The sequence below is a fragment of the Petaurus breviceps genome, unplaced genomic scaffold (assembly GCF_028583685.1).
Source record: "Petaurus breviceps papuanus isolate PSGF00001 unplaced genomic scaffold, PetGlider_PUasm1.0 186, whole genome shotgun sequence".
In the NCBI taxonomy this organism is placed as follows: Eukaryota; Metazoa; Chordata; class Mammalia; order Diprotodontia; family Petauridae; genus Petaurus; species Petaurus breviceps.
In genome coordinates, this window is record NW_027185798.1 from 6973437 (window position 1) to 7044723 (window position 71287).

The 71287-nt window shown below is 45.8% G+C and overlaps 2 protein-coding genes across 2 annotated transcripts in view; one reads left to right on the forward strand and one right to left on the reverse strand.

Annotated features, from left to right (window-relative positions):
- Window positions 1–7784: 7784 nt before the first annotated feature.
- YWHAG (tyrosine 3-monooxygenase/tryptophan 5-monooxygenase activation protein gamma) lies at window positions 7785–31975 on the forward strand. The gene is made up of 2 exons (XM_069089454.1): window positions 7785–8158; window positions 28374–31975. The coding sequence occupies exons 1-2, from the start codon at window positions 8072–8074 to the stop codon at window positions 29028–29030; spliced, it is 744 nt and encodes a 247-aa protein (XP_068945555.1). The 5' UTR covers window positions 7785–8071; the 3' UTR covers window positions 29031–31975.
- A 37361-nt stretch (window positions 31976–69336) lies between these two features.
- Window positions 69337–71287, reverse strand: part of HSPB1 (heat shock protein family B (small) member 1) — a 3185-nt gene continuing 1234 nt past the window's right edge. The window contains exons 2-3 of the mRNA XM_069089455.1: window positions 70698–70761; window positions 69337–69703 (exon numbers count right to left, since the gene is read on the reverse strand). Of these exons, the coding sequence (XP_068945556.1) occupies window positions 69514–69703; window positions 70698–70761 (254 nt within the window). The 3' untranslated portion in view covers window positions 69337–69513. The remainder of the gene's footprint in view (window positions 69704–70697; window positions 70762–71287) is intronic.

Below are 71287 nucleotides of genomic sequence, written 5' to 3' on the forward strand. Positions count from 1 at the left end.
TGTTTGGAACAGTGAGAGTAGAAGAGGGACTTGTTCTATATAAAATATACTGTTAGGCAGCAACTTTGAACCAATGAGGGAGACTGAGGCTGCTCCCAATTGCTGCTTGTTTCCAAACTTATAGGTACCTATGGTTCTCTATCAAATGTTCTAATGGAGCAAAGCAGAGACTTGGATCATCCAGAAATCATTTCTCTTTGGCTTTGGAACCAATTTCCCCTTCTACATTCATACCTTACCTCTCCTGTTATGTTTGGTTTTGACTAATATCACAACAAGCTGCATTTCCTGAGCATGTGTCTACTGTGGGTGGGGTGGAGACTCAGCTGAGGGTAGCAGGGGGAGACAAAGAACTCACTGAAGAGAGTGCTGGGTGTCAGGGGAAGGCAATTTAGGACTAAAACCATGCCGGTGATAACACGCAAAATGGTTTATGCACACTAAGGGAGGTGATCAGAGAATCATAGATTGTTACAAGCAGGAGAGGCCTTCATTTTACAGAAAGAGAAAGCTGAGGACCAAAGTCACACTTAGAATGGATGGCAAAGCCTGTATTAGAGTTACAGAGGTACCTTTCCAGACCCTTCATCAATCAATCAATCAAAAGCATTTATTAAACACCTACTATATGCCAGGAACACACACATATATAAATGAAAAATAAATATCCGATGCTAAAACCTGAAAACCAGGAAACAGTTTGTGGAACTGCCAAATAGGCATGCCCACATTTCACCTCAATCCTGCATAACCCAAACAAGCTCCCAGATGTAATTTTGCTGGTAATCATCTTCTCTGATGACTAATCTAATATTGCTGACAGTCGGTGGCATACAACAGACCCAGGATTTCTAGAATTCACAAAGTTGCCTCCAAGTCTGGACATCGTGAAAATGATGTTTGGACAATAGAAGACACCTGAGTCTATACCTGCCAAACAGACACAGGAACTATATGACAATAAACATAAAATAATTTTCATACGAATAAACTCAACTCTAAATAATTAGTATTTATTGTTCATGGGCAGGTAAAGCCAATATGACTTAAAATGTCAATTTTACCTAATCTATTTAGTCAATGTTATCCCAATTAAATTGCTAAAAAAAATTGTTTTACTGAATTAGAAAAAAATAACAAAGTTCATTTCAGAAAAACAAAAGGTCAGAAACTTCAAAGAAACCAGGGGAAAAAAGATGTAAAGGAAGTAGATTTAGCAGTATCAGACTTTAAACTATATTAAAAGGTGAGAGTATTGTTGAATTGTAAAAAAATAATTTTGATTATTTTAAATTATTTTTTTTCCTGTATAAATAAAATCCATGGAACCAAGAATAGAAGGAATGTGGAAAATTGGGGGAAAGGGGACTCCCATAGTTGATTTATAGGTAGAATGTGATTGGGTTAGAATCTAGCTGTGAGGGTTTGCAATATGATATTCCACAAAGCAAAGGAGCTTGGATTACAACCAAGGATCAACTACCCAGTGAAACTGAGCATAATCTTTCAGGAGAGGAGATGAATATTCAATGAAACAGAAGACTTTCAAACCTTCCTGATGAAAAGACCAGAGCTCAACAGAAAATTTGATCTTCAAATATAAGACTTAAGAGAGGCATAAAAAGGTAAACAGGAAAGAAAAAAAACAACAACGTGTTATTCAATAAGAGCAAACTGCTTATATCCCTACAAGGGAAGATGATACTTGTAGTTCTTGAGAATTGTATCTCAATTTTTTATATTTGTATTAGAAGAGGTATACACAGAGAGAGGGAGTGGGCATAAGTTGACTTGATGGTGATGATAAAAAATCTAGTTAAGTGGTGAAAAGGGATTGTCCTGGGAGAAGAGGAAAGGAGAAAGCAGATAAGGGTAAATCATATCACATGAAGAGGCATGAAGACCTATTACAGTAGAGTGGAAGGAGGGAGGGAGATGAGCATCATCATCAGATTTGGCTCAAAGAGGGAATTTAGGTATAGAATCATTTAGGCATAGAAATCTAATTTACTATATAGGAAGTAGGAGGGGAAAGGGAAAAGAAAAGGGAGGGGGTGGATAGAAGGGAGGACAGATTGAGGGAGGTGCTAGTCGAAAGCAAAACTCTAGCGAGGGGGGAAAGGGAGAAAGAAGAGAGAAAATCATAAACGGTGGTGGGGAGGGTGGATAGGAAAATAGGATGGAGAGAAAGACACAGAGAGTAATCATAACTGTGAATGTGAATGGGATGAATTCTCCCATAAAATGAAAGCAGATAGCAGAGTGGATTAAAAATCAGTCCTATGGGGGTAGCTAGGTGGTGCAGTGCTCTATTGCACAGGCCCTGGAGTCAGGAGGACCTGAGTTCAAATCTGGCCTCAGACATTTAACACAAAAACTAGCCATGTGACCTTGGGCAAGTCACTTAACCTCAATTGCTCTCCAAAAAGCTATATATATATAAATCAGTCTTCCAATATGCTGTTTTCAAGAAATGCATTTGAAGTAGAGGGATATACACAGAGGAAAGGTAAAAGACTGGAGCAGACATGCTTCAGCTGAAGTAAAAAAAAAAAAAGCAGGAGTAGCAATCCTGATCTCAGACAAAGCAAAAGCAAAAATAGATCTAATTAAAAGAGATAAGGAAGGAAACTACATCCTGCTAAAAGGTATCATAAACAATGAGATATAGCTGTGGTGTAGGAAATAATGAGCTGATTGATTTAGAAAAACATGGAAAGGCTTGGACTTATGAAGAAAGATGCTATCCACCTTTAGAGATCATATGATAGGAGAAAATAAGCATATACTATATATATATAATATACTATATATGTTTGTATAATAAGTCTGTGTGTAAGTATATATATGTATGTTTATACATAACTATATGTGTGTGTGTGTGTATATATATATATATATATATATATATATATATATATATATATATATATATATATATATATGAGTAATTGTAGCCTTCTTTGGGTGGTGGTAGGAGGGGAAGAAAAATAAAGTAAAAAGGGCACAGCAGAGAACAAAGAAAACCAACAAGGAAGCAAAGAAAAACTGGGCAGCTTTGAAAACAATGTGTAGTATTTATTAGATAGGTTTTCTTGAAATGTAAATTTATTGTTTTATATTGAAACCTCTCTTATGGTCTGCTGTGTGCATGACAATGTTTTCTTTTTTTTCTTTTCTCATTTTGTATTTAAGTTTAAAATTCTTAAAAATTTACAGAGAGAAAGAGGGGGAGAGAGGGAGAGGGAGAGGGAGAGGGAGAGGGAGGGAAGAGAATGATGTTTGATCATGTACTTAAGAAAGGAAATCCAAAGCAGGAAAGGCAGCCAGGGATTCAGGTAGAAGGTTGCCTTGTTGGGACCATACTCCACATGGGAGTGGTCAAAGGTTTGGGGACAGGGGAAGAGCACCTCTGATCCTCCTACCCCCTCACAGGAAGCCTAGTTACAACCTATTTGCCATATGGGAGTTGGTTTTTAACTGACACAGCTATCCATGCCCCTCCTGTTGTCAAAGGGTAGGGGAAGGACAAAGGAACCACTGAAGATCTGATATGTGATACTAAAGTGCCAACTGCTTTCACTGCTGATTTACACATACATAATTATAACAATAACAGCTGGAATTTATATGGCATTTTGAGGATTTGCAAAGTGCTTTAATATGTTAAGTCATTTGATCCTCAAAACAACCCTGTAAGATAGTCCTATCATCATCACCATCATCACCATCACCATCACCATCACCATCATCTCACAGAAAAGGAAACTGAGGTATAAGGTTAAGTGGTTTGCCCAGGGTCACGCAACCAGTAAATATCTGAGGAAAGTTTTGAATTCCAGTCTTGTTGGCTCTAGGCCCAGAGCACTATCTACCATATCACCTTGTTGCCTCTGGCCCTGTATAGTTGGCTATAAGCAGTCAGGGAATCTTTGTGAATATTCTGTGAAATCCCTATTACATTGGCTCAGAGGCAGGAGATGGGATGTTGTGAATAGGGAATAGCAAGTTGGTCTGTTTGGTTAAAATGTAGCACATGACGGGGAGTAAAGTGTGACCAAGGGCAGCTAGGCGGTTCAATGGACAGAGCACCAGGTCTGGAGTCAGGAAGACCTGAGTTCAAATTTGACCTCAGATACTTATTAGTGTGACCCTGGGCAAGTCACTTCACCCTGTTTGCCTCATTTTTTTCATTTATCAAATGAGCTGGAGAAGGAAATGGCAAACCATTCTAGTGTCTTTGCCAAGAAAATCCCAAATGGCATTATGAAGAGTTTGATGTGACTAAAGCATAATCAGCCTGGAAAGATAGGTTGATCCCAAACTATCATAGGGCTATTGTGACAAAGAGGGCATTTTAATTACATCTTAAACAAAATGGGGACCCCCTGAAGCTTCTTGAGTAGGGGTGCCACATTCTATTTCTAGCCCTGAAAGGAAAGATGAATGAGACATGGTCCCTGTTCTCGAACAGCTTATAATTGCACAGGACTTCCTCCTCCCCAAGTAATGTGTGTGCACTAGCCACTTTGGATAGGAAAAAGGGGGAAACTTCCTTGGTAATGGTCAGCTACTGGAAGTGGAAGGGCTAGGAGGGACATGAGAATATTGTTTCCAGGTGAAATGTATGGAACTTTATATAGTAGCTCATTGTAAACATGGGAGCCAGGCCCAGAAACCTTTGGACAACCAGATTAAAGAAATAAGCAATCACAAGATGGCAGACCAAGGGCATATACTCTTAAGGCTAAGAAGCCCTGCCTGGAATTTCTGTGCATTTCTTTGAACATGCTTAGTGTTGCTGTAAGTATGAGCTGAGAGCAGGGACTGCTTATTGCCTTAAAAAAAATATTCTCACCACTTAGCACAGTGCTTGGCATGCAGTAGGGGGTTCATAAATGTTTGTGGCTTGAGCTGGCTGAGGAGGCAGGAGCTTAGCTGTTCTCTGGATGCCCCTTCCCCACCAGACCTCCACCCTTACTCATCTATACAGAACAGAAGGTGTTTGGAATTGGAAAAAAAAAAAAAAGACCAGGGAGCTCCAAATCTCAGTGCATTTACTTATCTATGTTTCCTCCTCTAGAAAAGGGGGGTGGGGGGGAGGGGGTTGGGCTTCATAACCTAAAGTCCCTTCCAGCTCTAAACCTATGACTCTATGATGTATTCTTTGAAGGAAATGCAAGCTCATTAAAGACAGGAATTAACTGGTTTTTGTTTCTGTAGCCCCGTATGCATGGTAGACACTTAGCAAACATGTATTATTTTGTTCATTGAGCTGAGGTCTTAAAAACAGGCCCCCTGGTCCTCTTCAGGACTGTGTGATAGTTTGGTTGCATGTGTGTGTGTGTGTGTGTGTGTGTGTGTGTGTGTGTGTGTGTTTGCTCATGTGAATTCCCAGGAGGCCCATAAAGTCCCCGGGGACTACTCGAGGATTGGAATACTGAGGGCTTAAGTGCCACGCACACAGTTTTACTGTTCTCTTAGGAAAGTCACAATGTAGGGCAGTTGGTCATGCCTGTTTCCTTTTTGTCTCAAGTCGTTTCATTTCTGTTGATGAATCACTGTTAACTTCCCATTTATCCCAAGGTAGAGAGAAGTGAGGAGTGGCTGTCTGTGGCCCTGTCATCCTGGCCTCTCCTTCCTTCCTACTGAGAGCCTGGTTGTTAGCTGGATGCTCTTCCTGGGTATGAGATCACCTCCCCTATCTCATGTTCTAGCTGGAAGCAACCTTCATTTTGTAGTGGGAGAAAGCCAGGCCCCCAAAGGGGAAGTGACTCACCCCAGGTCACACAGTGACAGATACTGGTCAAGAGCAGGAATCTACAGACTCCGTGTACAGGACTCTTTCCAAATGACCATAAAGCCAGAGTCCATGACCCATGATGGAGAGAAATGTTGATTCATTCGAGAAGACAGGCATTGGACCTGTGACTTCATTGGAGTCTATAAGGAGGAAACTCCCTCTGTCAATGAAAGCCAGAACCTTCTCTGCAATTTCTAATTGTAGAGAGCTGTCTGCAACCCTGTGAGATTAAGTGACTTGCCCAGGGTGACATAGCCTGTGTTAGAGTCAGGCCTTGCATTCAGGTCTCTGTGACTCCATGGCATTGTACAGCTGTCTGTGCATTGTGTCACAAAGAACTGAACCAAAACCAAACTACTTTCTTGATGGAGGAAAGTGTTAGTTAGAATGTTCATGTTTAGCTTTGTTGGGGAGTAGGGATGAACTTTAGCATTTCGTTCATTTCAGGCCATTTCAATCCAATTCAACAAGCAATTATTAGGCAACGCAAGCAACAAATCAGTAAAAACGTTAAGCATTTTGCTATGTATCAGGCACTGTGCTAAGCACTAGGAATATAGACAGGCAAAACCCCAGACCCTCAAGGAGCTCACATTCTAAGGCAAGCAAGTGTACAAAGATCACCCAATCCATCTCTCTAATATTGGTCTGTATTTATTGAGATCTAGATATTGAGAGATGTATCTATGTAGTTTTGTCTATCTTGTGTGTATATCTATCAAAATCTCTAGATATTTAATTACACCTCTATCTTGCAGACAACACACAAGGAAGGTATCTCAATCTGCAGATTGCACATCTATAGATATGTAAAGCTATCTACGTCCCTAGATTGTATCTCTGTAGATCCGTCTCTACAGAGAGAGAGAGATTTCTTCTCGTTTGTCCTCTTTGGTCACAAGCTAGTCCCTGCCAGGTTACACCGGATTTCATCTCCGAGGAGGCAGGTGGAAGGGGGTAATGAGCTGGATACTGAAGGCAGGACCCCCAGGAGTCCAGGACACCGGGATGAGGCGGGGAAGCATCCCAGACTCGGTGTGCGACCGGCAGGGACGAAGGGACAAGGGGCCTGGGCTGTCCAGGGTCACATTGGGGACCCCCCAGTGCCTGCCCTTAGGGGCCTTCCACTCATTCTCTCAGGGAACACCGGACTAGCTAACAAGGAGGACACCAGTCCTGGAGGGTGGGCGCTTCTGGGGCTGAGCCTCGAAAGCCTGGGGGACCAGAGGGGGAGGGGAACGAGAGGAGGGCAGCGGGTAAGGCAGCTCGGCCCCAGGTCGTGGGGGCTTTTACAGGCCAGCGGAGGAGCGTGGATTTGATCGCAGGGGTAGTAGGGAAGCCATTGGAGCTTACTGAGCAGGGGGGGTGACAGGCCCTCCAAAGAAAAGGGCGCCCACCCCCACCTCCCCATTCAATGAGGGCCAACGTCCCTAGAAACCAGGCTTGGGAAGGAGGAGGGAGGTGCGCAGGCCCGGGCGGGGCCGGGCAGGGAGGGGGGAAGGGCGGGGCTGCGCAGAGAGGGAGAGGGCGGAGCCTCGGGAGGCAGTGAATCAGCATTCCGTCTGGGTGACGCATGGCACGCCGCGCCCTCCCTCCCCCACTCCCCCAAGGCTGCTAGTACAACCCGGGGAGAGGGGCGCGCCCAAGGTGGCCCCCCCACCCCCACCCCCGCCCCCTGGTGGCTCAGGCTCTCTCCCCAAGTCCCTCCCTCCTACTGTAGGTACCCTGCTGCGAACTGCCCCACTCTCCCCGGCCTCTCCCTTCCTTCAAAAACCGAGGGATTTCCGCGCAAAGCCTCCTGGGAGGTGTAGTCTCCTTGGCGTCTGTCAAGACGTTGCCCAGGGAACTCGCTCCCCGTGGAGAGAACTACATATCCCAAGAGTGCTTGCGACGAGGCAGTGACGGGGGAGGACAACGGGAGGGCCGAGGCGGGGGAGGGGGGGAGGGGGACAAGAGGCGGGGCCTCGAGCTGACGTCAGGACCGTGGGCGTGGCCGGAGGGAGTTGTTCTCCCGCGGCACGCGCAGCAGCCGCAGCCGCCTCGCGCCGGGTTCCTCCTTTGCAGCACGAGCCTCCGCAGCAGCAGGAACCTCCGCAGCAGCCGCAGGAGCCGGAGCCCGAGCAGCCTCTGCCGCCGCTCCCGCGGACGTGATTGGTCGGCCCGCCGCCCGGGCTCGAGCCGCTTTCGCCGCGCGCGCCCTCTCCGCCGCCGCCCGCAGCCCCGCAGCCCCGCAGCCCCGCAGGAGCCGGTCCGAGCCGCCCCGCGAAGATGGTGGACCGCGAACAACTGGTGCAGAAAGCCCGGCTGGCCGAGCAGGCGGAGCGCTACGACGACATGGCCGCGGCCATGAAGAACGTGAGTGCCCCCTCCCTCTGTCGCGACAGGGCCCCGGGCCTCGTGTCGCGACTGGGCGGGTGGCCGCGACGGGAGGCCTCCATCCCCACCCGTTACCCCGCCGGGCTGCCAGATTGGGAGGGGGGGTCACCCTTTGTGCCCTCCCTGCGGTGTGGGGGGCGGTGGGAGTGGGTGGGTGGGGCGCCGCGTCCATGCGGTCGTTCCTCCGAGGTTCCTCTTTCTCTGTCTGTCTGGGCGGCGCCTCTCCCATTCACTCGCCAGCCTGCGCCTGCTTCCTCCCTTCTGCTACCTCCACCCCTCCCGGAATTCAGGATGGGGGGGATCTCGGTGGGGGGGCAGAAAAATCCCAGTCATTCCGAGATCGCCGTGCGTGGGTCTGATCTGCTCAGGTTCCTTAGCAATGCCCCCTCCCCCTCCCTTCTTCCAGCCTGGGGGGGAGGGGCGGGGGCTGGGGGGCATCTCCCCGTTTTATCATTTTCCTTTTATTGTCTCGAGCGTGTCTCCGTGTTTCCCCTTCCTGCACCGAAGCCTTGTCGATTGAAACGTGCGGTATTTCCCCCCCTAAAATAAAGCGAAGCGGTTCGATTTGTGACATTTGCTGTTTCTTTTCTAAATGCAGGCATACATCTATTGAAATCCCTATAAGTTAAAAAAAATCATCTCTCTGATCTGATCTTGCAAACAAAGCGGTCGTGGGAGGCAGTACCAAGTCATTCCAGAAGATTCTGCATTTGTCATATTGCAGAGAGGCTAGACTGGGTGGAGGGAGGGAGGGGTTGCTTTAAAGGGGGAAAATGTTTTTTATTTGTTTCGGGAGACAGGTCTGAGCTTCTGAGCTCCTTTTTTCTCCCTTTAATAAAGAAAAGGCTGGAGTGTCCCCTCCTGCTGATGAAAAGGAAATGCTGATCTTGAAATGTCGCAGCCTGTCTGGTGCACAGATGTCTGCCTATATTGCAGCATTTTTTCAGTAACCTTACATTTATCAGAGGGGGAACATGTCAGCATGCTGGAGAATGGGGGAGGGAGGCAGGTTTGGAACAGGACCAAAGGAACCCTAGAAATGGCAGGATCTGATGGCTGACTTGGGTGCCTCAGTTCTCCTAATATTTGACAGGTTCTCTTCAGGTATCCTTGACAAATAGATAAAGGTATACAGTTATATAACTAAGGTATTAAAAATACACCAGTTTAAAACTGGATGGCTGAATAAACCAAGTATATAGGCTAAACCATCCTTAATTGGGCAACCTTGTGTATTATGATTTCGGTCACATCTGTGTAAGTTGAACTGGATCATTAAAGTAGGCCATGCTGAAACCTTTTATGTTTAGATGTCCAAAATGAGTATTTTGAGGGTAGCAGCCCCCTGCTAGAATTATGTTACAGTTGGGGGTGGACGCTTGAACTAGCCTGTATTTCAACATCATGTTGGGACCATTGATGGTTTTTAACCTTTCATTCAAACCTCAGTTTGTTCTGTTTGCCATATATTAGCCTGAGCATTGATCTTAAATGGATTTGTCTTGACTGCTGTCTGTGGAACCTTCTAACTCTTCCTCATTTGCAGTTTTGCAGGAAAGCTTATGACCTCGCACTCATTGCCTTAGCAACACGGTGATGTCACACATAATGGCACCGAGGCTGCAATGCGCCCAGGTGGTAGGGAGTGTTCGAATGGCCCATGGCCAAGGTAATGCAGAAATGCCATAATGCAAGAGCCGAGTGGGACTTACCGTATCTACCCTGCTGGAGAAAATGACATTTGTGATAGAACGAAGGGTCATTCCACTGTCCAGAATGTGTTTGCAATAATATCACTTTGCCTTTGGACGCAGTAATCACTGACCTCCAGATGTACACTGGGGCTGGTCATCTTTCTCTTTTTAAATATCACATCTAGTCATTTCGTAGGATTACAAACAGGGGAACACAAAGAGCAATTGATAAGCAGCAGTATTTGAATTTCTTGGCATGTTTACACTCCACTTGGATTCAGCCTTAAATAAAAACTTTAAAGTTCTCCTAAAAATGAACTTCCCTTAAAACAAGCTTGAAGAAAAGGATCGTTTACTACCTGTTCCTTGTCGTAGTAACAGAGCTCATTAATCAAATCATAGGATTTGGGCTTGAATTAAGGGAAGTATTTTTTATGAAAAATGTTCTCATGGTATATAGTAAATTCACCAACAGCCTAGAAAGGGCCTTAGGAAGGCCAGGGTTCAAATCTCACCTCCTTAGAGGAGTGTAGTAGCTTGATGGCTCAATGGATAGAGAGCCAGGCCTAGAATTGGAAGACCTGAATTCAAATTCCATCTTAGACACATATGGTTGTTGTGTAACCTTACATTTAGCAAATAGGGAACTTGTCAGCATGCTTTAGAATGGGGGAGGGAAAGCATGGAACAGAACCAGAGGAAACGTGGAAATGCCATGATTTCCTGGGCAAGTAATTTAACCCCTTGCCTCAGTTTCCTCGTCTGTAAAATGTGGATAATAATAGCACCTACCTTCCAGGGTTGGTACAAAGATCAAATGAGAGAATTGTAAAAACTCAGTAGCACAGTGCTTGGCATGTAATAAGCACTCTATAAATGTTAGCTATTATCATTATGGGTGAGTACCCAACCTTGCTCTCCAAGCCCTCCAGTTGTACTGGCTACTCTCTCCAATTGTTATAGTTGGGTATCATTCTGCCTCAGAGATGTAATTCAGTTATCTTACCCCCAGTATTTAGGTATTTGAAGCAATAGTAGTTGTATGTGGGTGTCTCAAATAGGAATGATGAAATATCTCAGAATGATATGAATAGATATGTCTTTTCCCTGAATTGTTCCGCTAGAATTTGTCAGCTTTTTTTTTGGGGGGGGGTAGAGCATCTTGCTATTTCTCATGTTCTAGACATTACCATTTTTCTACTTGGGTTGTGTAATAGCCTGCTAAGAAGTTAATATTTCTAAGTAGGCTACTGGTACTTGCAGCTGCCTTGGGAAAGCAAAGGAATCTCTCTGAGTGACAATTAAAACCTACTCTGTGTTAACCCTTTATATTTTGCAAGTGATTTGGAGGTTCCTTAATTTTAAAGAAATAACCTTCCTAGTACAAGTGATAATTTAGGAATCTCTACGTTATATCTTAAATTTGCTTTTTTTTTAAACTGATGCGTATTCCAGGATGACTGGATCAATAGCCATTATCACTAATGGAGCAGTAATACCTCTGAAGGCTTCTCAGAGGTGGCTCTCAGCCAACCCTTATTTCAAGTGATGGGAATTCTTCCCTCTCGGGGCTGTGGAACTCCAGAGTTGATGGATCTTCTGTGTATATCCATCCCTTGGAGAGCCAGTGTGGGGTAGTAGACTTTGGAATCAGCAGAGACCTGCCCTTAGCACAGTGCCTGGAACATAAATTTTGATTGATTGATTAAATTGCTAATTGATTAATTGGACCATGAGTGCAAATCCTTTCATTAGGGAAAAAACCTGTACCTACCTCAGAGGTGGGTTGATTGTGGGGGTGAAGTGATATAGGGTGTATATGAGGCTCTTTCTGTGTCAGCTGCTGTTGCCTTGATAATCTAGGACCTTCCTCAGCTCATCTTTTTTGAATCTTAAGTTTTTAAATGGAGAATCAGGGGTAGGTAGGAAGAGCCTTTGCTTAAATATAAAGCTTTGTGAAGCTAGCCTAGTGAGCACCTCTAGAATTGACCCTAGAATTATAGTAACGGTTCATCTTTGGTATCTTTGAGTCAGAAAGGTGGCACAGTCTATAGAGCGCTGGAGGACCTGAGTCCAAATTCAACTTCAGACCATTATTAGCTCTGTGACCTTGGGCAAGTCATGTAACCTCTGTTCGCCTCAGTTTCCTCATCTGTAAAATGGAGACAGTGGTGATACTAACACCTACCTGTCAAAGATATTGTAAGGATGCAATGAGATAATAATTTGTAAAGTGCTCTAAAGGTGCTAGTTATTATATTTGAGAAGTAGTTTCCATTAAGTCAAATTCTGGATTTGTGTAAAAGAAGAAAAGTTTTTAACCTTCTACCCTACTTAGAATACATCCAGTAGGGTGACAGATGTCCCTATTACTGCCTAGAGAGGAAATATACTGAGTGAAATCTTACAGCAAACAAGGACCACATTGATGATCATAAACACTGAGCCAAGTGGAAGTGTGTACCCTGACTTTACTTGGCTTCCATTCCCATCAACCAGACCTTTATTAAGCGCCTGCTGTGTGCCAGACACTGTGCTAAGTGCCAGCCAGCACCCAGAAACCACACAGTGCTTCCCCAGATGAATTCTTTAGACAGACTCCAAATCTAGGTGTACTGTGCCACTAAATAATGGGGGGGGGGAGGCTTCTCAACTGTATTTCAAAGGTATCTTTCTCGCCCCATCTCTAATGAAAGAGTTCTTTCCCAGCTTTTTTTGACCGTTCCTTAATGGATGCTGTACTACCTGGTGATAATGGGGATCCACGAAAGAATAATGCTTTGGGGTTCCATCAGGTTGGTGTTTTTTTTCTTTTCCAGGAACAGATTATTAATGTCATTTAACAGCCTTGTTGTAAAAAGTACAAGTACCTTGCCTCACTAGCGATTCTTCCTCTCCTCCTGTCCCCCTTGTAAAGGGGGACTTTTCTTCATGAGGCAGTGCAGGGTGACCATCCTATTTTGCTGCTTGTGCCTCCCTTGGTGAATGCAGGTCACTGTTACTTCTGTAACATACAGTCTTAAAGAATTGCCTGGATTACCCAGAAGTTGAGTAGCTACCATGGTGGTGGCATAAGCTAGTGTGTGTCACAGGTGGCATTTGAACTCAGATCTTCCCAACTTCAAGGCTGACCCTGTCTATCCATGGACCATGCTGTGGAGTCACCTGGTCAACTCTTAAGACTGTGTTGCAGACTATTTAGTTGATGTGCTTCAATGGTGGGAATTTCCACAATAAGCATTTCACTGTAATGATGAAATGGCCCATCTTGACCTTCACCGCATCCCCCAAACAGCATTAACAAAAACCGAAATAGCTCAAGACTTAAAATGGTTGCCTTGCGGACTTTTTATTTGGTTTCTGTATTTTTGTCATTCTCTAATTAAGACTGTGAACAGAGATGCAAGGGTCATAGTATTGTTTTCAATGCAGAGAAGCTACAAATACTTTTATGTTTAAAACTACCAGCTCTTACACCCTCCCCCCCCCCAAAGTCCTTGCAGTCGAACAATGATGAGATATTTGCTCCTTGAATAGAGATGAGCCATTTTGTGCCAGTCGTGGCATCCTGGTGAGTCTCTTGCCGGTTCTTGTGAGGTTTCACCATTTTTTAGACTTCTCTTTGCAGTAACCATTTATAACGTATGCATTTGACTGGTGAATCTGCCATAAGCAGATTTTCTTTGTATTGACCATTGATCTCATCTGTGTTATGGTTTTTTGGTTGTATGGAGGCAAATGACACAAATTTCACATACAGAACTTTTAATGTAACTAAGAGGGATTTTTTTCCACTTACACATTTATGCCACCACAAGCAAATCATTAGTCTTCTCCCTTTTGCCCTGTAGAGATCCAGTCTCTGAGCTTGAGGAAGAGGACCAAGTATGATGTGGATTGTCCTTTCATCTCCAATAATTCTGTCACTAGTAGGACTGTTATCAGGGCTGGGAATATGACAGTGATCACAGGGGGCAGCTGGCAGTGGGGGAGGGACAGTTAAAGAGCACCCCCCCAACAGCTGAGTGTGAAAAGGCAGCTGCAGTGGGACCGTGAGAAGGCAGCAGGAGGCTTTAAACCTGATCTAGTGTAGGGCTTGAGGGAAGGAATTTTGGGGGCTAAAAAGTGCTTGGTTAGAGTTCTCTTGAGAGGAATGATGACTGTGTCACTAGGACTGGACCCAGGAAACAGGCTGCCTGTAGGACCAGGACTTAATAGCTTTAGAAAGAAATTTGCTTTTAAAAAGCAATTGAGTCTTGTGCTGCCCCTTTTATAGCAATCTAGCATCTCAGCAAAAAGGAAATAAATGAATAATTATCTTCCCTCAGCACACATAGGTGACCTCTCCTGCCAGTGTACTTTGATACAGATGTCTTCCAGCGCTGATAGTCAAGAATTTGAGAGAATAAATCAAGGGAAGAGCAGGGAGCCACTAGTAGAATTGGGAAAGTCTGAATGGGGGGGGGGGGGGGCAGGACTACCTGGGGCACTTGGAAATAGGGAGAAAATGGGCTAAAAAATTTTGGGGAACAGTAGCTTCAGAGAGTGGAATATTCTTGTGTGTTGAAGTAATGCATTGTAGATGGAGTCTGTTACCTTTTGCAGCACTGGAGTCAGCTGGTAAATGTTTATGGAAATGTTTGCCAGTATCAGGTATAGGCCCTTGACCTGCAAGACCCTCCTACTGCCTTTTGTCTTGCTTTCCCCCTCTGCTTCCAACCTCCCCACTGCAAAAGGAGGCAGGAGGACAGGCCAAGGTCTTTGGATAGGGTTATAACAGGTAATGTAAAGCCAGGAAGGAATGACAGGATCCAGAAGCACTGATGCATTTAGACATTGGGTTGATAACAGTTCAAAGTATGATGGGGAGAAATGTAAAGTCTTACATTTGGGTTCAAAAAATCAATTTCCCCAAGCACAAGATGGGTCAGACAGTGTGTTGTCTGAACCAGATTTGTTGTCTGAACCAGATTTGGGAGTTGTGCAGTTGTTGGGTGGTTTCAATTGTGTCCAACTCTCCGTGACCCCACTTGGGGTTTTCTTGTCAAAGATACTGAAGTGGTTTGCTGTTTCCTTCAACTTATTTCACAGGTGAGGAAGTGGAAGCAAACAGGGTGAAGTGACTTGCCCAGGGTCACACAGCTAGGAAGTGTCAGAGGTCAAGATTTGAACTCTGGCCAATGAGCTTAGTCCAGGTGCTCTGTCTGCTGCAGCGCCACCTAGCTTCCCTTTAGTGTACTACAAGGTCAATAATCAGTCAAACTGTCTACCCTGCAGGGGTGGGGAGCAGCAGCCAAACAAAGCTAATGCAGTCTTGGGTTATGTAAATAAAATAAGTCACAGGAACAGTGAGGTGACGCAGAGACTCCTCTGTTTTCCCCTGTTCAAGCCATGTGTGGAGGAGGCGGTGGTTCAGGGCACCATGGTCGACTCCCCTTCGCAAAGGTCGGGGCACCATTTATGAGGTGTCTGGGTGGTGGAGGTTTTCCTTCAGATGGCACGTGATGTCTGCTCTGTCTTCCATCCCCAGCGGATAAGAGTGGTGATGAGGCCATCTCTGTGGGTGGAGAAGGGTGAAAAATTGAGGGAAGGGCTCTTCATGGTCAGCCTTTTCCTTGAATTTCTGATTACTTAGTAGCTGAGATGATGTAAAAAGGGAGGGGTATACCCCTAACTGACCATCTAGTAGAGGAGGCCTTCATTTTCAAGGGCAGCCCCTTCATCTTGATTGACATCAGACCCTTCAGGGGGCCTTGAGGCTGTCCCTATTTAATCTTTTGAGGTCCTTCCCCCTTGGGTCACCTTTCCTCATTTCTGATAGAGGGGCCAAAGGGATGAAGGGATAAGCTTGAGCTATATTAATGAGAAGCCAGTTTTGCTTCTGTGTGGGGCTTAGTTTTCTTGGCCAGACTTGGAACCATTGCTTTAGCACTGAAGAATTGAATCTTTCCACATGGATCAAGGCTTCTGGAGGTTTCAGAAACAGCTTAGCTATTTATAATCATTAATCACTTAGTTTAAATAAGGTTGCTCATAGAAAAGGGGGTAGTCCTATGGGTGTAAGGGAGCTGACCAAAAGCTGAATTTATTTGTACAATTAATGCCCAGTTTAGATGTTAGATTTTTAAAACCCAAATAGTGTCAGATGGAAATTGATGAACTCAATCAAGGTGGGATTTCAGGGAGTTCATATAAGAAAAGATGTTAATGACTGGCTCTCTCTTTTGGATAGGCACTATGTAGCCTTTCAAAAGTATCATGTTATCTTTTTATGTTTAATGTCTGATTGGGTCAGTAATTACTTTTAATGACGGTACCAGTAATTTTGGAGATGAGGGGAATATAATTTTTTATCACCATTTTACTACCTGTGTTTAGAACTGTGATGGGAATGGCAACACTGTAAAAAAAATAAGCCTTAGAATAGAAGTGGATCCATTTATTGGGAAAGATAAAGGAATGTAATTATCCATTTGGAAAGACAGTCATGAATTCAGCTCTTCAAGTAAACCCCATCAGAGGAACCAAATGAGCAGTCATGTAATAATAATTCAAGAAACTGTGACCCTTATAGATAATTTCCTCTTGTAGTTCAGGTCACAGCACTTCTGGGTGCCCCTGCAGAAAGCTGAATGAATTCCTGTTCTCCCCTCTGAAAAACTGCATGGTAGCCAAACCTCTGGTAACCAGGCTTTCTATACTTAAGCTAGTCTTCAAATGTGGCTGACAATTTCATTCAAAGCCTTTGCCTTTAGAGGACTCCCAGCATTTGGGTTCCATTTGCTTGGCTGTGGAGAATCCACAGACCCCTCCATTCAACAGGAGGCAGAGGGGAAGGAAATCAAGAAGACCATAAAGCAGGGTTAGGAATCAGTTTTCCTAGAGGTCCACTCCCTGCCTCAGTACTTCTCCCTAATCCAGTGATAGAATCTTCCCCCCCTTTGATTAAAGTTTAAGAGCTCATCCTAGAAATAGTTTCGTTCCTGCTATAAACAAGTTAAAAATTTGACAGTTCAATCCTGTATGATGATGTATAATATTTTCCCATCTTTGATAACAACTGTTCTTGCAGTATTTCTCTTTAAATCTGGGGTGTGTGTCTTTTGTGCTCCACATGTTGCTTCTAAATAAGACTACCTGGTTAAAAGCAAACTTTTTTTTCCAGCTTCTTTCAGCCAGTGATGAGTGTTGGTATGAGTTACTAATTTCTTTAAACTATTTTGACTTGGACTTCCTGTGGTGGTTTTAATTTGTTCTGTTCCTTCTCAGTCACCAGTGCTACTCTGTAGAATTACTTAACTCCCTTCTATTTATTGTGTATTCACAATCAGTCATTTCTTAGGTTGACAATTAACCAGAGCTCTTGGGTCGGAGGAGTAAATAAACGCAGGTCCTTGTACACGTGAATGACTTATGTGTAGTTCTTTTAGAAGTCTGTTAGACAATATCTTTTAGAAGGATCCTAAATGCCATAGAGAAGCAGTTCTAGACAAATCTGCCGTCTTTGACCATTATTATACTCCTTAATTCTCACAAATGTTCAAGTACATAGTTTGTGAATGGTTGTCCTTCTTAAATTGCGGTTGCATCTTTTTATTAGTAAATGAATTTTACTTTAGTGTGTGTTCTGTTTACAAGAAAACATGGAGAATTGTCTAATACCATTCCATTGGTGGAATTCTGAGAGTACTAGGTCCCCTAGATAAAGTGGTATGTACTTAAATTTTCCCCCTTAGTACCTGTTCTCACAATGTAAAATGTTGCCAAGTATCATACTGTTAAATCATTGTTTTGTGGTCATACCCTTTGTTCTCACATTAATGGCTTTATGCCATTCAATAATGGCAGAATAAATTCTGATATAATTTTGGTATTAATATCTGATATTACCATAGATGATAATTTACAATTCATGCCTGCATTTTAGTAGAATTGGTTTCTCTGTCTTCCCTCCCCACATCTCCCTGACCAAAGGACAAGGATTAAGTTGATTAGAGCATGAATTTTCTAATCCCTCTTCATTTGTACTTTCCTATGCACTCTCTAATGAATGATTTCATCTCATTCTTTGACCATTGATTCAGCAATCAGTCATTGAGTACCTGTTAAGCGCTTAGCCTGTGTGGGTCATCATTTGATCAAAAACGCCCTTGAGGAGCTTACAGTCTACTTTTAGGAGGGCACCATGTGTGGCCAAGTGTACAAAAAGGGCACTTATGCAGTTGCTTACGGGGCTTAGGGTGGAGTGGGCCAACCCCAGCGACCGAGGCTTTTCCTAGAAGTTGGTGTGGGAAGTTAGCTTCCAGGGATGTCAACTCCCAGGAGCATGAAGGGTTCTGAGAGGCAGAGGGAACAAGAGAATTCTCAGTTCTGGGCAGCAGGCTGCAGAGGCATGGAGGCAGGAAAGGCCCTGTCGTGGACAGAAGGCCAAGTAGGCCAGAGTGGTGGGGATGCAAGAGGGCACACAGGGGAGCTGATATGAAATTGGCCTGGGAACGTCGGCTGGAGCCAGTCTGTGAAGGCCACTAAATGCCCCACAGAGGAGTCTGGACTTTTGCCCAAGGTCGGTGTAAAACTGTGCATGGTTTTTGGTCCCTGGGTCTCAGAGACGGACTGGAGAGAAGAGAGTGGCCAGTCAGAAGCCAATTGGGATCCTCCAAATGAGGGGTACCTCTGACAGATCTGAATTAGGAGGGTCGATTAACAGGTCTTGACAGCTAGTTGAGCCCATGTGGCTGGACAGGATGACTGTAGAGGGTCCTTGGAGTTCCAAATCTATGGTTTTGTTCCAGAACATCAGGTTTTTATTTTGTCATAAGAACCAGTGGTATGTGTTGGTTGAGATGATTTGTTTTCTTTATGAAAACCCTAATCTGGACCAAAAGATGGGACACTAGAATCTGGCATGATACACAAAGGAGCTAAAGTCTCTACTAATGATATTGTATATGGGGCAGGATAGCTGGACTTTTCTGGTCTTTATACATGTTTCCCCGATAATAAGACACTGTCTTATTTTTTTTTTTTTTTTTTGGAAAGAAAAACACCAGAGAGCTTATTTTTAGGGGAGGGCTTATGTTGTCCTGCCTCAGCTCTCCTCCTCGGCACTGCTCTCAATGGTACCAGCAAGCAAATCACTGGGGAAGAAAGGATGACACGCTCACTGCTGCAGCTCTGATTGGATGCAGCTCGGAGCGCGGCGTGTGTTTCCCTGGGGGTGGGGGGGAACGGTGCATACAGAGGGTACCGTAATGTAGCGTGTAGCGCAGGGGATCACCTTCACTACAGTAGCAATCTCAATAGGGCTTATTTTCGGGGGAGGCCTTATTTTAGAGGAATCTTATACAGTAAGGGGAGGGCTTATTTTCGGGATAGGTCTTATTATCGGGGGAACATGGTAGGAACCTCCAGTTAGAGAAAGAGTAGCTCTCATTGTGCCTCTGAACAAAACTGCTGGGTCAGCCCAGCAGGATCATAGTTAAATGTTAAGAGTAAGTTTGAAAAGGAGAAGGAATCACAAAAGCACAACATGTCCCCTTGGGGTGGGGAGGGATCTGCCCCACAAACCTACATGGATGCTTCATGATGATGAGCTTAAAGAGAGGGCCACCAGCCATTGTTTGGTGATCCAAGAACCACCATCTATCCAGCCTCAGAGCCTGGGGACGAGAAGGCTACTGAACCAATTGTTACATTTCTGTTTATTTTTGGGGCAGAACGACTCATTTTTACGAAGAAGTTAGTGAAGAGGACACTCACACTAAGGGTATTCTCTTCCTCCAAACAGAAGCATTGAAGCCCAGAGAGCTTCTTTCAGTGGTAGAATGCCAGCCCCTTTAGAACTTGCATTTTAAGTGGTGAAGCAGGAATGAATTTCAGTCTAGACTAAAGGTAAAACTGAGCAGAGAGGATCCCAAACACGACCAGTTTCTGGGTGTAATGTAATGATAGGAGTTAGAGGTGAAAGACATCTTGGCTATCTTGTACCAACTGCCTTATGTCAAGGTGTTTTATTTTTGATACATTACATACATACCCGCACACCTATACACATGCATTTTTATATAATTGATATATTCATGTATATTTGTATAGTAACTGTAGAAACTTGGCTTTAATTGTTAGTTCCTTAATAGACTATAGAATTTTTTCTTATAATTCTTAGAATAGAAATTTTCTTTCTCTTTTGGAGGGGGGAAGGCAAGGCAATTTGGTTTAAGTGACTTGCCCAAGGTCACAGAGCTAGTTAAGTGTCAAATGTCTTAGACTGACTTTGAACTTAGGTTCTCTTAAATCCAGGGCTGGTGCTCTATTCACTGCACCATCTAGCTGCCCTCGCTAGGAATTTTCAAGACAGGAAACTGAGTTCAGTCTTGGCAAAGACAGTTTGGGTTCTGCTGTATTTTAATTTTAATGGACCAAACACCCAGTATCTTCTTTGTTTGGGTGGTTGGAGTAGTCCGATGTTTTACAAAGGATCAGGAATCACTAGAGGGTTGCTTCTCTAGCCTCCTAATTGTGGTTATAATGTCTTTTTACCTTCTTCTGTTTCTCCCCTAGTCCCAACTGCCCATCACGCTGGTTTTACCTGATAAGGTTCTTTTACAGGTCTCCAAAGGGAATACTCGAAGAAAGGACCAAGTAGGTAAGACAAGGATATTCTTCCATTTTTTCCCCTTAAAATATGAGAACAGGAAGGCAGTCAGCAGATGTGGGCACTTAGAATATTGATTTGCAGTGCAGATGTATCACATTTATATATCACATATATCACAATGAAATGTTCATGGCGTGATGAAAGGAACCCTGGAACAGAAGCAGGAGACTGGTCGCTGCTGTGGCTGCACCAATCTTGGAGACCCCAGGAAAGGCACGCTGGAAGCTGGCTTTATAATGAACGGTTACTAGAAATTACCTAGAATGATTAGGATCCTGGGAGTAATATATCTATTTGTGTTGCTTTTAAAATAATTTGGTATGGATAGCTATTGGTTTTTTTATCGCCTACATTTCTGAGTGTCTCTGGTCTTCCTACCAGAGAACTTGCTACCATAACAAGTAGTTAAAATCAGTCCTACCCAGAAAACCTGACCTCCCAGGCAGCACTCCCTAGCCAGAGGCCCTTCCTGGTGGCTGCCTTCTGGCCTCTTTTCCTTGAGACAAGCCAGGTCTTCCTTTTCAGTTGTTTGGTTTTCTTTTCCATTTGTGTTATTTTGATGATTGTGTATCTTGTTCTCCTTATTTCACTTGTATCCGTTTGTAGAAATCTTCCCATGCTTCTGTAGCCGTCATATTCACCAGGCACATTCCATTGTATTTACGTCCCTCAGCTTGTTTAGCCATTCGCCAGTCAGGTCTCTCACCATTTTCATATTTCTGGGGCCTTACTTTTTACCATTGACCCTTACAGGGAGAGGGGGATGGGGTGGCCCTCTGGGTCAGAGGAGACACATCTGAGTGATTTTCTTAGAATAATTCCAAATTGCTCTCCACAGCAGCTAGACCAGTTCACAGCTCTGCCCAGAGTACATCTGTGTGCCTATCTTTCCACAGCACCCCTGACACTGAGTATTCCTGTCCTCTGCCATGTTTGTGAGGTTTTAAGAAACCTTGTCACTCACTCACTAGAAAGGGTAAGAGAAAGATTGTGTTTGCTTATGTCTTGTGAGTGACACATTCTCCTACCTATTAACAGAAGTGTGAGCCCAGGGGCTTGTAGTTTTGACTTGGCAATAGTGATTCACTAAGATGAAACCATTGGCTCTTTTTGGCCTTAGGGACAATACTTGTGGAACCAGAAGGAGCCTCAGATCCGTTTTGCTTTCAACATCGAGAAATACATAATGACCAAATGCTGATGTGAAACTTGTGTTACAGTATCTACCTACATTAGGAAAACACCTCTACTGCATGGAGGTGCGGCATGGGCATGTAGTTTACAGAAGGGCTGCTTGCTTACTTCCTTGTTATGAACTGATTATTTCATGAAGCTGTCCCATGCGTTCTTGAAGCTTTCCAAAAACCTGGCGGTCCTAAGGAATATCTCCCTAGCCTGGGCTCAGTGAAATGACTTGCTCACGATAGCAGAAGTTGTGGCAGAGCGAGCCCAGAAGCCAGGCAGGTGCACATTGCCTGTGAAGGCATATTGAAGGTGGGCGGTCTTCCTTGACTTCTCGTGTAGCAGGCTGGAGCTGCGTGCTTTCCTTTCATTCTCCCTTGTGCAAGCTTCTTCATCACTCGCCTTGAGCCTCTCAGCTGTAGAGCTGTCCAGCTGCCCCCTCCCACGTAGATGTCCCACCTGCCCCTCAGACTCCACATGGCTCCAATTGGACAACCTTTCAGTGCCCCCCTTGGCTTCTCCTGGATTTCAGCAGTGTCAGCCATCTTTGGACCCTTGGTGTGGCTTCCTCTTGATGGTTTTCTCAGTATTCTTCCACAATTAAGCACCTGCCACATTAATTTCTCCTTCTCTTCCCATTGCTCCCACCCCATTCAGAGCCCTTGTTTCCACCAAGCTTGACTATTGCAGCGGCCTCCTAATTAATCCCTTTCCTATTTCACATTCTTCCTTCCTGTTGCCTGATTAATGTATCAGGGACACTGGGGATACAATCACAAAAAGAATTCCTGCCATAAGGGCCCTTATGTTCTGTTAGGGGATGATGGGAATGGAGAAATAAGAACATGTACATAAAAAGCTTAACACCAGATGTTTCCAGAGTATCTGCTGGGGGAAGGCTCTCCTACTGGCTTGGGGATTGGGAAGACTTCCTGGAGGAGGTGACACCTCAAAGAAAAGAGCTTTGAAGGAAGGGAGGAGGAGGAGGAGGAGGCTAGAATGGAGACCAGAGCAATGCGATCATTGCCATCCCCTTCTTTTTTTTTTTTTTAAAGCAGTTGGGGTTAAGTAACTTGCCCAAGGTTACACGGCCAGTTTTTTTTTTTTTTGTGTGGGTGTGTGGGTGTTAAGTATCTGAGGCCGGAACTGATCCTGGGTCCTCCTGACTTCGGGGCTGGCGCTCTTACTCACTTCGCCACCTGGCTGCGGGCCCCTCCCTCTTCCTTCTTAGGTGACTCTCATGGGCTCTCAGATGGAGGACCCAGCTTCCTTTCTGGTCCTTGCTGCTGCTTCCCTACTCTAGCTTCACTGTCTCTTTTGGAATAGCCCCCTCTTGATCCATCAGGGTCTAGCTGGGGGGCCTTCAGAGACCTTCCAGCCTAGAGTCGCTTCCCTCTTTTTTGTGTGTCATGACAGGCTGGTGAAGCCTCTAGACCCATTCTGAGAATTGTGTTTTTAAGTGCAGTGGATTTCAAAGAAAAATTACTGAATGTGGCTAAAAAGTACTTTTTAACAGGTCCCTAGCTGCAGGTGAAGGACCCTTGATCTAGTCCAACCCTTTCATTTTGCAGGGAAGGGAGCTGAATGAAGCTCAGAGAAGGAAATGACTTGCTCAAGGTCACAAACCCCAGACCATTGCTCTTTCCTATTGTATCACACTGTCTTGTTAGTGTGAGTGTATGCCCTTTGTTGTACATCCTATGAGAAATAGAGAATCGTGTTTTTTATTTCATGTGATCTCCTTAGAACCTAGGGTTTGGTACCTAGCAGGCCCTTAAATAAATCTTTGTTGAATTGTTCTTTACTTAGGTCTGTAAAGCAAGATTTTAGAATTAATATACACAGAGCAAATTACTAAGTTCCCAAAAGGTTCCCTTTACCCTCTGTCTGCAAAGATACTAAGTATAAATAAGGATTTGGCACATGTCAGCAGTGACCCATGTTTGTTTCTGCCATACCACTCTCTCTGCCAATGATAATGTTCTCAAATGTGTAACCTTAAAACATGTCACAAGTACAGAATCTTAGACCCACAATAACATAATTTCATAGGAGTTTATGTAAAATCTCCAGCAACTTAGTTCTCAACTCTTAATTATTGTGACTAGAAGGTCTGGGTTTGAAAAATCAGTTGCTGAGTCTCAGAGAAATGGCCGTGGCTAGTCTAGTCAAATGGAGGGAGAGTTGGAGGGGGCATTAGTCACCAAACCCAACATGAATCAGCAGAAGCGAATCCGCCATTTTGCCTAGTGGCATTCTGAGCCCCTCAGTGCCCTGGAGTGCTCTGGCCTCTCTTCTTGTTGGAGGGCTTCTAGAGAAGGCATGCTTTGTAAAGGCTGGTACAAGGACCCAAGCAGGGGTGGAGGTGGAGGGGTTGGGGTGAGTTAGCTGAGGAAAGACTTAAGAACTATCTTCTGATATTTAAAGAGCCCTCTCCATTCTAGGTAAGATGGGGTAGAGGTCCTCCGTGGTCCCAGAGGACAGAAGTAGGGACCCTGTTGGGGGTGGCTAGGTGGCATAGTGAATAGAGCACTGGCCCTGGAGTCAGGAGGACCTGAGCTCAAATCCATCCTCAGACAACACTTACTAGCCATGTGACCTTGGGCAAGTCACTTAACCCCAACTGTCCTACATTCCCCTCTCCAAAAAAAAAAACAAACAGAAGTAGGGACCGTGGGTGAAAATTACAGACAGATGGCAGTGCCATCTTTGCAAAAAGCTTTCACAGGGAGAGTGGGCCAGACATTGAAGGAACTTCCTCAGAAGCAGGCCAGTCTTTGATTCCTAGATTTCTAGATGCAAACCCAGCTCCTGTGATCCCAAAGCCTTTGGCCCTGCAGCTCTTCAAGCAGAATTTAGGTCTCGATGTATATTTGGAGGGCATGTGGAGAAGAGGGCTCAATTGGATCTCACCATGGACAGGCCAGATGAGCCCCTGGGTCTCAGGAGTTTCTCTCCCCATTATGTGGCTTGTATGCACTTTGACCCTTCTCATAGGTCTCTTCAGGGCACTCCCATCTCACTTGGGAAGAGAAATCTTGGTGCATATAGTCTGTGGCAGCTGAGGAGTTAGAAAGTTCAGGGATAATGTGTTCTGTACATGACTGAAACGTGGAAGGAGAAAGTCAACGAAAATGTCCTCCAGGATCAGCAAAGGCTCCTTGCAGAGGCACCTCTTAGCAAGATACAGTGACCTTGCTACCCATTTGCATGTGGGCATATGATTATGGGAGACAGTTTATTAATGAATTGTTAATGTGATTAATGGAGATATTGATTCTCCTTTTCTCACAGCCTTGTTTCTTTGGCACCTTTGACCCACTAAGTGAAATCTGAATTTGAACTAGGATCACGTGTGTTTCAGAAGTGGAACCAATTGAGTGAATTCTTGAACTGGTATTTTTTTTTTTTAGCAGAAAAGCTCTGGGGAATAAAACCTTGTCCTTTTTCTACATTTCTTGCTAAATTCCCAGGCACTGGTGAATTGTTGCAATATGTTCAAAAGTTGTATTGACTTTATTTGTTTTAAAAGCTGATTCTGTTCATTCAGTTTCGAAACATGTCTCCCCCCCCTCCCCCAAATGAACAGATGTTAAATCTCTTGTTTTTAAAGGACTGAATGACATGGTTCAGTTTTTAGAAATTAAAGGATCTTGTGTCTGGACTTTTATTGGCAGAGAAATATCTTTGGGGATTTTCCAAATGTGACTGAGTTACTGAATCTAAAGGTAATAGTATTATTTCATAACCTTGTTATGTTCCAGTTTGAGGCTTGAGAATTAGCAAAAAGCACTTCTTTCTTTCTATAAGCACAGGTTGCTAACTTTTGCCTGCCTCTGAACAAATCCTTATTTGGTGAAGTCCTCATGATGTATAGTGGTGAGGCAGTTGAGGCTTTAAATAGTTTTTGGCCCTTCAAATAAGGGCAGCATGATTTAGGGAAAGGGCCAGAACTTAATCTTGCTAGTCTTGGGCACCCAAGGTTCATGTTGCAGTGAAAGAGGTAATTATATTATAGCAAGGAGTGCTGTGCTTAGTGATCTCCTGTGCTGTGCAAACCCATATAGTCAGTGATCAAGCAATGGAATTCATAAATGTTATGAATATACTGCAGTAAATTTGTCCAATTAAAAGCAACTTCGAGTATGAATTGAAGCAATATTTTACATCTGAATAAACTTGTTTATTATTGTTTAAAGAAATTGTTAAACAATATTGTTTAACAAAGGGCTGCTTTACTGGTAAATTTCTGTCAGTCATGAATAATGCCAGTTTCATGGCCTAGCTGTTAACTCCCATTGCCTTCTGTCCCTCCCCTCCCCACCCCCAAGTATGGCAGAGTTCTTCTTATGGTAGGAATGGGACTGTATAAAGATTGTGTCCCAGAGGATTCAAGTTGGAGAACCAGTGGAGATAGGAGTGAATTGGTAGTGTGGGACCAAGTGTTTTTTACCTTCATTGGCCACAAATGGGAGTTTGGGTGTTACTTTGAAGGCAAGAGTCATTAAATGTATTTGAACAGGGGAGCAACATAATGAAGATAATGGAGGCAGCTTAATTTGGGTATACTTGGAGGGTCAGATTGGAAGGTGGAGAGCCCAGAGGCCAAAAAACCCACATTAGGAGGCTGTTGTTAGGTAATGGGGACCAGTTCAGGGATAGGAATGTAAAGGAAGCCAGGAGAAGGTTTGCACAGTAGAAGTAGCAAGACTGGCTTTTGGACTAAGGGAGAAGAAGCAAACAGCATTCCCTGGTTTCTAAAAGATGAAACTGATTTAAGCTTTGGTTTGTCCAGAGCATGGCCTTGGGCAGGGCAGGGGTGGGGTGAGGATGGTGGCAAAGGGAGGAAGGGAGTCTGACATTCTAAGGGTTTCCTCTACCGTGGGAGATCTCGGCATTCTCCATGGCATCGGGAGATTGGGCTTGAAACAAGCAGCCCTGTCCAGTTTTGCATCCTGGTGTTGCTGGGTCCCTTCAATCGAGTCAAGGAAGAGAATCCTCAAACATTCTTATTCACATGACTTGAACCATTTCTGATAACAGCACCATGGCTGTCTTAATGCTGGAATGGAGAATCGAGGCTGTGAAGCAAACCGGGTATAATGAAAAAAAAGCACTGGACTTTGGGGATCACAGGAGCTGGGTTCGAATCTAGGTTTTTTAGTACTGTGCTATGTGAGCACTGATCACTTAATTCTTGGGCTTTAGGTTTCTCCTCTATAAGATGAGAGGGTGACCAGATGGCCTTTGAGGTCCTTTTTTAATCATAATTTTTACTTATATCTATAAGATGGCATGTAGTTTAAAGTATAACTGTAATGAGATCTTAGCAAACAGATTTTCAAGATTGGATTCATCAGCTTAAAGAATTGTAACTAATTTGATGTTCTATTTCCATAACTTCCAACAAATTAACAGTTTCCGATATTCCAGAAGTTAGTTTAATAGAACTTGGCAATACTTGGATTTTAAGGTAGGTTGCCTGATTGAAAGAGCATGGCCTGAGGGTAGAGGAAGCCTTTTCTGTTCTTATGGACTTTGTGCCTTTGCACCAACCGCCACCCTGTTCTGTCCTCATCTGGAGATGCAGAGGCTTGTGCTGCCTGCCCCACTCATGTGTAAGGAGGGTTAGCTGCTACCTGTTCAGGGACAATGACAACCTTAGACCTTTCAGCTGTTATTCGTAGATCTGGCCATTTGGGAGCAGTATTCCCCACTTCCCCTGATGTACAAGCTCAGGCTGAAAAGCAGTACGTAGTAAGTAAGACAGGGCGCTCCAAGAGGCGAGCCCGGGGAATTGTGTGCCATCACATGGACTCCCGTAGGGCAGATTGTCTTTTGGAGTTTATTCTACTTGTATGGCACAAGAGTTTGTTTATTATTCTAAAGGAAGGTAGCCTGAGGCAAAAACTTTGTGCTGCGTAAATGTTCATGTTCGGTGATGTTTTTAAAACTAATTCACAAAATTTTATAAGCTGGATTAAGTGGATGAAAGCAAAAAAGGAAAAAACAGCTTGGTTCTGATTCAGCATAAAAGGGTGGTGTGGGCATGTACAGTGCAAGTAGAACCTTGTGTGGTGTAATAACTGCCTGTGATGTCATAGATGAGGCTGGAGATACAAGTCAGCTTTGTGTCAGGTAGTGTGTATGCGCACATGTGTCTGTGTGCACACGCGTGTGTGTGATTAACTCACTGGATTATTAAAATGCCGGTATGGAGAAATAGAAGAGGACTTGAGGGAACTGGAGACTTAAACTTGGATCGAACTTTGCTTTGTCATTTGTCCCAGAATTCCATTTTTGCATGTGTTTGTTCTTTGGAGTTTTAACGGGGTGAAAGTGTCATTTTTCCCCCCAAAGGGGAGAAGGCTGGGCTGTAATCAGCATTAGATGTCTGATCCAGCAGCCAAAGTTGGAAACTGTGAGAGGGCCAGATACTTTCTTGCCCCAGGCCTCTTGTTAAGAGGTACCAGATTTGGTGGTGGTGCCTGTTTTTATGCATCTCGCCCCTCTCTTCTCCTCTCCCTTTGTTCCTCTGTGCGAATCCATCCTGTCTGTTAAACGACTGTCTTATTTGAATCTGAACAACAGCATAGAAATGACTTGAAATCCTTCTCACATCACCTTTACTCTCATGTCTTTTTTGTCTTCCTAAACACAGGTGACAGAACTGAATGAACCGCTATCCAATGAAGAAAGAAACCTTCTCTCTGTGGCTTACAAGAATGTGGTGGGGGCTCGGCGTTCCTCCTGGCGGGTCATCAGCAGCATCGAGCAGAAGACATCCGCCGACGGCAACGAGAAGAAGATTGAGATGGTGCGTGCCTACCGCGAGAAGATCGAGAAGGAATTGGAGGCCGTCTGCCAGGATGTGCTAAGCCTGCTGGACAACTACCTGATCAAGAACTGCAGCGAGACTCAGTACGAGAGCAAAGTCTTCTACCTGAAGATGAAGGGGGACTATTACCGCTACCTGGCTGAAGTGGCCACGGGGGAGAAGAGGGCCACGGTGGTGGAGTCCTCTGAGAAGGCCTACAGCGAGGCCCACGAGATCAGCAAGGAGCACATGCAGCCCACCCACCCCATCCGGCTGGGCCTGGCCCTCAACTACTCCGTTTTCTACTATGAGATCCAGAACGCTCCAGAGCAGGCCTGCCACCTGGCCAAGACCGCCTTTGATGACGCCATCGCCGAGCTGGACACCCTCAACGAGGACTCCTACAAGGACTCAACCCTCATCATGCAGCTCCTCCGGGACAACCTAACGCTCTGGACCAGTGATCAGCAAGACGACGACGGCGGAGAGGGCAACAATTAAGACCAGGTGGACTGGCAGCCACACGCTGATGCTACTACTGCAGTCTTTATTTTTTTCCCACAAGTTGGGGGGGTCGGGTGGGGGAGGGGAAGGGAGGGGGTGACCTTCCCGGGGAGGAGCCCACGGCCTATCTTTGATTGCCTCTTTGACATTTTTGCCAAAATACCACTAGTGGAAAGTCGGGCTGGCTGTGCTGGTATGGAGTGGCAGCCTCACGCTGGCATATGGACTGTTCTGTAGATTAATTCGAGTGGAGCTGTCTTTGATTTAACTTATTGCTAGTGATAGGGTTTTAAGATGAAAAAACAATTTGAATGGATTGGCCCTCATTTGAATAAGTTCTGTGGTTCCAGTAAGAATTGTTTTTTGTTCTTTTGTTTTTTACTGTTCATGTGCTCATGTCCTGAGTTGTGGGTGCTGTGTATAGTTCCTGTGTCGTAGTGGTGTATCTCCCATGGTGCACACTACTGTCCTGGCATCGCTTCGATCCCCACAGTATGGCGGCTCATTTAGCCTTAAGACTTAGGGCCACATTCACTCTTCCAAGACGCCCCTTAGCTTTGCAGTCTTGACACTAAGTTCCAGTTTACAGTATTCTACATGACAGCCATACGTGACATCAAGCCATCTCTTGTGTGTCTCCATTCGCTTGGGTGTTTGGTGTTCTTTTCTTCCTGAGCCCTAATTTCTGCCTCGCGGGCCCCCCGGCTCGCTCGAGGAGGAGCAGAGATGCCCTGCATTGGGGCTCATGGATAAATAACAGGTGCTTGGCAAGTGGCGATGGAATTTTGTCCTTTTCTTTTTCTTTTTCTCTATTTACTCCACCAAAAAATACTGAAAACACTTTAACAGAAGTAGATTGGGGGAGAGGGATTAAACACCACAAAAAGAAAAAAAGAGAAAATTCAGGTCCGTATGTCACGTGCCGAATTGGTGTTTTCCAAAATGACGCCACAGCTTCTTCCTCAGGGATTACACTGCCAGTCCCCTTTCACTTGACTCTCCCACTGTACCTTTGGCCCAAGGCACTCGGTCACCTGTTGGATTATATGGAAGGTTGGTGGCCGCCTGAAGAGGCTGGGCTAGGTACAGTGAGGGAAACTTCGGGTGCTAGAAGCCCGTTTGGTAGAGAAATCCACAATGGAAGAGCGAGGTTCACCTGAGCACATCCCTGGGAAATTAGGGAGCCCTGTAACTGTCCATTCTTTCCTTCTCTCCCTCATGGAAAAGAGAAGCATCACACCTTCCCCTCCTTTCCTTCATTCTCCCCAAGTTCTTTTATTTAGTTAGGGAGAAAGTAAATGGACCCAGATCATGACCAGATACTACTTTTATTTGACTGAAACACTTTCTTTACTTTTGACTTTTCTAGAATTAAAGTGCGAGAAATTGGAGGTTGACTGTCATTCCCTTCTAATTCATTCAGTCATTCGGCCATCAAGCTTCAATTGAGCGCTCTATAATTGCCCGGCGCTCTACTGAGTGCTGGAGATGAGCTTTTGTTGCTTGGGATAGAAGGAAGGTTCAGGACTCTTGCCATCAGTTGGCTTCCAGTAGGCCTTGAGTCCCTCCCTTTGGAGAAGCCAGTCTATAAACATGATATATCAGTGTTGCTTATGTCTTATGTTCAGTTATTTTTTTGTAAAAACTGCTATAATGTGTCTAAAGTTTTACAGTCACAGATATTTTGGCTTTTGTCCCTTCATTTAAGCAGGAATAAATAATTAATTGAATGAAAAGTAGCTGACAGAAATGTTTCTGCTAAATTTTTCTACCAAAATTGACTTTCTAATCGTGAAAACTGGACCTAAATGAAGCCAGTGAAGTCAGACGAAATCATTCTCCTGACATGGAATAAGTGTATTCTCTGTGTAACATCACAGTCTCCCCAATAGTGACTCCCTTTAGAAGTTCATCTCCATGAACTAGAGGGAGAAGTCCGAATTCAGTGAGCCCGCCTGAGGGCACCGACTGGAGAGGCCTGGATTCCTTCGGATGCCCCCGCTGCTGCTTTGAGTGGATGCCAGGGAGTGAAGGAGATTGGAGGGGGATCCGGGTGTGCTTCTTTTCCCTCTAAATTCATGTTCGCATGTGAGCAGTGTTGTCCCCACCTGTACAACTTGGAAGTGATTTACTGGAATTACAAAACCTATTTTTTTTTTTTTAACTTCAGCTTTGGCTCTGGCTGCTTTCAGCAAACCCTTCAGACCATGATCATGCAGAGGCTGGGACGAGTGGGGGCGGGGATCGGGTTCTTAAGCAGCTTCATGGATCTTTCCTCCTTTTTCTGTTTCTGTTTTTTTCTTTTTTTTAAGAAATGCACTTGCCTATGATACTGTTTCTCCAGTGAAATGACTGCTCCATTACTCTATGGATACCATATTGTGCATGCTAGTGTCGTATTTCTATACAGTAGCTTGAGATTTATTAACTTATACTGTAGATGTTATGTATTCCTATGACAAAAAAAATTAAGTCTTCAAAAATTTTTTAAAGTTTTTTAATTTATTTTTTCTTTTGGGGGTAAAGTTCGCTCTACCAAATAGTGATCGTAACAAATTGATCTGTTATGGATGTTGCTATAGTGACATGCAATTATATCTTATTTTGTTTCTAAAAAGGAAAACAAAGCAAAAGAAACACCAGTATTAGCTTAATCTTAATGTCTGGTGTTAGTTGTCACGGTGAAATTATAACTATCACAGTGTAGGAGAACAATGACTATGTTCTTGGAATGAGCCTTCGTGCTTTTTGTCATGTTATGCAGTGAACTATTTTTAAGGTCTAATCAGTGATTATTTTTCAACTCCGTGTTTCTGTAAGGAATTATTTCACACACGGACCATTCTTAGCAGTTTTCCTCAGTGATGGAATATCATGAATGTGAGTCATTATGTAGCCGTCGTACATTGAGCAAATAAACTTACAGATCTGATGTCAGTGCACACTTGGTCGTGTTCTGTGTGTTGAATTTATTCCTCGTCTGCCACCAAGATTGACACGAGCTCTTGTCCCCAGCATCCATCCGCTCTGGGGAACCTAGGTGGGTTGGCTCTCCCTCCCTGCCCAGACTCATGTCCTTCCCACTTCCACTGTCTCCTCATCCATCAGTACATGGGAGAGGTTGGCTCAGCATTTTGGTGACTTTGAGAGGAGAGTGGGTGTTCTTAGGATGGCCAAGGGTATGTTAACCTATCTCTAAGGATCCCAAATCTTTGGGGAAAAAGAGTTCTCACCTGACCCTGCCCTCAGCTTAAAGCAAAAAGTGTGGGTTTGTGGAATGAAAGGAAGAAATGCCATCTAAAAAGCTGAATTTTGCTTCTTAAGTCATAAACTTCAGCGACAGATTGGCATTTAATCTGTAATTAAGAGAGAAGGGGCCAGAGACCAAAGACATCCTTTCAGGTATTGTTGAATTGCACCATCGTGGTTCCTTGAGTGACACAGCTGGCTTTCACAGCAGTCGGTCCCTGAGTTTCGTGTGAGCAACAGGACCTCACAGGATAAAAGGGGCTGCTAACCTGAGCCTGGAAATTGGCCTAAATTAATCAGACTCGTGCGTTCTCAGCCAAATGAGCGAGACATCACTTTCTCTTTGAGCAAATCATTGTCTTTATTTATAGAGATACCCCCCAAGATCTAAGTCTGAGCTTCTCAGACTTAATGGCAAGGGGGCAAAATAATGAGCCCAAAAGGGACAAACAAACCCAGAAACAGTGACTTAAGTAGGTGTCCTAAATGGAGTAGTCAGTGATAGAAAACAGGTTTAATAAATACTTTAAGAATCTGGACTGCAGGTTTTCTCCATTCCATTTTTATTTAATTATCACATAAGCCATTGTTCAGCTTAATCTACATTTGAAGTGTCCAGCCTGGAATGTATATTGACTCATGACAAAAGTGTCCTGAGAATGGTGCTGGTCTCCATTGGGCATGCAGTTATTCTCAAGAAGTGGCTGACACGCAGTGTTGTCTGGGGCATCTCCCCATAGGTGCTTCAGCTTCCCCACCTTTCCCATGATCAGCCTGGGAGGCCACTTTCTAAGTAAACTGACAGAACAAGATTTGTGATTTAAAAAAAAAAAAAGCTAATCTGGGTGGCAAACTATATCTTGAACCCAGTAGGTTACTTAGTGCCAGTCTTGGAGTTAGGAAAACCTAGATTCAGATACTACCTCTGACATAAGCTAGCTGTGTGACCATGGGCAAGTCATTTAGCTTTGGGCTTCAAAATTTCTCCATCTGTAAAATGGGGTTAACCACCTGAGTTAATGATCTCACTGCATTGTGAGAGTTTAAATAATATAAGTGATATGTCAGTTTTCTCTTAATTGCATCCCCTTATCCCTCTCTTATTTGGGACAATAATGTATAGATTAGCATGAAATATTACTCATACCTGAAAAAAATAACCCAAGGCACTCTTCTAATAAAGAGTAGGTGGGTCATTAATGTCATCTTCAAGGTTTCTATATTGAAGCAAAGTCCTGAAAATGGTGCCTCATATTTGTACAATTTGCAGTTTAGAAATTGTTCTTTCTGTGCATAAAAGGAAGACCCCTTACCTCACCAGAGTCTGTTGAAATCACCCTTCCTTACTAATCCCATCGCTCTCAGGTTGGAACTCCCTCCATCAAGCTTTCTTAGATTCCCCCCACTCTCCAAGCTGAGAATCCTTCCAATTAATGTAAAGCACTGGCTCTCCTCTACATCCAGTCTCTGAACATTCCGTATCTTTCTTAGATTATCTGCAGGGCCAAAACTATGGCAGCCCCAACACAGCCATACACGCTTTGTTGGATTGGATGAGCTGAGCGGGTTGTTGGGAGGGCAGGGTGGGATGCGACCTCCATTTTGCAGATAATGAAACCAGATCTCCGAGAATATGACCTACCCAAATGAATGCAGGAAGTACCGAAGAGGAATGATCAGAATCTAGGTCTCCCCTCCTGGTCTAATGGCCTATCCATTACATCAAACTATATACACTTGGGAATGTTTCTCTTGCAGATGGAATTGTGGAGAGAATTAGGGAAATAGGATATCTTTGCCATGGATTGCTGGCTCACAGTGCACATACTTTGGGTAACACCCATTTCCTCTCCCAGTTTACCCATAGATCAGTGTGAGGAGCTCCCGAAGAAATAAGGTTGCCCAGTAGATATTAGAGAAGAAGCAATCTCTGCCAATTAAGCCTTTTGACCTTAGCGAGTCACTTTACTGAGACTTAATTTCCATAAAAAGAGGGCCAGCCTAGGTGATTTCCAAGAGCCCACGAAGCTCAAGCCCCTCTTTCCTTGTACTGCTGTGTCCCCACCCCCACGGCAAGGAGCCAGCAGAAGATCCAGAAGCATTGGCCGAGGCAAGCAGGTCAGAGATGCTCCCTGTGGAATGAGGGTGAAATTGGGCATCTTCCGGAGCTGACTGCCATCTCATTGGAAACATTCCCCAATTTGTTTTTCTAAGGAAGAAACTCCATAGAAAGTGCTTCTCCGAATCATTTCGTTTGTAGCATTCTTTGAGTCCCTAAGTATTGACCTTATGCTTTTGTTCTCTCTTGGGCGCTAGGACAGTAGCAATTCAGGCAGGGGTAATGTAATATTCAGGGTGCCTGAAATGTAAGGGCCTCTGCCCACACGATGCTGGCCATCAGAGAAGCCAGGTCCTAGACAGGGAGAAGAAGCTTCAGGCTTTTATTTCCCGCCTTCCACTTGTAGCACTTTCTTTCTGTCTGGTGTATCACCTGACAGGAAATTAGAGGAGGCTGGAAGGTAGGAGGCCCACCTTTCCAGGCCCCAGAGAGGAAGCCACTGCTACACAGAGTTCTCCCTGCCTGGCACCAGCTCTGAATTGGCAGCAGGAAAACATTTCCTTTGCATGGATTAGCTGTCGATCCCAAATCTACACACTATTACAAGCTACAGGGATGTGTGAGAGCGTTCTCTTTACAATAGATTGCACAGCCCTTTACAACACACAGGTATGGCTGCCTACAGTGTCTGGGTCTGCACAGTGATGGCAACTTTTGACAATTGGTGCCCACCTCCTTTCACAACAGGAGCCCAGTGTCCACTCTGCAGTGTTCTCTGCTCTGTACCTGGCTCAGCTCTGGTCTACTTAATACATTTAAACTTCACAAGTTGAGTTGCCTGTGGAGAGGAGGCAGTGAACTGTTTGCATTGGGGTGATAATGTTTTATTCCTCATGGGTGTTCATCTGAACTCAGAGGATGCCAGATCAGGCATAGAGGAGTGAGGAAGATAACTTGGAGCAAGGAGAACTTCCCTTCACCTCCCAAACCATATCATGTAAGACCTGCATAGACCCTGGGTGTAGAAAATGGGTCAACCAGTAAGGAGTTATTAAGCACCTACTGTGTGCCAGACACAATCCAAGATTCCTGTTAAACAAAAGCATTCAGTTTAACCAGCTTTAGTTCAGTCCCTCTGATGTGCAAAAGCAGTGAAGTTAGAAAGATGGGACACCCACCCTCTTCTTAGGAAGATTGGGATCCGGTGGGGGAGGGTCCAAATAAAAGTACTCTGAGAAAGTGGAGGAGGGAGAGCTCATTTTCATCTAGGGGCAACAATCAGAAGAGGCTTCCTGGAGGATGTGGCACCCAAAATGGGTGGGCTTCAATAACCAGAAATGAAGGAGTCTATTTCAAGGATGAAGGACAGCGTGAGCAAAGTTAGGGCGTCTGCCTTACCAGGGTACACATGTGGGAAACCCTTTGCTGCTGCCCCCAACCTCCTGTCCTTATTCTTTGTCCTGCCCTACAGCCTGTGTCTGGCAAGTCAGTAGTTCTGAGCCTATAATGCCATTCTCTGGCAATTGGTATTGATTTGACCCACTTAAAACCAAGTTGGGCCAGTGCAGGGGGCTGAAGCAGGGTCCCCATGGGAGCCCTGATTGGCCAAGAGCAAAACGACCTTTGTATGTTGGTGAGCAGCTCTTCAACTGGCAAAGGCCAGGGAATCTTTGCCAAGTTCCCAGGAATATAAAATACAGGGGGATTCCCCCCCTCCAGAAGAGAGAGCTGCTGAGAGGCTTTTGAGGACCCCTAATGAAGGAGGAATTCTATTGCCTCAATGGAGGTGGGGCAGTCCCCTGGAGAGTATTGCACATTCCATCCTGAATACCTCAGTGACCATAAGCCTTCTTCTTGGACAGGAGGGATCCTGAGGGCAGCGGGAAGCACCTGGGAGCTGGGATGGGAGAGATGGCATTAAAAGCAGGGGTGAGGGGCAGCACCCAAAGCATATTCAGACATTCCCAGGGAAGAAGCAGCCCCAGCCCTTCCAGAATGTGGGGCTCTTGCTGTGCCTTCCTGAGGCATCAGAGGAGGGCGCCAGAAGCATGGGCTTTTGCTAAGGGCTCATTCCCCACAATCACACACCTGAGCTGGTAGGGAAGGACCTCCAGGGGCAGCTAGTCTAACCCCAACCTGAACAAGAACCTTGCCTGAGTCTGCTTCACAGACTTATGGGAGGGACGGAAAGCTCACTACCTCCCAAGGTAGCCAGTTACTTACTGTACTCACCACTAACAATCTGTTTTTCCCCCTTTTTGCAATTTCATGGTATCCTAGATGCCAAGTTGGAAGGGTCATCAAAGGTCATCCAGCCCAACCCTTTTATTTTATAGATGAGTGAACTGAGGCCCCAGAAGGTAAGATAACATTATAGAGCAAGAGCTGGACAGGATCCCTTCGTTTTGGAGGATGGAGGCTGTCCAGGGAGGTTACATGGGGAATACGTATCAGGGAGGAGATTTGAACCCACAGCCCCTAACTAACTAAAACGTCAGTGCTCTTTCTACAGGGCCATACCAGCCTACTCTTTGGGGCCAAGCTGATAAATCTACTACTTCTTCAAATACTAGAAGAATCTATCAATCTCTCCATGAGCCTTCTCTTCTCCAGGATAAATATCCGTAGTCCCTTCAAAAAAGCTACATACGGCATCATTCAGAAGTCCTGTGTGAACAGAAAAATACAGATTACAATGGGGTGCCCCAGTGTGCCCAATACTCCAGATGCAGTCTGACCAGGGAGGAGTCCCTAGTCCTGGACACTGCGCCTCTTTGATAATCTCATTCACTTTTTTGGCTGCCAAGTCCCTCTCTTGACTCATTATTGAGGCTGTAGTCCGCTAACAGAGGACTGGCTACCTGACTGAAAGCTTGTGGTGCAGCGGGGTAGGCCGGACAAGGGAAGTGACTGGGCCAGGGCTAGGACCAGCCTGAGATTTGGAAGATCCTTCCTGCCTCAGCATCCTTCTTTCTCCTCCCCCTTGCAAGGCTGGGAGCTTCAGAGGCTGAGCTGGCTAGGACGGCTCTCTCATGCTGCCACCTTCAGAGGACAAACCTGAATTGCAGCCTGCAAGTGGACAAGCAGGGACACAAGCTCAGGGTGGGACTGGGGAAGGTCACTGAGGAGGGGAGAAAGGAAGGAGCCCAGACCCGTGTGGGAAGCTCCCTCATCCTAGAATGAGAATTTTAGGGAGCTATCCCCTATGCTGAGAGGTTACCCATAGTAGGACTTGAACCCAAATCTTCCAGATCCAAAGCCTTGCCCTCTACCAGGCTGTGATGGGTATCACCTAGGCCAAAGGAGATGAGCAAAGCATTCATTTAGGTCTCTAGCCCACCTGCAAGGACAGGGCTCTTTGCGGTCAGCTGATTTGGGACAACAGAGGGCAGAAAGGAGGTCCAGGAAAGGCCATTTATTTGGCTGTCTTCTACAATATTTGAATCTCGTTGAGCTTGAAAATAGGGCCTCTGGTATAGGTACTGCCTGTGGGCATTCAACAAAAGGGGAATGGAGGTTGGGATCCAAGGGCCTGAGGGGCGATTCGAACCCAGATCTTCTTGTTTCATAGATTGAGGCTCCGGAACAGAAAAGGACCCCAAAGAGCATTAGCCCTCAAGCCCTCATTTAAGAGGTGGAAAAGGGAATGTCTGAGGTCTCGTGGATAATTAGCAGGAGAGACAGGCTTTCAGTCTGGATCCTCAGACTCCAAAGCCAGCGCTCCTGTCTACTTCTAATCCTCTGGGTAAAGGAAATCTGAGGTGGAAAAATGCCTCATTTAGCGCCCAGCCTGAACCCTTCCCATGTATCTGTGGGGCTTTAAGGTACTGGGATGTTGCCCCATTCAGACTAGCAGAGGCAACGCTGAATAGTCCCTCATCATAGCTTGCCTTCCCAGGTCCCATTGATGTGTCCTGAACCCCAGGTCTATGGCTGGTGTGTGTGTGTGTGTGTGTGTGTGTCTGTCTGTCTGTCTGTCTGTGACCATGCCCTTGCACTGGCCTTTGTCATGTCTGTACATTCGGACCCTCTTGTACATTTAAGTTTGGGTGGGACTGAATGTGTCCAGCACTGGATCAGGAGGGAGACAGACTTCTAGCTACCACTTACCAAGAGACCTTGGCCAAGTCCCTTCCCTCTTGTGCGCTTCTTCCCCCGGTCAAAAGACGATCTAAATGAAGGACAGTAAGCTCCCTTCAGCCGCACACCCCGCTTTTGCGTCCCTACTACAATCTGTGTCCCTCACTTTCTCTGCACCCCAGCACATAGCACTGCCCTGGGGACGTGGTAGGCGCTTAATAAATGCCTGTTGACTTGTCAGTGGTGATGATCTGGGTCCGGCTGTGCAGACAGGCTTTACGTTTGACGGTTCCCGTCCTGCCACATGTCGCCCCCACATTCTGCGCCCCCCCTCCGCACTGGCCCGCACTCTGCATCCGCACCCCAGCTCCCTCCGCCCCACACTCCGGGCTCCCCCACCTCTTCTCCCCTGCTCCCCGGTTCCTCGCACTACTCCCCGCACCCCAGCTCCCTGTGCACACTTCCCCCGCACCCCCAGTTTGGGGCTTTTGTCCCCGCACCACAGGTTCCACGCACTCTGCACCTGCTCTCTTGCACGCCTGTTCCTCACACTAGTCCCCGCACCCCCAGTTCTCCGCGTTTGTCCTCGCATCCCCTCCCCCTGTGGGCCCTGCTGTCTGGTACCCGCCGCACCCCGCCTCCCCCGCATCCTGCATCCCCGCATCCCCGCATCTCCAAGCTGTTGGTTGGACTGGCTAGACTGCAGCGGCACGCCCCATCCCTTGGGCAAAGGCTCAGCCCACCAATCCCGGAGCAGCACGGACAGCCAATGGTAGGGCGGAGGCTTCTAGCGCTGCTCCAATGGTCTTCCTGTTGCTAAGGCTGGGCTTCCTTCTTTCTAGCCTTCGGGCTGGCTCTCGAGTCCGCACCCCGAGCCCTAGTAGGAGAGTGAATGCGCATGCGCAGGGGAGGATGGTCGTCGTTCCGCCCCGCCCCCCAGAGAGAAGCCTTCGGAGTGGGGCTCATGTTTATTTCTCTGGTTAATCTAGGATCAATTTTTAATAATCCTAACTCGGGAAGGCTTTGTTTCTTTATCTTCTTTTGGAGGGGCGTATGTGTTAGTGATTGTGATGCAAAGCAAAAGAAAGAAAAATCTTCTTTAAAAATAAAGATGAAGACAGTTCAGCAAGGGAGGACCAGTTATCTGGGTGCCTGAGAGTGTGTGTGCACATGCACACGTATGTATGTATATTATATGTAACATATTTTGAAACAAGCTGTATGGAACAGATTCACAGTTTCATAAACAGTCCACTTTCCGAACTTTATATATGGAAATGTTCGTGATTTTCTAGTTCCTAATTTAAATAAAATAGCCCTCCTCCACAAGGTAATCTGTGGTTGGTCATAAAGTGACCAGAATCAATATATATTATTAAATTTAATTAATATATAATTAAATTAAATATTAATATATTAATTAATGAATCTATAAAAGTTAAATTACAATTATTTTTATAAATAAAATATAATTTATAAAATATATTCTAAATTAATATTGGGCTTCGACGACCTTCAGGGTCATCTCAAAGTCCAACCTTCCGTTTAAAATCAAGGAAACTGAGGCTCCAGTAGGTCAATGGACTTGGTAGTAAGCCGCTGAACGCAGGTCCTGGGACTCCCTAACCAGAGGCAATCCCAGTCAGGCTCTGCCGCTGGAAGACGTTAATGTCAGGGCAAGCCCGCAGAGGTTTAGGAGCTGGTTTTCACTCGTCTGTTTCCAAGTTGTGAAGAACGGGCTCGGCGACTGTTTTGTTTTGGTGTTTGTAGCGGCAGCCCCAAGCAGGATCTCACACAGGGTTAAGCACTTAAGAGATGTTTGTCGAATTGAAATATTATTGTGAATAAGAATATGGTAACATTTATATAGTGCTTTGTAATAATGTAACAATAATAGCATACCATTTCTAAAATGCTTTAAGGATTACAAAGCACTTTACACACTTATCTCAATTATAACAGGATGGTCACAGGAGTAGGTCTGGGGAGCCCTCCATCATCCAAGTTAACATCTAATTACTATCATATACTGTAATTGCTATCACGTTACATCATGTCATGTCTGCACAGAAGCCCCATTGTGTCCTGGATGGAGAGTCAGGAAGGGCAGAGTGAGGCACTCCCTTCTCCAACCAGCCTCCACAGCTGCCAGATGAATCTCCCTAAAACACAGGTCTGCCCACGCCAGCCCCTGCTGCCTCTGTATCAAAACACAAACTTCACAATCTGCCTCTTACTTCTCCCATCCCTGTTCAGATTTCCTTCCATTGACTACATTTTGAATGTGTTGAGCTAATTACATTCCCGTCCCCACCAAGAGGGCAGGAACAGTGTTTTTATCTTTCCTTGTATCCTCAGTGCTCCTATACGACCTGGTGCCTAATAAATGCTTACTCACTGACTGGCAGGCTCATGGCACTTTATTCTCTATTCATTCTCCTCTCTAGTCAAGCTGACCTTCTTTGGATTGCTTGAACATTTCATTTCAGCTCCTATCTAGGCAGGGTGTTTTGGTAAATATTTAACAACCCAGTCACTGAAAAATGCAGCCAAGATACACTTTTAAGTTTAATCTAATTGACATTTTATCTATCACTTTTCTTAAGCCTAGACAATCAACAAAAACAGTAAGTCAAGCCCTGATTTTTAGCACTGGCCAATTTTCAAGATGTAAAGGCTTAAGTTGAAAATTTGACAATCAGGGCTACCTCTAGGCATGGATTCTAGTCCTGGCTTGGTTGCTAGATTTCTATGTGATCTTGGGCAAGTCACATCCCCTCAGCTTCAGCTCCTTCTTCTCCAAGAAGAGGGCATTGATTTGTTGAACTTCCAGGTCCCTGGCTGGAAGGGTTTTGAGTTCTATGACCAATCACTGACATTTGCAGAATGGGTGGTGGGGAAGAGGCAAAGTCTGCATCAGACAGGGGCCCAACCTCATAGATCTCACAGTCTTGGGAGGTGAGGCAGGGATGGGGTGGATAGAGTACTAAGACATACACAAATAACTGGAATATGCTTCCTGATGAATGAAGCCCAGTGTGGTGACCCACAGCAGGTAATCCCAACTATGCTACGGGGAAGGCTGGGGCTGATGGATCTCCTGTGTTCTGGAGTTCTGAGCTGCAGTTGGGCTAAAGTCAGCCAGTGTTCTCACTAGAAATCAGGCAGGATATGGTGAGCCCATGTGGTGGCTGTCTAGGAAGGGGCAAACTTGCCCAAGTCAGAAGCAGAGTTGGTCCTGTACAAATTGAGTGGATCAGGCTGCTGCCCTTCTAGCTGAGAAGAGATGGGAGATTTAAAAAAGAAACAAACAAGGCAAGTGCATGAGAGGGGCAAACCATGTGTCTTGTGAGGTAGGGGGAGATATTGGAGAGGGGACCATTGGTGGGAGCTTCCTAGAGGAGGGGGCATTTGGACTCAACTTTAAAGGATGTGTAGAAATTCAACTGGGGGACAGAGAATGGGAGAGGGCATGCTAGGCATAGGAAATGGCCTGGACAAAAGCACAGACATGGGAAATCAGAGTTCTCTGTAGCTCCAGGACTGGAGAACTGTCCAGTTTGGCATTGTGGGCCTAGGGACTGCAAAGGCTTCCCCACAGGGTACTGGCCAGAGTCTCAGGATCACACCTTAATCTGTTCTGCATGGAGATGCCAAGTGGTGAAGTAATCCATGTGCTCCCAGATTTTGGAGAGCCTGGAAAGGCAGGCAGAAGACGACACACTACCCCGGCTTAAGCAGATTATTTCGGAAGGTTGTTCCTGGTCCAGCTGTCAGATAACAGGAATATATTTAGAAGGTGCTTCACAGTGTTCAAGAGCTTTGCCCACTAGAGCCTCAAAACAACTCTGTGAGGGAACTTGTCTGCTTTACAGTGGAAGAAGCAGAGATCCACAGGCACCCAAAGGCGCATAACTGAGAAAAGAACCCAGACAGGGCTCCCAGGGCCTCCAATGTGTTCTTTCCATTGTACCTCACTGCCTCACACAGGTGACTTAGTCATCTGATGTTTGAAGGCTGAGGCCAAGTGTTTTAGACAAGAGCTGTCATCCACAGTCCTGGAATAGAGCTGGAAAAAAAAAGGAAATTCAACTGATAGGATTCAATGAAACAGTGCTTGAGTGGCAAATTTCCCAATACAGCTACTCCAGGATGAAAAGGGCAGTGTGGAAATTAAGCTAAAAGCCAGACATTACCTGGGGAGCGAAGGCAGATTTCATGTACCCACCAGGCATGACAGGAATCTGCTGGGCTTAAATAAGCAGTTCCAAGAATGTGTGTGTGTGTGTGTGTGTGTGTGTGTGTGTGTGTGTGTGTGTGAGAGAGAGAGAGAGAGAGAGAGAGAGAGAGAGAGAGAATGTGTGTGTTTAAGAGAAGGTGTGTGAGAATATGTGTGGGTGAGTGTGTGTGAGAGAGAGAATGTGTGTGTATGTGTGTTTGAGTGACTGTGAGAGAATATGTATGAGTGAGTGTGGGTGTGAGAGAAAGAGAGAATATGTGTGTGTGTGTGTGAGTGAGTGAGTGAGAGAGAGAGAGAGAGAGAGAGAGAGAGAGAGAGAGAGAGAGAGAGAGAGAGAAAATGTGTGTTTAAGAATGGGTATGAGAGAATATGTGTGAGTGAGTGGGTGTGGATGTGAGAGAGAGAATTGTGTGTGTGTGTGAGAGAGAATGTGTGTCTGTGTATTTGAGAGAGAGAGTGTGTGTGTGAGAGAGAGAGAGAGAGAAAATATGTGTGGGTGAGTAGGTATGAGGGAGTATGAGACTGTGTAAGCATGTGTGTGTGAGAGAGAGAATGTGTATGGGTGAGTGGGTGTGGGGGTGCTGTGAGAGTGGGGGTGTATTTCTGGATCCCTATCCCACCACCAGAAGATTAGAGAAACAAAATGGTATACAGTGAAACGGGAAGACCTTAGAGTCAGGAAACCTGGGTTTGAATCCTGGATCAACCCTTGTGAACCTTGGCAAGCAACCTTAGGCAGCTAGATGGGCCAGTGGAATCATGAATCCTGAGATCTGCCTATAAGAACCATGTGATTTTGGGCAAAGTCCTTCACCTCTACCAAGTCAAGTCAATAAGCATTTATTAAACACCTACCACATACTAGGCACTGTGCTTACACTGGGGATATCAGGGAAGTGAGTTGGATTTAAGTGAGGAGGGCTGTGCAGTCACCAGCCTCACTTTCTCCTCTGTGGCCATCTGGGCTTAGTGGATAGACATGGATCAGGATGACTAAAGATGGCCCAGGTTGCAATGGGGAACCTCAACCTTTAACAGGTCTCAGTTTGACTGAGACAATGCCCATTCATGATTAAGGTTGGGCAACACATGGAAACAAGATCTCTACAGGATAAACTGAAGATAACCTCAGAGGAAAGGTATTAGCATTAAGGAGGATCTGGACAGACTTCCTGTAGAAGGCAAGGTTTTATCTGAGACTTAGTTGTGTGCCTCAGTTTCTTCATCTGTAAAATGGCATTGATGATAGTACCCACCTCCCAGGATGGTCGTGAGGATAAAGTGAGCTTTATGGTAAAGTGCTTTGTAAACCTTAAAATGCTATTGAAACACAAGCTATTTCTTAGCCTCTCTAGGCCTCATTTTATTCCTCCATAAAAAGGAAATAATAACATACATAGGACCTGTGCCTCAGAACAAAGGCTTGGAGTCCAATCTTGGAGGCTTCTCACATCTCGTTAACTTTGTTAACTTCCTCACCCTCGGAACATCAGAAAGTGGCTGGAGTCAAGACCTCTACAAAAAAGATAAAGGGCCTTCAGCTCCCATGCAAGCACTCAAGCTAACAAAACATCAAATATAGGACAGGCTTCATTTATCCTGACCCAAAAAAAGCTACAGAATACTTCAACCCAAGCTCATGAAAAGGCAGAACACCTGTCTTTTCCTGCCCAAAGAGCCCCACCCTCTCTGGGGACTTAGTCCTCTAGACTTAGTGTGCTGCCCAGGGGTTGAGTCACCCAGTGCCTGTGTATACCCCAGACTCTGATCTGGGTTCTCCTCCCCTCCCTCCTCCTTTCCCCTCCCCTCTTCCATCTTCCCCTCTCTTGTCCTCCCCTCCCCTCTTATCTCCCCTCAATGACAGTTGAATCATCTCTATGAAGGTGACTCCAAAACCTATATATTCAGCCCTTACCTCTCTTCTGAATTTCCAACCTCCACCTGGATTCAGCATATCCAAGATGGAACTTGTTACCTTTCCTCCTAAACCCACCTCCGATGTCCTTTCTTTCTGTCAAAGGTACCACCATATTTCTAGTCACACCCGTTTTCAACCTTGGAATCTTCCACACTTTTTGCACGCTAGGGGTTGTAGTGTTGGGGGCAGCTAGGTGGTGCAGCGGATAAATTGATAGAGTGGAGAGAGTGAAAACTCTTCTTCACAAGCTCAAATCCAGCCTCAGACACTTGCTATCGTTGTGACCCTGGGCAAACACTTAACCCTGTTTGCCTCAGTTTTCTCACCTGTCAAATGAGCTAGAGAAGGAATGCCAAACCTCTCCAGGATCTCGGCAAAGAAAACCACAAATGGGCTCTCAGAGGGTCAGTCCTGGAAAGATACAATAACAATAGCTGTTGCAGTAGATAGAGCACTGAGATTGGAGTCAGGAACACCCGAATTCAGATCCAGCCTCAGACACTTACTAGCTGTGCGACTCTGGGCAAAATGTCACTTCAGCTTCTGTTTGCCTCAGTTTCCTTAACTATAAAATAGGGATAATAATAGCACCTACCTCCCAGGGTTAATGTGAGGATCAAATGAGAGATTTTGTAAAGCACTTAGTGCAGAGTAGGAGCTATTTAAATGTTTAGTCCCTCCTCCCTCCTATTTTCACTTACCATCCTCCCAGACAATGTTTCCAGTCCTTGTTGATTCTACCTCCTCAGCATCTAATTCTCTGGCCTCTTCTCTGCTCAGGCCACATCTACCTTAGGCCAGACTCTCATGACCTCTCACTTGCATTATTTCTATTAGATCTTTCTTTCTTTTTCTTCCTTCCTTCCTTCCTTCTTTCCTTCCTTCCTTCCTTCCTTCCTTCCTTCCTTCCTTCCTTCCTTCCTTCCTTCCTTCCTTCCTTCCTTCCTTCCCTGCTTCCTTCCTCCCTTCCTTCCTTCCTTCCTCCCTTCCTTCCTTCTCTTTCTTCCTCCCTTCCTTCCTCCCTTCCTTTTCTTTCTTTCTTTCTTTCTTTCTTTCTTTCTTTCTTTCTTTCTTTTTCTTTCTTTCTTTCTCTTTTTGGAGGGGGGAAAGGTAGGGCAATTGGGGTTAAGTGACTTGCCCAAGGTCACATGGCTAGTAAGTGTTTAGTGTCTGAGGCCGAATTTGAACTCAGGTCCTCCTGACTCCAGGGCACTGTGCTCCTAGACTCGCTAGGCATTATTTCACTTGCATTATTTCAATAGCCTCCAACCCAGGATCCTAGAATCTAGTGTCCTCATTCTCCAATCCACGCTCCACATAGTTGCCCATTGATATTCATGAAGCAGGAGCCTGACCTTGCCATTTCTGTTATAAAAGTGTCAGGGACTCCCTTTGTCTTAAGGATATTATCAGAACAACCCTGACATTTAAAGCCCATCATGAACCAACTCTAACCTATCATTATTGCCTCATGTGCACTCTGGGCTCCCACCGCACCGGCCTAATTTCTATTCCCCATACAGGGAACTTCATCTCCCGCCCCTGGGCTTTTGTACAAAGCTGGTCCCCCTGCTGGAACACGCTCCCTCCTCAGCCCTTCCTTTGGAAGCCCTTCAGATGGTTCTTCTGCAGTGTCATCATTCCTGATTTCCTATGGTTATTTGTCCCCATGCCCCCCAGTTACTGTGCATTTATTTTGCATCTCTCCTGTATTTGCTTCTCCATGAACATTCTGTGTTCTCTGAGTAGGATGTGAGCACCTTAGGACAGACTCACTGCAGTCTTTATGTGTCCCCACCCTCACACACGATATTTAATTTATTAATAAAAAATGTTTGTTGATTGATTGACAAACTCCAGTGAAGGGCACAGTTTTGGGAAACGTTGTTGTTTGTCCTTAGGGAGTTGAGGCCATGACTTACAAGTGAGCTGGATTTAAGTGAGGCAGGGCTGTGCAGCCACCAGCCTCACTTTATCCTCCAGAGCCACCTGGGTCCAGTGGCAAGATATAGATAAGACAACTGGAGATGGCCCAGGATGCAGTGGAAGACCTTGACTGGGGCGACACCCATTCAGTGATTAAGGCTAGGTAAGAAATGAGGCAAAGAATGGCCTCTTTTACTTAGTCCAAAAAACCCCCATCATAATACCTTTGGGAAATGAAGCTTCTTATGTAACCACAGGTCTAGACATACTATAGACCAATTAGGAGAATCAGGAAAGGGGCTGAAGGCTGTGGAATTTTTTATAGAGACAGACAAAGGCAGTGGGAACCTCTTAGAAATGTACCAATGCAGGGGGTGCAGTAATCAGACGAGATAAGGATAATGAGAGTGGGGGTGGAGGGACAGAAGTCCCCAGGGTGGCAGGGGCTGCATTTCTGGCTTCATCAGTCATTCTAGCTGCTTCTGTCCACTTGGCTCTCCTCCTCCCTGTGGGGCGTGGAGCCTGACTAAACCAGCCTGCATCAATCTCCTCCTCTCAGTCTAGGAATCTCACCACTTATCCAGCAACGCCTTCCCTGTGTAATGGTGTGACAGCTCTAATCTTGGCTCAGGAAGCTTTTTCCAGGTACCAGCTGCCTTTTCCAAGGCCTTGTGCTTCCCTGGATGGGCTGTGAGGAAGCTTTCCCTCCACAAGAAACTAGGGTCTCAGAGTCACATTCTTGAACTGGAAGGAACCTCTCAAGTTATCTCCTCCCAAGATGTGTCCAAACAAATGCCACATGGCCACATCTGTGGCACAGTGGAAAGAACAGTGGCTTTTGAAATTGATAAGGATCTGGGTTCAAATCCTGTCTCTGCCACTGTGTGAATTACCTGTGTGATTCTGGGAATCTTCTCTAACCTCTCTGAGCTCTCAATCTTCTAATTTGTGAGTGGACTAAATGGACCCTAAGATCCATTCCATCTATGATCCTTTATCTGTTCATTGTGATTTACCACCCAACAATGGATTCATGTACTGACTAGGAATGGCAGTAAGTTTTGGCAGCCTTGAGGAGGTCTGGTCTGATGGGCAGCCACTGTCGTCTGGGTGCCCCAGGTCTGTCCTAAGGAAGCCCCTGTGCTGAAGGAGAGGTACAACCTCTGCTCTCAGCGAGTCCCTGGTGGGAAGGAGAAGGCATAGTCATTCAGGGATGACCAGAGCCTCCTAAAAAATGCTGTAAATTCCTGCAATCTCTGGAGGGGGAGGATGGGGAAGGCAGAGCCCCTCTACTCCGGAGTAAAGGAAGGATAAGGCTCAGCAAGTAGATAGAACCCTTTGGGAGAAGGCGTAGAGGGACTGACCCTCAGTCTGAGGTGGAAGGGGCTTGGTGAGGAGAAAAAGGGGGAGGAGGAGCTGCTCCCCAGTGAAAAGGAGAAACTGACACAGGTTGGAAAACCAGGGAAGGAAAAGGGAAGCGCCTGGCAGGGCTGCTATTGTTATCATGAATGAATTAAAACCGGATTCTCCGTGAGAGCCAAACAAGCAAACAAATGAAAATGATTCTGGGTATGGAATTTTACTGCCTGAAGTGCCACCGGGGTGATTAAGAAGGTCTGTAAGCCTAGGAGAGCTGTGGGCACAAAGTGCTTGACTGCTGCAGGGGAGCAGTCTGCTTATTCGAGAATAAGATCTGATCTTGCTACACTCTCTCCCCTTCCCCAATTTCCCCAGTTACCCCTTGAGAGCTTGGGAGATGGAGGAAACCTAGGGTGGGGCGAGCTGGGGAGGGAGGAACAGGTTTCTTCAATCCTTTCTCCTCCTCTTGATTCCTCCTCCAGCATCATCTGCCCTTCTTTTCCCTCCAGGGTCCTCCTGCTCACAACCGAGCTGCCGGCGCTGTGAGAAGGCTGAGGGGTTGAAAGGGAATAACCAGACAATGGGGGAAAGCTTATTGAACAAGGAAGAGGGTAAGGGGAGGGGGAAGAGAAGATCTAGAGGAAGGTAGGGAGGGAGGCTCTCAGTTTGTTATCCAGATGCTTTGTCATTAGCCATAGATTTTTTCTGGAATTGTCAGGCATTGCAGTTCTGCATACAGAAATGCGGGAAGGTGGAGATAATCTACAGGGTTGTTTTGGCAGTCAGTCTGGGAGATTCCAAACAGAGCCCCTCCAGGCATATTGATAGGGAATGGGGTGGAATTGAGAGCCTCAGGTTTTAGAGGGGAGACCTAGCTCCTGTCTTCATGGAGCCCCTGGTCTAATGGGGATGGGACATAGCCTCTGCCCTTGGAGAGCCCCTTATCTGATGGGAGAGGGGGGAGACACAGCCCCTGCCCGCAGGGAGCCCCTTATCTGATGAAGGGGACAAAATCCCCGCTCTTGGGGAGCCCTTAGTCTGATGGAGGTAGGTAGAAATAGCCTTTGCCTTCAAGGAGTCTCTTGTCTAATGGGGAAATAAGGTTGAACCTGGAATGGACCTTAAAGATGATCAAATTCAACTCTCTCATTTTACAGATGAGGAAACTGAGAGCCAGCACCTAGTCAGAACTGGATGGAAAGAATCTGAGGAGGAATTGGATGCTCCAGGAGTGTCCATTGTGAGGAGTGACTTTGTTCGACAAAAGCTGAAGCTCTGGATGGGAGCTGAATAATTACCAGATGGAATGACAGATCCAGAGTGAACTTTTAGGGGAATCTTCATTCAAGTTGGAAGGTGCCTTAGATCTCACCTTGTAGCATCTATGGCTACTCTCACATGCGGGGCCCTCCATATCTACCCTAAATTTGAAGTTACTTTGGGCATCAGTATCCATTCAAAAATGTTTATGAGCCCCCACTGATATTTGCTTTTGCAAGACCAACCAAAGGACATGTTAGCTCGAAGCAAAATAGCATTGTGCAATAAGAAAAAAGATTCCCCCAAGCACTCTCCCACAGCTTATCACACTCATTGTCTATGAGGGGACACATGCAGCAAACATATGACCGGGGCACATGCTTGATGAGGCATACATGTATTAGGAGCAACTCGTGTGCTGCCTGTTTTATTGGGTGATGTCATTGAGCAAGCTGCTTCATCCCCTGAGCTGGGGTGTTCGACTTCTCTGGTCTCTCTGCTATGTTGCCCATTACTGGGTGTGTTTGCTGGGTGTCTCCACCGAGCTGCTCACCTTGCTGGTGCCAAAGGCTGGTCTTAGCTACTCTGTGGCTTCCTCTCCACCGGGTTGGTCAGGGACGAGGTGGGGGATGGGAGGAGGGCCTGGCATCTCTTTAGTTGTTAGTCCAGGGGCTCTCCTTAGTTTCTTCATGAAATACACGCTGCTAGGGGCACTCACCCAGCCAGCTAGCTATTTGAAAGCACAGCCTTTTATCCTTCGGTCCTATTTTAATCTTAGTTGGACGCTTACCTGAATTCTAGTCAGGAAGTTCCTTTTAATTCCTATTATTCCTGAGCTCTGGCGGCTCACTGCCGGAGCCTTCATTTAGCAAAAGTGCAAAGAAGAAGCTTGACCGAGCTGCAGTGAGGACATTCCACTCAAGTACCATTAAGGTCCTTGGGTTCCACACAAATCATAGGAGTTGGGTTAGATGGTAACGACCAGGACTGGTCACTTTGATCTTATTCCGCACTCCCCACCCCCCAGCAGTGCCCAAATGGCTGTGTTTCTACAGAATAATCCACTGGTTCCCAATCTTGGATTGTGGATCTTGTAGTAATTGCAAACAGCACTTGAAACCATATGCATACCAGGTATAATCACTTTTATCTGTAGAATGGATAAATGATCCATCTTGCACATATTTCTATATGACTTTTTCAAATGTATGTAGATGCTTAAGAAATACCAATTCATTTAAAAGTTTGCTAAGTTCCTCGAAGCTTTTTATTCTCATGTCTCTCAATCAGTGGATAGCAATAGTATAATTACTTTCACATGGGGCAGTTAGGTGGTACGATGGTAGAGTGCCAGCCCAGGAGTCAGGAGGACCTGAGTTTAAATCCTACCCTTAGATATTATCTGTGTGACCTTCGGCAAGTCACTTTACCCTCTTTGCCTCAGTTTCCTCATCTGTAAATGAGTTGGAGATGGAAATGGCAAACCAGTCCAGTATCCTTGCCAAGAAAACCCCAAACACAAAAAATTGGACAAACTGAACAAAAATAACCCTCAAATGAGGGGTTCAAGAAATTTGTTGATTTGCCTACTAATTGGTCTCTCTCCTTCAAGTCTCATCTCTCATTATTCATCTTTCACACAGTTGCTAAAAGACTTTCCTAAAGTGCAGGTCTGACCATGTCCCTCCCCTACTCAATAAAGTTCAAATCATTGCCTCTAGGATCAAATACAAATGTCTTTATTTTGCATTTAATGCTCCTCTTAATTTGCCCCCTACATACTGTTCTGGCCTCCTTACGCCCCCTGCCCTCTTCACTCACAGTCCCTTGGGCCAACCCAACTGGCCTTTTATCTGTTCTTTATACGAGGTTCTATCCCCCACGTGCATGTCTTCGCAGACTCTCCTCCAAGCCTGGAATGCACTTCCTTCTCTTTTGCCACTCAGAATTCCTGATTTTCTTCAAGGCTTAGTTCGAGCAATACCTTCTATAATCCTCTCCTGATCTTAGGTGGAAGACCTGGAGTTAGGGAGACTTGAGTTCAAATCCAGGCTTGGACACTTACTACCTGTGTGACCTTGAGCAAGTCACTTAACCCTGTTTATCTCAGTTTCTTCTCTTGTAAAATGAGCTAGAGAAGGAAATAGCAAACCATTCTAGTATCTTTGCCAAGAAAACCCCAAATGGGGTGGAAAAGAGTCAGACACGACTGAAGAATGACTTAACAACACTCCCTCCTCCTAGGTAGAATGTAACAATTGAGGACAGGGACTGTATTTTGTCTCATCTGTGTACAGCCAGCACCTCTCACAGTGCCTGCCATATAGTAGGTGCTGAGTGAATGCTTTTTGGATGGGATATGATTGACACGAACCTTGTCTCAGTCATCCCTAAAAGTCAGGAGAATGAGCAGGTCAACAGTCAGTCAGGAGAGACTTTTTGGATGGGGTGAATTTGAGACTAGAAGAGACCGTGGAAAGCCGCAGAGCCCTAACAGGGGAGATGCTTTGTCTCCTCATACACTGGTTGTCCTTCACATTCTGAATTTCCTCCAAGCCCCAGCCTCCCATCCTTCCCAGACCAAACCCCATTTTATGCCAACAGCCCTTCCAGGCTCTCTCTGCTCATCAGACAGTCAGGACTTTGGGTTCCTGGATTCTGGTAACAGTCTCCATTCATCATAAGCATTAGGCTGAAGGGACATAACATCAGAGAAAAATCGATTAACCCAGAAATATCTTGCCCTTCCAGACAGATGACTTCCCAGCAGGGAAATGCTGAGGGTGCAGCCATGAAGCCACAAGCAAGGGCTAAGTGCACAGGAGGAAGGGGCAGGGTGCTGGGGAGGGGCTAGCACTGAGGTTTGGAAAATGTGTACAGGAATCTATCTGGATCATTCAGTGGATTAGGCACAGAATGAAAGTTCAGGGCAAGAAAGATGACTCAGGGTTTGCTCTTGGTTTTTGTGGCAAGGAATTCAGCAACAGGGGTGGGGAGATCCATTGAAGGGAAGGGTGCTTAGCACTAGGAGATGTCAAATCTCAGTGCCAGTCATGGAGGTACCACACTAAGTGTCCGGGATTGATGACCAATTGCTTGACTGCTGGAGCCTGAAATTGAACACCAGGGATAGAACCTCAGTGTCAGGGCTAGGAAATCAGAGAGACAATGGGACTCAGTGCTGGAGAGGGGGACTCCATTGCAGGGATGCTGGCTTATTGCTGGAGAGGGGGACCTGAGGGATAATGAGAGGAGCCAGTATCAGAAACTGGTTCTCTGTACTGAGGCCCAGTGACTGACTCATGGAATAGAGACTTTGTGCTGGGGCTGTATCAGAGATATGGCTCAGAGTCTGAAATGGGGGCCCTGAATTGAGGAAGGTAGCTCAGGGCTAAGGATGTGAGATTGATGTCAAATCAATTTATTTTCCCTCAAATAACCTATTATTAAGTAAATCAATGTCAGTGGAAGTTACCCATTTCTCAGGAGGGGTCTGAATTACAGGGATGGAAGCACGGTGAAGGAATCAGGCTCACTGCCAAGGATGGGAGCTCAGTGTCAGGGATAGATGCCAGTTATGGGGATGGAAACTCAATGTCAGAGATGGAGACTTACTGTCTGGTGGGGGTGGTGCACTCAATGCTGAAGATGACGACTCAGCATCGGGGATGGGGATCTTCATCCGGTTATGGGAACTCAGTAATAGAGATAGAAGCTTATGTTCTTCTGGAGAGGGAATGCATCTTGGGCATGGATGGGGCTTAGTGGTACAGATGTGAGGCAAGATTGAGGGCTGTTAATGGGATGGGGGTTTAGTACGGAGAAAGGGAGCTCAGTTCCAGTGATATTAGTGACAGAGATGGGTGCCTCAGTGGCACACTGCTTGGGAGAGGGGCTCAGTGATGGTGATGGTCTTGTGGATTGGGGCTCAAAGTAACAAATAGGGACAGTGTCAGGGTGGCAGTGACAGATGATCCTGGCATGCTCAGCCTTTAGTGATGAAGACTGTTTCAGGTTTGGATTCAGAAATGAGGGACCATTATTGCAGACAGGGGATGAGAATCACCTCTCTCCTCTTCTTTCCACCTGTATTAGAATTTAGGTTCTCATCACCTCTCATCTGAGCCACTAAGGGAGCCCTTTACTTGGTCTTCCGGATGTTTCCAGTCTTCCCCTTTCTAAACCAGCGTCCAAACTGCTACTAACTTTGCCAGCTTTTAGAGACTCCCTTCAGCTAGGACAAAATCTTCAATTTGACTTTTAAGACCAAGGGTGGGGAACCTGCAGCCTCCATGCCACATGTGGCCTTCTAGGTCCTCGAGTGTGGCCTTTTGACTGAGTCCAATTTTACAGAACAAATCCTTTTATTAAGCCTGGAGGCTATAAGTTCCAGATCCTTGTTTAAGACCCTCAGCAAACAGGCCTCCACCTCCCTTTCCAGCCATATCCTACATGACCACCCTTTACAACTTGGATTTAAAATCTACATTACTCTCTGGCCACATTTGAAGGGATTTACAAGATAATTTCTAAGGAGACTTCTGACTCTAAATCAAAGATCTTTGATAATGAAGTTTGTGTACTCAGCATAAATAAAGCTTAGAGGTAGAGTGTTACAGGGTAGGGGAGATAACGAATGCTCTTTTGTTCATGTGAATTTTGAGGTGCTTAGGCACATCCAAATAGAGATGCCCAATAGGTAGTTAGGGACTGGAGCCCTTAGGATAGAGACCAGGACAAGGTATATAGAACAGGGAGTCTTCCACATAGAGATGATACTTAGAACTTATGAAAGATGATGAGATCAATGAGAGAAGACATAATTTCTGTGTACTTTTAATCTACACATAAGTTCCCTTGGATAGGGCTACCCCAGGTTCAAAGCTCTCTGCGGATACACACCTACACAAAATGATAGCTTATGAGCCCCCACTGATATGTCTATTTTTTTCTAGTCTGTCAGAGGGTATAATTAATTCAAAGCAAAAGTATTTAATGAAATAGCTGAGTAATGAGATGTGCAATAGAAATTCCTCCTCCCCCCAAATATAGGAAACATCTCCCACAAATAAATGTGCCATCAATAGGAAGAGTAAATATGCATAGGGATCACACTTGAGGAAAGGCATTAGAGGTTCTACCCACACTTTGGGATGTGATGTTTAAAAAATTTGGGAAACATAGTTTCTGGGTGATTAATCACAATGGCATATAATTAATAAAAGAATCAGTGACACTCTCAAATGCCAAAGACACCTCAGGGAACCCACTCGATGATTACATGTCCTTGAACACAGTATTTCTGAGGTGGCAACTGACTCTGATTGGTTAACAATGAGAGAGAATGAATATTATCACGAGAAATGGACCTATTCTAATAAGGGACTGGGGGAACTTGACTTTGATCATGTCATTTACTTCCAAATCCTCCCCAGCCTTGGACAGTTTAGACAAAAGATCTATGCCCCTGCCCATACCTGCCTGAATGGAAGCCAAAGGGCCAGAATTCACCTTAGATTACATTCTTTATAAGGTTTTCTAGTTGGGTGAGGCAACAACTCTACATAGGTAAGATAGTCTAGGTGGGGTAAATTTTTGGGAAAGGTCAGTGATCTCCCCAATGATTTGTCATTTAATAATATTTTCTCTCAGGGAATAAGTGCAGTGAGACAATTCACACCTCTGACTTGTAGGATGTTTTCTAGTGACACTATCATACTGCTTTCAGTAGGAGTGCTCTCTTTCTAAATGAGGCATCTCTGCTAGATTTGCATGTTGCTTCACTGGGCTTAGTGGGCCTGCTTCTTGCCAGATGTGCCAACTCTGCTGGTCCTGCAGTTTCTGCCTTGCTGGGTCTTCATTTGGCTAGGGTATGGTGATTGCTAGGGTAGACACCTGACCTGATAATTATACTGGCAACTTTTTTAGTGATAATCACTACAGATAACTAACAAAAGGCAGGAAGAGAGCCTTAGAAGACTAAGATCAGGCCCGTTCTTTTCAAAACCAATGTCTGAACTAGAGATCAAAGCTTTGTTTCAGGTATATGGGTGCCTACCAACTGGGGAATGGCTGAGCAAATTGTGGTTTACAAAAGTAGTGAAATATTGTTGATATGTAAGAAATGGCAAATATGATGAATTTAGAGAAACTTGGGAAGATTCGTACACATTGATTCAGAGTGCCATGAGCAGAACCAGGAGAATAATTTGCATTGTGAATGCAAGATGGAAGATTTCAGAACTCTGATGAACACAGTAGCCAATCCTGACTTCAGAAGATTGATGGCAAAACATACTTTTTGATGTTTGACAGAGAGATGATAAACTAGACATTCCGAATGAGGCACCCATTTGCAAACATGGTTTATATGTTGGTGTAATTCACTTGATTTAAATTCCTATTATGCAAACCTGACTTAAGGTAAAGAATTCTGGAAGAAATCCACACTACAAAAGAAATACTTATATTAATTTTACTGTACTTGGCTTGGTGCTGCATGGCCTCCCAACCCCTTTCCCTCTCCCCTTCCCCCCAAAAAACCCCTTTAAGTGAAAGTAGAACTGATGCCTTGGAGAGAGACCATCAGGGCTGTGCTACTGCTGGATTTGGGGCTTGACTTGAGACCTTTGCCTCTGAGAGAGGAGACCATGTCCAGCCTGCCTACATCAGTTTTCTGTTTGTACTTGGTGCCTGTGTCTGTCCCTGGCCGTCATGTGGTATATCCCCCACCTTCCCCCGCCCCATACTCCTTCTGCTCTCACTTCTCTGTCCAAGGCCCCTGTGTGTCCTTGAACTGTGTGTCAGCCCCTCTTTCCACAGGGGTAAGACCCTCTTTCTGCCTCCCTCCCTTCCCTGAGTCCCCAGGCAAATTTACATTATATAAAAATCGCTTTACATAAAGGTCTGTAGAATGGTCCACTTACATAAAGTGAGAACTATTTGTACTTATTTGTTATAAGGAAGGGCTTCTATTTGGAGTGTGGGAAATGAGTTAGTAGGAAAAAAGAAAGAAAATAACATCAATAATACATTTTAAAATGAAAAGGAAAGTTCAGAAGAAGACACCAACATGGCAATTTAGTAGTTTCTTACATTTAAAATTATACTTGTTAAAAAAAACACATAGCAAAAGTTCATATATAATTCTCTTTTTTATTCATTGTCTTTTGAAATATTGTTCTTTGTTGATTATTAAATAAATAATTATATTTAATCATTTATATATATATATATATATATTTTTTTTTTTTTCTTTTTTAAAGCAATCGGGGTTAAGTAACTTGCTCAAGGTTACACGGCCAGGTGTTTCTGGGTGGGTGCTAAGTGTCTGAGCCCAGGATTCGATTCCCAGGTCATCCCAACACTGGAGCCGGTGCTCTTACTCGCTGTGCTACCTGGCCACCCCTTTAATCATTTATATTAAAGAATAATTTAAATATTAAATAAAATAAATTGAAATGATAAAATTATATAATAAAATCTTTTAAAGGTTATAAAGATTATTCAGGAGGAGGGTATGGTCAACCATTTCAAATGCTTTAGAAAGATGGCAAGGATGAGGACTGGAAAAAGGACATCACATCTGGCAATGAGATCATTGGGAACCTTGCAGACATGAAGATTCAATATTGGCTAAGGGTCCATGGACAGAAAGGGTACTACAGGGATGGGGGTTGGTGACAGTGGTTGGGGCTCTGTGTTGGGAATGGGCTTCAATATTACAGGGATAAAGGATTGTTGTTAGGCATGGGAGACCATTATTGCAGAGGGATAGGGGCTCAGTGGGTGGGAGGCAGGAGAGTATTTGATGTCAGAGACTAGGGTTTAGTATTGCTGGTGGGGGCTCAGTGCTAATAAGGGAAAACTTGGTATCAGGAATGAGGGCTCTGCACCAGGAGTGTAAACATAATTCTAGAGATCAGGACTCAATGTGAGGGACAGGTATTCAGTCCTTGAGAAAAGGGTTCAGTGCCCAGGATAGAGTTTCAATGTTTAGAAATGGAGTTTGGTACCCAGAACTGTGTCTCTATAACAAGGGTAAGAGTTAAGTGATGTAAATGGGGGCTTAGTGCAGAGCAATTGGGGCTCCTCCTTGGGGCTGAGATGAGAGTTCAGGTCAAGGACAGCATGAGATGTCAGAAATGGGGGGCTTAGTATTTGAGGAATGTGCTCAGTGCTAGGAATTGAAACAGTGCTGGCGCTGTAGGATTAGTGATGGAGATTGGGACTCACAGCTGGAGATGAGTGGCTCAGGGCTTAGAATGGGAACTTAGTGTTGGCTTGTAGACTTGGGGACCTTCCTAGCTCTGTGACCCCCTAGGCAAATCACTTCATCTCTGTTTACTTCAATTTCTTCGTCTCTAAAATGGGCATAATAATGGCCCGTACCTCCCAGGGTTATTGGGAGAATCTGATGAGGTAATAATTGTAAAGCACAGTGCTTAGCATATAGTAAGTGCTGTGTAAATGTTAGCTATTATTATATATGTATGTGTGTGTATGATGTATGTATATGTGTATATGTATCTATGTGTGTGTATATATAAGTTATATATAACTGTAAGTTTACAAAACACTTTCTAGCATTTGCCTCTCATAACAACCTGGTGAAGTAGGGAGACCAGGGCCCACAAAGCTCAGCAGGATGCATGAAAAAGCTGCCCAGGTTAAAAGCAAAAGGAAGCAAACACAGTCTGTTACATTTACACACTGGTTTGGGTCTTTTTAAATGGCAACATGAAGTAGGTTGTGAAAGATACATTATCCTCTTTTTGCAGATGAGGAAACTGAGTCTCAGAATGGTGAATTAACTTGCCCTAAGGCCTTTCTTCTCAGCTTCCTTAGCAGGATAACAGGTACACCTCCCTTCCCATGTTTTAGAATGAGAAACTGAGGCACAGAGAAAGGCTCCAAGAGATTGCACAGTAGCCCAGTGGTGGTGGGATTCTCACTCCCCTCAGGTTCCACCTGAGTGGCCTTCCTTTCGTCCATTGGTCTCTTGATCTTTCTGGACTGACCTTCTGATTTCAGCTATCCTTCTTCACTTCATGCTTCCCCCCTCTGCACCCCTTCTGCACCCTCTCCAGCTCTGAGAACTGTGACTGCTAGTCACAGACTAGACTGAGAACTTCCCTGCATTGCAGCAGAAGATGGGACGACTGCACCCTCTGGGGTGGAGCCAGGGCCCTGCAGCTCAATCCCAGTCCCAGCCCCTGTGCTGTTGCAGCCACTGCTGGAGAGAAGACCAGGTTAGAATCTCTTCTCAAACTGAGAATGATCAGGGGAGGGCAGCCAAGGAAACTCAAAAACAGGCTGGGAGATCTGGGCAACTTTCCTGGCTCCTAACTAAACCCCCCCTTCCCTTCAAGATGACCTCCTCTTCCTCAGACACTCACAACAGAGGGAAGACAAATGGAGGAAAGGAAGCCTGATGTTGGATAATTAACCTCTCTGAGCCTCAGTTCTCTCATCTGTAAAAAGGAGAAGTTCCCTTATGAGCTGTTAGGGTCCCTTAATCACTAATATTCTGCTATTCTGCATTCTTTCCCCTTAGAAGCTTCTTTCCCTCTCAGACCAGGATGGGAAGTGAGAAGGGCAGGATAAACCCATAAGTGAGGAAGTCTTGTAGCAGTAGCAAGGGAAGTAGAAATCACCTCATGCATGCATCCATCCATCCATCCATCCATCCATCCATCCATCCATCCATCCATCCATCTATCCACCCATCCATCTACCTATTAACTTTTTTATTTATCCATTTATACATCCACCCATTAATCCATCCCTCTATCCATTCACTAATTCATCAATCTGTTTATCTGTACATCCACTCATTCAAACAAACATTGATTATATTCCTAGTTCATGAAGAACAAAGCACTGTGCTAGGCACTGGGGGACATACAGAATTTTAATAAGACATGTTCCCTTGCCTTCAGGGAACCCATGATTACTTCCAACATTAAAGGATGATTCAAGTGTGATGTTTTATTTGGGACCGGGGTAGAAAAGTTTATTGTTTAGCTTTTTAATGGAGGAGAAGCCATTAATAATCAATAACCAACAAACATTCATTAATAATAATAGCCAGAGTTTCTATGGAAATTAAAAATCAAGGAGCTCATGATTCACGGGGGGGGGAGGAGGGATTAAGTAAGGGGTGGATATATCATGTATGCAAAGTAATTAGGAGGGAAAGACACCTGATGAGAACAGGACAGCTTCACTGAGAATGTGATACCTGAACTGAGCTTTATCAGAAGAGAAATATGTGTATATGTACATATATGTGTATTTATGTATGTATGTGTGTATGTATGTATGTATATCTCATATAAATCTGTCCTCTGGGTTAAGAAGGGATATCAGAGCTCTCTAATAAGAACATTTCAAGCTCTCGGGGTCCCTTTGCCCAGCCTGTTGCCCGTTCATGGCTGCCCTCCCGTTCTCCCTTCCCTTTTGACACACAAGCCTGACCCAGGGTGTCTTGGGTAACTTGTGAAATCTCTGCTTTTGGCACCTGCCCCTTCTCCCAGAGGCCTCCACTTCCTAGGACAAGGCTCTCAGCTGTCCATCTCATCCCTTCTGAGGTGATGACTGATAAGGCTTAAGACATTCCCCCTGCCCGGGGTGTCTGTTTTGGGAAAGGGGGCTCTTGGAGGACGACTCCAAGGAGTGAAGCTCTAATGGTGGGATTTCAGACACTGGCCCTCCACGTAGGAGAGTGATTTGGAGTGCAGCTGTTCACTCTAGCTGCCCACAGGCCCGTTTACTTCCACCCCCTCCTCTTTCTAGTTCCAGACCTAAGCAACCTTCCTGGGAGTGTCAGAGGTTCCTCCCAGAGCCCCTCCTCCCCTCTCTAACCCTAATTCCCCATCCTACTCTTTCTACCCTGGTCCTCTCTAATACCTGCTTGAGCTGGGGTGGGGGCCTCCACTAATCCAAGGCAAGGGTCATAGCTTCAGAGTTGGAAGGATCGTTACAGGTATCTGGTCCAACTCCCTCATTTTACCAATGAGGAGACTGAGACCAAGGGAGATAGTGACCTGACCAAGGTCACAAAGGCAGTAAGCAGGATTTGAACCAAGGTCTTTGGACTCCAGTAATATGCTTGGTTATCTATGGATGTGCCCAGTCTTTCCCCCTCTTGCTCCCCTGTCGCTGCTGTCTTCCCTCCTTAGAATGCTGTCTTCTTGTTTGCATTTGTAATCCCAGCATGTGATGCAATTCCGAAGCTTCAGTAATGCCTTAATAAATCCTTTCTTCACTAGTTCCTGCGTCTGAGCCCCCCAACACAGGGGCCTTTGGGAGATCCTTTTGAGAATGAGCAAGGGACCTGAGGCCCAGCTGGGGCTGAACTTTGGGCACAAGACTTTGCCTCCTTGGATCCACTGGCTCTCCCTCCCTCCCTGTGTGGGTACTGGTCAGACAGAGCAGGGAGGGGTCCTAGAGGCATCTAGGCATTCCCAAAGGAGGAAGACGGAGCCCACACTAGTGGGATGCCTTGGGACCTGGGAAGGCTTGGTTCAAATCCCAAGCATCCAAGCACTGAGCCCTCCGCCTTCGACACCTGAAGGGGCTCTCTCCCTCTGTAGCTCTAACTCTCTGATTTCACTCTTCCTTCTTTTCATTTTCTGGATGAGTAGGATGGGGCCCAGAAAGGCTAAGAGACCTGCCGGCCGGCCCATGGGGAGTGTAAGGAGCACAGCAGGGCTCTGAATTCAGCTCCTTCAGCTCCAACTCCAGGATGCCACTGGAGCTTGGTATTAAAAAGGAAAAAAAGCCCAGTGGGACACCCCCCCTCACCTAAGTAGGCACTTCCCTCTCCCTCCATTTCCCCCATCTGGGACACCTCCATTGCAGCCTACTTCCCAGTGACAAAAGCTACAATGACTCTCACTTGGGGTCAACTCTGAGCTATAGGGATCATCCCTTTTCTGGGCACTTGCCTAATGCAAAGGGAATGTGGGGGTTGGGCTGGGCTGGAGTAGAGCCAGCTGAACTGAAGAGTCATTGTTTCCATTGTACTGTCAGGATCCCTAACAGGCAGCCTTGGATCTGGGCCCCTGCCCCTCCTTTCCCACTGGCTAGGACTAAGACTTCTCATCTAAGGAAGATTCTGGAGAGTTTATTGTTTTAGAATCTGAAATCCCTGAGGTCCCAGGCTGATAGGAGAGACCTGGACTTTATCCTCAGGGAGGCCATGGTTTGATGGAGGAATAGGGAAAGGACACACAATTCAGAACAACTTACAAAGAAATTCGCATGGATCTATTAGGCAAATCCTGTTATATCAAATAAGGCCTGGTGACCAGGAGACAGCTCTGATCACTTGGGTCTGCCGCCTGTGTGGGACCGCCACAATCAAGGTCCCTTTGATTACTATTCTCTGAAGCGTTCTCTCTAGCCTGAACACAAAATTGGAGGCCTTTTTCCTTGTCCTGTTGGGAAGCAGCTAGTTGAGCTAAGAGTCATCACATGACCCCTCCTGCACATGGGAGCATTTTGGTCCTGAGACTTCAGGCCACTGTATATTCAGGGGCCACAGGCTCTCAGAGCCCTGCTTTTCTCTGCAACCAGTCCTCATCCTGATTGCCTGACAGAGGGCTGTGTCTCTCCATCAGTCCCATCATCCTACTTTCTTCATTATTTTTTTCACTTGCCCTAAAAGCACCAGGCAGATGTAAAGCTGCCCCTTTCCAGGTCTCTCTTGGGGGATCTAGAGGGTGTCACCGGTTCAGGCAGCTCCAACAGTCTATTGTCTTCCTCCCTGTATGTCTTCCCTAGTAGCCCACACCCTCCAATGGGAATTGGAAATTCTCCCCCCCTCCATGCTGAATGAAATCCTTCTATGATGGGCTCCATCTCCCACTGAGCATCAGGGCTACAATGTCTGGTCAACCATGGTGGCTACCCCAGCCCTGGAAGAAAGGGCAAGCACTGGCCATGGCAGCAGTCAGTTGGTCAATAAATATTTACTAAGCCGGGCACTGTCCCATGCTCTGGGGATGTAAAGAGGCAAAAAACATTCCCTGCCCTTAAACAGCTCACCATCTAATGGGGAAGACAGCATGTAAACAAATACATACAAAGCTGGGGGGCAGCTAGAGGGCACAGTCAATAGAGCACTGGCCCTGGAATCAGGAGGACCTGACCTCAAATCCGGCCTCAGACACTGAACACTTACTAGCTGTGTGACCTTGGGCAAGTCACTTAACCCCCGTTGCCCTGCCTTCCCCATCCCCTCCAAAAAGCAAAGCAAAACAAAGCAAAAACACACACACACACATACAAAGCAAGCTATAGAGAGGATAAATAGGAAACAATTAACTGAGGAAAGGCCCTAGAATTAAGAGGGCTTGGAAAGGGCTTCCTAGAAGAGATGCAATTTTAGCCAGGGAGGTTGGTGAGTGAAGTGGAGGAGAGAGAGCATTCCAGGCATGGGGAGCAGTTAGACAAAATGCTGGTCTCTGAGGTCCCTTCTTCTCCCCTTGATCCAAGATCCTAAGATCCTATAAAACCAGAGAAGGAGGAAACACAGTCCCTGCTTTGAGCTTTGTTGGGGGCCACAACACTAACCAGCTGTATTGACTCTAGCATGGTGGGAGATCGAGGCAATCATTGTGGCCAAAGTGGTCAGGGAGTGTAGCAATTGGGCTGGGCCTTGAAGGATGGAGAGAGTGTAGCTAGACAGAGAGGTCAAGGCAGAAATCTTGTGTTACAGAGGGACAAGGTGGCATGGTCTTAGGGGAGTGCCCTGCAGGGAGGGCACAGGGCAGTGGGAAGAAGCACCAGATTTATAGGAGCTGCTTATGATGCTGGCAGGGGACATAAAACAGGGAGAAAGGAACCCAGAGGTGCCTCTTGGTGGATCCTGGGTGTCTGTTATCTCTGTCTGGGCATCCCAGCTTCCTGTTGGCTCAGATGTTGCTAAGCAACGGTCTTTGAATTTCAGGAGAGACAGACTAAGAGAAGGAGGGAGGGGCGATAGGGAGGGAGATGCCCTGGGAGTGCTTCAGACAGCGCCCGTGTTCCCATTCTGAGGGCGACAGATGACCAGCGGTCTCAGCAAGGCCACAAAACTCCAGGAGAATTTGGGGCCACCCCAGGATGCTCAGAATGCTGTCTGTCCCATAAGTCACGTCACTTCTTGGAGCTTTAGTTCTCTCATCTGTAAAAGAGGGGTGTTGGATGGGACGTCATCCAGGGTTTCTTCTAGATCTTGGGTCCTAGTCAGTCTGTTGATCAATCTGACCAGGGGCTCCCCAAAGTCTGAGGCTGATGTGTCTGCCATCAGATGCTCTCAGACTGAGTCTGTCCTTAAAGAATTAAATCTAATGAATCTTGAGGCTTGTGTGAGAGGCGGTATTCTCTGCCTAGACTATCTATCAGTGATTTAATAGGACAGAATGCCAGTGTGAGGAGGAAGATTTTCCAGTCTGACATTCCCATTTTACACAAGGGAGAAACAGAGGCTAGAGGTGGGGAGCGGGGGAGGTGTAAGTAATTTTTTGTCAGGGTCACGCAGATAGTAGCAAAGCCAGGATGAAGGCTAGGTCTGTTGGCAGTAGAAAGAATGAATTTGGAGTTAAAGGACCTGGGTTTAAATCATGCCACTGATGATTACTTCCTAGATGACTTTGGACAAGTCCCTGAACCTCCCTGGGCCTCAGTTTCCTCATCTGTAAAATGAAGAGGTTGGACTAGGTGCCTTCTGAGGTCCCTTCCAAACATTAGTTCTATCAGCCTATTCTCCAGAAAGAAGCAGGAGGAATAAAGATTTTGAACTCCTGGGCTTTTGTCTGACCTAGCCTAGGTCTGGTTCCAGCATTTTCTCCCCTTTTCTGGAGCACACAGTAGGGAGATGTTTGCCAAATCTCCCTTGCTGAGTCATGGAGGGGAGGGGCAGACTAGGGCAAGCAGCCTGGCACAGTGGCTCTGGGCATCTTCCCTCTTTCCCCCTCTCCAGGCTTCTCTCTCCAGAGCTAATCCTACCCCCTGACTCAGATGCCTGTGACCCCATAAGAATTTTGGAGGCAGGATTGAGGGGAGGGGCAGGAGGTGTGGCATGGGAAAGGGAAGAGGGCTATTTGGGGGGACATCTTGGAGTGGCCTGTTTCTAATGCCAGAGGTGTGCCCTGATCCCCTGCTAATGACCCCAAAATTGCCTCCTTCATTCTCTTACAGGTCAAGGCTGGATCCTGCTCCCCCCAAACCCTTCCCAGTGAGGGTTTCTCTCACTCTTGCCTGTTCTGTGGATGAGGCTGGGCCCTGGCAGTCCCAGAGTGATAGAATCCTGGGTCATTGGAGCTGGAAGAGTCCAGAGAGGTCACCTAGTCCAATGCCCTCTTCCCCCCCCCCCCCCAGAGGAAGAAACTTAGGCCAGAGAGGTTTAGTGATCTGCCCAGATAGTCAGTGTCAGACCCAGATCATCTTGTCAAGACCTCCACTGGGGTCGATGCAGGAGCCACTAGCTTGGCCACAGACAAAGCAAGGAGAGGGGGATGTTCGTCATTACCCCTTCTCATCTCTGCCCTGTGTTTCGCTCCTTCAGGGTGGTGACCAGCAGTTCCTCTTTGGTTTGGTCTGCCTGTTTCTTGTGGGTAAACCTTGGTTCTAGCTGATCCTGAGCTCCCAGAGAGGGCCAGAAAGGCTTCTTCCCCTGCTGGTCTGGGCATGTGAAATACCCAGTGACTGAATGGGTGGCTGAATAAATGAATGAACCCAGGAAAGCCTTAGTCATCTGCCATTCATCAGAACAAAACTAACCTCATTGGGAAGGTGAATCAGAGAGAAATTCAGCATCTGATGCCTCCCTGCCCCGAGGCCCTCCATTGTTAACTAGAACCCAGATACTTGAATGCTGACCCCAAGCCTTTCTTTGTAGCCCCATCTCTCTTTCCTTCCCTGCTCAAATCCTACACTCCAGCCAAATGGATGCATTCACTAGAGATAGGCTGAAGGGTGGACAAAGTGGGCAGCTGCCTAGGGCATCACAGCCAGTAGGACTTTTTTTTTTAAACATTACTCAGGTAGTATGGTGGGTAGAATGATAGTCTCAGGGTCAGGAAGACCTGAGTTAGAATTCTATTTGGGACCTGTGTAACAATGAAAAAATCACTTAACTTCTCTGTCCCTCAGTTTCCTCATCTGTAAAATGAGGGAGATGGGATGACCTCTGAACATCAAGGATCCTCTGATCCCCAAATCTCCTTCCTTTTGCCTGAAATCCCTTTTCCTGCTCAATCTCCCACCTTCCAGGCCTGGCTCAAAGACCACCTCCATGAAGCCTTTCTGGATTCACCACCCCTGTCATAAATAATCCCTTCATTTCCCCTTTTCCCATCTCAAATGCACTAATCACTCTATAGCAGAGGTATTTCTAACATGTCCATTCAATGAACATCAACAGCATTTATTAAGTTTCTACTATGCACCAGGCATTGTACTAGCCACAAGGGTTACAAGGACAAAAAATGCCCTCAAGAACTTTACTTTCTTCAGGATTCTAATGGATCAGTGACCTCATGAATATGGGAACTTCTTCCAGAGACACAGATGGCAGTCATGGGACCCAGAGGCTTAGCTCTAGAAGGGACCTCAGAGACCATCCCTTCCTACCCCTTCATTTTACAGGTGGGGAAACTGAGGCCCAGAGAGGGAAAGTGACTTAGGCTTGGTTATAGGGCCATAGAGCTGGAGTTGGAAAGGATCTCAGAGGTCACCTAGTCCAGTCTCATCATTTTACATCACTATAGGAAAATGAAGCCCAAAGATATTTAAGTGACTTTCCTTAGAGCCAGGACCCAGGTCCTCTGACTCTAGCGTTCTAATTCTTTCCACTGCCCCGTATTGCCTATAACTCAGCCACACTGGCCCCTCTTAGACAACTATTATCCATATCCTTCCATCTGCTGACCACAAGGGTCTGCCCAACATTTTTTTTGGGGGGGAAGGAGGGGCTTCCTCCAGTTCTATCTAAGGGACACTATAGTGCACAGAGTGCTGGGCCTGGAGTCAGGAAGACCTCAGACACTAGCTGTGACCCTGGGCAAGCTCCTTAACCCTTGTTTGCCTCAGTTTCCTCATCTATAAAATGGAGATAATGATAGCACTTCCCTCCCACTGTTGTAAAGAACAAATGAGATAATAACTGCAAAGTGCACAGAATGCCTGGCACATAGTAGGTGTTACATAAATGTTAGATGTTATTTTGTTTTCAATTGTGTTTGAAGCTCCATCACCCACATTTGGTTTTCTTGGCAGAGATATTGAAGTTGTTTGCCATTTCTTTCTCCTGCTCATCAGGTGAGGAAAGTGAGGCAAACAGGGAGAAGTGACTTGCCCAGGGTCACACAGCTAGTAGGTATCTGAGGTTGAAATTGACCTCAGGAAGATGAATCTTCCTGCTTCCTAGCCCAATGCTCAACGCACTGCACCACCTCGTACCCAGCACTCTAGGATAACTCAAATTTTTAGGACATCAAGCCTAACTGTGCAGGAGCATTTGGGAGCCTGCTCACCGAGCCCCACGCCCCCGCCCCCCCCCCCCGCCCCCATAACTTTTCAGTGTGAACATTTACACCTTGGAAATCAGCAAAAGCTACAAACCAAAGCTTGTTAAACACTGATCAGCATACGCCTGGTTCTGCCCACCTGGAAGCCCTTCAGGCACTTGAGGACAGCTTTTATGCCTCTCTCTAAGTCTTCTCTTTTCCAGGTTGAATGTCTCCTACTCTGTCAATTGATCGTTATGTGACAAGACCCTCCAGCAGGCTGCTGGCAACAAGTAACAAAGTCCCCTGTTCCCCCCCCCTCCAGCTGTTCCTGCTGTACCTGAGGGTGGGGAGGGAAGGAGGAACTAAAGGGTCAGAGGAGAGCCCTGGGAGATATGGAGATCTACATCCATATGTATCTATATTTATAGAAATAGAGATATATGTATATGCCTGTACATACATGTATGTGAACACATGTTTATGTACTTGCATATATGTGTGTTTATGTATATATGTACCCATACATACATCTATGTATCTGTTGATCTATATTTGTCTTTTTCTCACCTCCTCTTCCTCCTCCTCTTCTTCCTTCTCCTCCTCCCCTCTCCTCCTCCCTTCCCTTCTCCTCATCTCCCTCCCCTCTCCCCACCTTCCCTCTCCTTATCTCTCTCAGTCTCTGTCCTCTGTCTCTGTCTCTCATATCTCTCTATACAACCCCTTGGAGGGTTAGGAGAGGCGTGGTATCTCCTTGAAGGACAAGGGTTTCTTTTTGCTCTCTCCTTGTGCCTCCACAGTCTAGCCCAGTGCCTTGGGCATAGTAGGGATAGGGTGAGGGACTTGCCATGTCACTGGTATGGGGAACTCAGTGTCTTCTGTGCAAGGTCTTGGAGGTGAAGCTACAGCCGGGATGGGCTGGAAGTCAGCGTCGAACTCTCTCTAGGAGACCACTCTGTCTGTCATTGCTTTCATTTCGTAAGCATGGAAAGGATCAGATGGCTTAGGTGAAGAAGTGCTAAGCAGACCCTGGGATCAAGGCTGGGTCTAGAGATGAGCTGCACTGGGTGTGGTCATTCTCTTCCCCAATTACCACAGAAAACCTATTCCTGAAGGGTGGATTTGATGGTTATCTCTGATTATCCTCCCCCAAGTTAGCCCTTCCTTTCATTTCTACCTCCTTTGTAAAGCTCAGGAACTTCATTGCACCTAGTAGGGATTTTATTAATGGTGTCTATTGTTAATAAGAGACTGGGTAGGCAAGCTGCAGTCTGCGAGCCTGGGGCTTTAGAAAGTTTTGGGGCACTGGGGAGTGGGAGGCTAAGGGCTGGGGCCTTGGGGACAAGGTCAAACGGTATTGAAGAGCTTGAAATTAGAGGCTGGGGCTTTAGGCTCTGAGGGCTGGAGCTGGGGGCTAGGTGAGAGAGTATAACAAGTAGGGAAGGAGTATGAATTCTCTGAAGACAAGGACTATTTTGGTTTTGTCTTGTATCCTCAGTGGTTAGCAAAGTACATGGGACATGATAGGTGTTTAAAAAATGCATCTTGGCTGATTGATCCTGACCCTTTAGAAGAAACTCCTTAGCCACTGGCCACCTGTCCTCAGAAAATTGAAAGATGTCCAGCTAGAAAGAACCTAGGACCCAAAGGATTGATGTAGCAAGTGGATCAAGGCTGGGCTCAGGAATTATTGTCTTTCCCACTCCTAACCAGACTCCACCTTAGTCAATTTTTATCCTTGTTGACCTTTGTAAGGCCCTTCCAGTGTGAGGATTCTCTTTAGGAATACTGATTGGCAACTTGTATGCAACTTATAGCCTTAGGGATAGCGCTAAGAATTCAAGTGGTTCACCCAGGTCCACAGAGTCCAATGCATCAGAAGGAGATCTTGAACCCAAGTTTTCCTGAGTCTGAGGCCAGCTTTCTGCTCATTAGGCCATACTACCTTTCATCTGGGTTAGTAACCCACCATGTTGTAAAAACCCCTCAGGATCAGGGGTTATTAGATGAACTTTCACATTGGGGCTCCTTCAGAGCCCTTCATATTACCTCTTCCCCCAGGGCTCCCACCAGAGGACCACAGCCACTCTCTCCCCACCCTCTGTAGCCTCCTAATGAAGATGTCACAGACACCCGATAGTCCATCACAGATAATGGAAGACCATTATCCCTAGGACTGAATCCATCTAAAATGTCTGAGTCTCCAGAACCCTCGCTATGGTCTTCTCAGTGGAGATGTCATTACTGCAGATCCATCACAATCAGCTTTGCTTCTGTGCTTGAAGGACCATGCTAGGTTGCCATCCATCCGATTTCCAGCTGAAACCTCTTCCTATTTTCTCTCCTTACTAGCATATGAGCACCTTGAGAGTGAGTCTTGTCTCACTTTCCTCTTTGTGTCTCCCATGGTTTTTCATCTATCCATGGGATAAGACCTTTCAGAAGTCACCAACTGTCCTAAACCTAGCCCATCTCACTACCCCTTTGCACACTGTCTACAGCCCAGACCTGGGACTCCCTGGGAAGGATCGCAGGTAGAATGTAAGCTCTTTGAGGGGAGAGGACCGAGTCGGTTTTGTTTTCATACTTCCGGCCCCTAATGTAGTTCCTGCACATGGCAGGTGCATAACATATATTTGTCCAACTGAATTGAATTGGTAAGCACCAACCACCTGCCTCAGGTTCCTTAGCTCCCCCCAGCAGAAACCCAGTCAGTACCATCATTATGAGTTTTTTTTTTTCAGCTTTATTTAGGAAACAGTAAATGTTCCAGTATAAAACAGCAAGGCGGTGGGGGGCAGAGGTAGAAAGCAAGCAGACTGACAGGTATGCTTCAAGGGATCAGCCCAGGAGAGAATGAGGGCTGACCGTTGGACTCAGGGCTTCTGTCTCTACTTGGAGGCTGTCCCTTCTGCCTTCTTGGTGTCGGCACCTCCGATCTCAGCGCGGGATTCGAAGGTGACGGGGATGGTCACTTCTGCAGACTGTATGGCAGGCTTTGGAAGAGGGGCTTCCACGGACAGTGTCCCATCAGGGGACAGGGAAGACACCACCAAGGTAGCATCTACACCAGGGGGCAGGCTGAAGAGAGAAAGGACAGAGAAGCCTGAGGGGCAGGGCCACTGCTAGGGAAGCCAGGACAGAAGCTGAGGGAGGCCAGGGGCCACATCTTCTCTCAACTTTGTATTTCCTCTGGTCCTGACAGAGTGTTTTGTATACTATAGACATTTACAGGGTTAAGGACTGGATTTGGGATTTCATTGGTATAGGAACTTCTGGGTGAAGAAACACCTTCTAATAATTTAGGCTGACCCCTTCTCTGAACCTTTAAGTTTTAGAGAGTTACCTAAGGTATTGAGAAATTAAATGATTTACCCAGGGTCACGCAACCAGGCTGTGTTGGAGGAGGGCGTCTTGAACCCCTGTCTTTCTGGCTTCAAGGCTGGCTTTCTGTACAGCCAGACACACTGCCTCTTTAGACTCTTAATATGTGGAGCTTCTTTTTTTGGAAGGAGCATGGTTGTTCCTGAGCCCTTAGCCCTAACACTGGGCTGCTCCTATCACCAACAATAAACCTTCAGTCTTGTTAACCGAGTCCCCATCTCTAGCCATAAGCCTCCATTCCTATCATAGGGACCCATTTATACTCATATAGACCATAGCTTTACAGCTAAAAGGGACCTTTCGGGTATTCTAACCCAATTCCCTCTTTTTGAAGTTCATGAAACTGAGACTCGAGTCAAGTATCTTTTTTTCCAGGCTCATATAGCTAACATTAGTGGCGAAGGTGAGATTTGAGTCTTTCTGACCTCCAAGTTCAGCACCAGACTTTCCTCTACCCTTGGGTCAAGAAGCAGACTTCCTTCTCCTTGTACAGGAAGGCAAAAGACTGGTCACATACTGATCCTTCCAGCAGACCCTGCCATCTGTCTGCGGTGGGTCTGTGTAAGAGTGTGTGGGGTGGGGGTGGGGGGGGAAACAGGGGACCGGGAAGGAGGCCTCGGGGGAATGCAAGGGAGCATGGCTGGGGACCGGAGACCTCACCCCAAGGGCCACTCCCTCTCCCAGCACTCACCTGTACTTCCTAGTAAAACATCTGGAGATGAATCCATGCTCATCTTGTCTCTCTTCGTGTTTACCTGGGGTAAGCGGGAGAAAAACAGAAGAAGGCTCAGGGGCCTCTGGGAGACACACAATGATGCCATCTACCCCCCCCCCAGCTGTTCTCTCATAGAACCACACAAGAGACCATTACTTAATAGAAGAGGAAATAGAAGAAAGGAAACGACTCTTTCCGAGATGACACAGCAAACAGCAGAACCAAATTTTTGAACTCTGAACCCCTGGCTGAAGATCCAGTGATTTTCCACAACCCTTTGTGAATGCCCTTCTCTTGACTGGGGAGTTCTTGGGTGGGGGGAACTCCCCATTTATTGCCCATCATGCCGCTGCCCTGAAGGGGTAGGGGTGTGTGGCCATCCAAATGCCAGCGAGGCTTCTGAAGAGGGGTAGGTATGAAGTTTTTTCTGAAGCCCTCAGGAACAGGAGCTGGAAGCAGCCCCAGCCTCTAGGGCTGAGAGATTGGAGCCGGGCATGGGAGTTTAAATGGGACTCCATGGCCCTGGGCAGAGTCAGGATCAGAAGGTTCAGAAGGCAGGCAGATGT

Bases quoted from the DNA above. Each gene is read 5' to 3' on its own strand.
- YWHAG (XM_069089454.1), top strand. From the start codon at position 8,072: ATGGTGGACCGCGAACAACTGGTGCAGAAAGCCCGGCTGGCCGAGCAG. The intron at 8,159-28,373 runs GTGAGTGCCCCC...TCCTAAACACAG, and splicing joins TGGCCGCGGCCATGAAGAAC to GTGACAGAACTGAATGAACC.